Here is a 72,089-nt window from a genome sequence, read left to right as displayed (position 1 = left end):
CCCCTTTATGTGTTTTTCTCTGCCATGAACTACACTAGAATTTTAATACATATATTGCAATCTAGTAGATGGCATAGTGTGCTATAACATCGGAAAAGAAACAATACCGCTCTCCCTAAAAAATCTGTTAGTATCTGGCTCTTGAGATGCATTTCCATCATCTCAGAGAATTTTTATAACTCTATAGTGACTTCCTCTGGGATGATAATTAAAAATCCTGCATGAAGAGGTAGCATTTAAAGTAGAGCTATATCCTCAGCTGGTGCAAATGGCAGAAGTGAAACTGCAGCAGTTCATTCTAGCTGAGGATCTGATCTGATTAGTATGCAATTTGCCAAAAACCCATGGTCAGAGATGAGCGCAAGGAATGCAGATCACAACATGGCATTTCGGAGCAGAGGGTCCCTCTGCGAGTATGCTGACTCTGACAGCTGAGATGGAGCTGGAAGAAATTTTCTTTCTGATCTTCTGGCCAAAGAACTGAAGAGGACAACCATGATGTGGCCACATCTCTGGCAGCTCAGGCCCTCACAAGTCCCAGTGCTGGCTCTGCAGCAACTAGTTTGTAACCCCTACATTGGTTAGAATAACAGAGCAGTTCTTCCTTTTCCATTCCTTCTTGTTTTCCCTAGACCCCGTCATTCCCACACTTATGTATTCTTAGGATACTCATGAAGGAATATACTGTTTTTTCTAATACTGTGTATATTTTTTTAGTTATTAAATAGGACTTCTCTGGTGAACTGTGGTTGAGGAGTTCTACTGAGTGGCAGGTTGAGATCCCACAGGGGTGTTTAAATTAGATGAAATTAGAAGATGATGGTAGGCAAAAAATTTTTCTTTTCTGTATGATTTCAGTTGGTCTCTACTAAAAGTGCATTCCAGTAAGTGCTCAGGTCCTCATCACAGCTCACATTCCTGGTGCTTGGGTCACTGACTCATGCTCGGGAGCTGAGTCAAGATGTAGGAATGGATAGTGAAGGCTGCCAATTAGAGTATTTGGAAGAACACTTGGGCTTGAGTTTTACAACAAATGGCAAAGGAATTGAGCTCAGTTTGCCAGTTTTATTTCTTGTCCTCAAATAAAACTTTTCATTGTAGTCTCAACTGTTGTACTTTCCTTTTGTATGCTTATGTGTCAAGACTTGAACCTTCGTTGTTCAGAAACAGAACTGACTTGAGCAAGCACATGGAAAATTTTGGGAAAAGTTTCCCTCTGCCAAAAATCAAATAAAAGCTTGGGGGTGAAGAGAAGGAAGAAAAATTATTATTGCGATTCTCACACCCCAGTATCCTTTCTTTGCAGAATATTTGCTTCAAATTTCTGTGTTGCTCCCTTTTGATCAACACCTCACTGCTGTTCTTCCTCAGGCAATATGCAAGCATGGGGATGGGGCTGTACGCCTCAGACAGCCTGGAGCATAGTTTTATTCCTGTTTAGGGGTTACTGAAATTAAAGCACATAAAGAACAAAGTTAAGCACTGACAGTGTCATTTTTCAGCTGGTGAAAATACTTGTGACAAGACTCATTTCTCAGAACACTCTTCAAAACAGGGTGAAGGCGCTTGCATTTCATATACAGTTCATCTACAGTGATTTGTCTTTCTCCATTGCAAAAAGAACACTTGCATTCACAGAGGCCCATATGAATCTTATCTTGGTTAGCATCAGCAAATAAAATCATGTCTTCTTGAGCTAAAACACAGAAGGCTTTATACCTTATGCTGAAAAACTAAACTGGTAAATTCATAATTTTTCCAGACTCATATCTTCTGTTATTTGGGAGCACTTAACGGTGACTTAACACAAATGAAACAGGCTTATTGAAACATGGTCCTGTTGATCAGGAATTCTAGATTATATCCCTATGGAACACGGTTTATAGTGGGCAGAGTTTCATAGCAGAATTTACAAACTGTACATAATCTTCCAGATTGTCATGATGCTGTCAAAACTGAACACATAATGCAGCCAAAAGATTTTGCTGCTTCTTCACCTCTCACAGCATAAATTCTGTGTAGATGATTGTCTTATGTGTTTATACAATGTTCTGCACATGCAGGATTTGGGCCTATTCAAATGCGCTTCCTGAGCTCGCACAAGTATTTGGAAATTTTGCTGGGTTTATTGCCTTTGGGAAGTCAGGTACTCTCCCGTGGCAATTTGGTTTTGTCACAAAGAATGCATACAAAGTCCTATTTTGCTGAAGTTGGGATGGAACAAGAGGGGCCAGTTTTCTCTCTTTCTAAGTCTAGCCAGTAGCTGGTCTAAAAGAAGCCTCTTCTGGCCTTTCATCCATTCCACAATCTCGTTGCTTGTCTGACTTTCTGATCTTGGCTAATTCTAACATACAGACACAGTTTTGAAATGCACACAGGTCCAGCAGTTGGGGACAGCACCTGCCCTGCATAAGCCTGTAACTTGCTTTTTTCCCCAGCCGTAGGTAGCACTCAGTCTCTCCAGGCAGGTGTAGTTTATTTCTTACAGATACTCCTCTGAATGAAAAGAAGAAATATTCTTCGGATTTGATGGATGTTTAAAAAGTGTTGTGGGATATGTAAAACAGCTCCCTTTCAATCAGTAGGCAGATACAGATGCTTGAAAATATTAGGGAACAAATCTGCAGCAAAACAAAATCAAGTAGAAAGGTCACTTAGCAGGCTTCAGCCCAGTAATAAATAGCAGTAACAACAACAATAATAAATAACTTTTTTTCCTATTCTGTTAGTAATTGATATTGTTATCATATTATTCAGAGTTGATTTTCATTAGCTGCCCTTTCTCTTCTGCTGCTGCATATTGCTCAAGGCATATTGGTGGTATGTTGTATTCACTATTGCTACTTCTTCTGTTTGCTTTATGGTTTCCTTTTTCTTTCTGTGCCACTGCCTTCTCCTTGTGCCCTAATCGAAGCTTTATTAATCATTCTTTTTTTCCCTATCATACATTACAACACTGGTGGGGTCGGAAATTTCAAAACATAAGCCTCTGCTTCTTTTTGCAGTATGGTCAATTTTCTGCTTTGCTTTTCCAGTCTTAGGTCTTCGGTACAGTCCTTGGAGATGATCCCAACATACGCTTCCTGTTTTCCAGTTTTCTCACATGGTACCACATCTCTATTCTTACCCCCAAAATACTGCAACCCCCATCCCACTACTGTTATGGCACAAAAAGATTTATTACATACAACAGTTGCATAAACCAGTTATTTGATGCAGTTTGGCATCGTGCCCATCTCTAGATTCTTCACTACGTTTGTTGAAAACCTGCGTTTCTGGTAAATCATTCTTCGTAGTTCAAAACATTTTTAAGAACACTTCAAGGATGCACAGGGCTTTTTCCCTGCTGTTGGAACCATGCTGTTAAAAGTCTGACAATTTTTATTTTGTATACCTTTTTTTTTTCAATTCGATTGCAATTTTACTATTTCATGACCGAGAGCATATCCAGTGAAAACGGGGTACTGTTTCCACTCCATTTGCTCAAGCCAGAAATCTGATATGCCACACTGTGTGTTTTTTCCCTTTCTGCCTTATTTTTAGTTGCCAAACATTCCAGAGGAACCAGCTTGTCTCTGACATCCTGCTCAAAAAAAAAAAAAAAAAAAAAAAAGTACAAGAGTAAGAAACCTCAAGGCTTTCTGTTGGCTTTATCTTTCTCCTAAGTGAGGCCAGATTGGGAGAGGTAGTAACTTGCTGGGAGATGATCGCAAAACACTAAAACAGTACTTTGCTCATAGCCTTAGGCTGTCACATGGACAATAACGGTACTGTTGCTGTCTCCATCTAATCAGCCCTTTCTCAAAAAGCACTTCTTGAAGGCAGTTCTCAAAGTCTCTACACCAGCCATGCAAAAAGCTTGAAGAGCATAAAAGCTTGTCACCTTCTCAATCTCTCTTGACTTGGAGAAAACCACGTGCCATCAAGAATTCATTTCCCTGCCGGGAGTAGATTTCATACCGTTACCCCTTCCATTGCGAGCATTACTGCAAAATCTTCTATCTAATCAATCAATCTTATTAAGGCTTCTGGGGCCTTGCTACATCTCATACACGCAGATGCAATTTACACTTCTGAAAAGAGAGGAGCTCATGGAGTGTATTCCAACTAAATGTTGACAGAATTACAGCTAAATTTAGCTTTTATGTCTATTACAGTTCTATTCTAAAGCTTGTTGGAAAGAAACCATCAGGCTGCTTCTATCTGGGTCTCATAAACTGAACTCACTTTTAAACATGCCTTAAGCTACAGCACTCTCTCGCTTCTTTTCATTTTGTCACTGTATGCATCCCTCCCTGTCTGCTACTTTTTGATGAAAACTGGGAGCCTCTCAGTTGCAGAAACCTGTAGCAGTGCAGGTGCTGAATTCATACATGCCATTTGAAGACTTCCATCCTCGTGGGTTATCTGGGTTTACAGTGCACGTCTCTAGAGACTTATGTCAGCTGAAACAGATAGTATCCTGAAAATTTCTAAAGCCTCTACTTTAGTCCTCACTTTAGATGACGTAAAGATGTGTCTCCATCCACACAAAATCATAAAACTAGACACAGCCTTCTTTGTTTCTGGTATCTTGGATTCACTCTCTTCACTCTCCTGGGTGTTTTCTAAGTTCAAGTCAGATTCCTCTGCATGTCTATCCTCTTTCCTCTGCTTCTCTTCCAGACCCTGGGTCTCTCTATCTCTTCCAGAGCAGTTTCTGCTGACTGGGTTTATGGGACAGCCACACTCCTTCGAAGGCTTGCTGCTTCCTCATGCTCCAGCCAGCTGTGTCAACGAGCCCTCCTGAGTAGCCTGAGCCCAGAATTTTGTCCAGACATTTAGTTCTGGGCTAAAAAAATAGCTATGAAATGTCCAAAGAGACATGCAAAAATTGAGCCCAATATGTTAAAGTCTACAAGGACAGAAGAACATGATGGAAATCTAAAGAGAAAGATTTTAGATATTTCTCTTCGGGTCTTCTCCTCAGGAGTAAACCCATGTTTTATTTCTCATGCGATATTCTTACATACAGCCAGGAAGATGAAATTTGAAATGAATTAAACTAGCATGATTTTACTCCAGATGCTGAATCACTTTTATCTGCCTGCTGTTTTTATGGCCTCCTTTACCATTGTATATGTAAACCTCTCTCAAATATTTATGGGTTTGTCGTCACAACACTTCTTCAAGGTAGAGAATTATTATCAGCTCATTATAACTGGAGAATTGAGGTGCAGAAAAATTAGCTATTTGCTCAAGGTCAGGTAAGGAGTTTCAAACAGAAACTCAGTCCCAGTTCATTGACTTCCCTCTCCCATTCGAGGATGTTTTATAGTGTACAGCTTTATATATGCTTTTGTGCTTTTGAGAGTTTTATAGCTATTAAATGACTGATTAATGACTGACATTCATTTATTAAAAAAAATCTTAGAACAGTTAGTACTGCTGACAGATGTACTGAATTGAGATTCTTGGCATATGAGTCACAAATTACATGTATTATTCAGAGGTTTCATAGACAGTGACATGACTGCAGTTTATAACCCTGCTCCCCAAGGGACATATACTAATTTGTTCTGATAGAATCTCCAGAAAAAAGTGTCTAGGTATTTATATCCAAACTAAGACAGGTGGTTTAGGTATCTAAACCTCCTCTATCTTTTTGTGACAGTATAGGGTAAATATCTTACTGTGCTTCACTGCATATTACTTTATATTTCATTATGTATCCATTTGTTGTTCTTGTGCTAATACTTGTATGTGAAAAGTTGCAATTATAAAAAAAGTGGAATGACCTGCTTTCTAGCACAATTGTTCTCCATTCCGCTACAGACTGAAACATTAAAAACAGTTATTTTAAAAAGTAAAGTAGTTTTAATGAAGTCTCTGGGTTCTATAGAAAGGCAGCTCAATCCAAATCAGGCAAATACATGGAGCATTGAAATTGAATTTGAATTTGAATTGAAAAATGTAATGAAAAAAATGCTATCCTTAACAAATTCATTTTTAAATGCAAATAAAAATGAAATTAATTTAAAATATATGAACCTAATTAAACATTTTATTTGATCTGAAAAATTAATGATTTATAGCATTTTAAATTAAACCAGATACAATTTAGTAATAAATATGATACTGTTTTCCAAACTGAGGACTGCCAGCTTTATTCTCCAACATCTAGAGATTATAGCATTCAGTTACATCATGGTAGAGGTCATAGAAGTACCTTTCCTAACCAGTTTTAAAAAGCAATTGCAAGAGTTTCATTCTCTCTAGTTGAAGCTATTTTGCTTTTTAGTCCCATGTTTATTGCTGTGGACTGCAGATATAAGCTTCTTCTCACCATTCATGATTTAAGTGTTTGACTACAGTGTCTTTCCCTTGCTTGCTTTTTTTGATTGAGACATCCCCATCAAAATTTCCTATAACCATGTGACTAGAGAATTAACCTAATCTAGGATGACTTTTTATTTTTAAAAACAGAAAACCAAATTTCGGGGCCAGGCTCCATGATGGGTTTTGTTCCAGAGGATCCAAATACAGAGAGGTTCCTGTCAGGCTGACAACATAGACGCTTAGCTGTGGATTGACAGCTTCTTTGATTAAGCAACCATTATTTCTCCCTTGTTTCATTTTTTTGCTTAGTTCAGATGATTCTTCTTCCCTCTAATTTCTGAGTGTTATCTGGGGACCCTATACATCTTACAGGGGGTTAAGGATTCTGGCAGGTTAATTCTAGGAATTAAAGGTAGTATTGCTGAACTAAGAAATGACAAAGACTTGTCTTATTTCTCTAAAGGAATTTTTAATGGATTGTGATGTGTGTTGGAGGTATGAACGGTAGTTAAAACAAGTATCTTAGAGCATTAGATAATTTCAATGAGTTTTTAAAATACACAGTTAGGTAATGAGTAGATTTGATGAACTGGCTAGTTGCTGTCACAGGGAATTTTGTCAGTGACTTCAATGGACTAGCAAACTCACCCGCTTAAGGAAAGGAAATGATTGAACAATCCCATATTTTTTTTCTTTATTTTAACACATTTTTCTTACATAATTTTCAAAACACTAAGCAACCATTTCATTTCCTCCAGCTTTCATCAGCCTTTTGTAGTGTATGTTTAATAAGAAAATCCATTAATCTTTAACTCAACTCTCTTGGCTTTTTCTGAACCAGCCTCCTCATTTTTTATTTTTTTTTCTGATTAAAAGCCTATTATCATCTTCCAAGCACACTTCATTAGGGCTCTGGCAATAACTGCTGGTTACAGCCTGTTCTGAAGGCGGCTAATCGAGAGAGGGAGGGTGGAGAAGAGGGTGTTTATTTCCATAGTGGCTAATCTCCCAAATGAAGAGTCATTATTCAAAATTATTCAACACCCACACTGAATTTATGCCTGCGAATGCAATAAATGTATGCCAGTAGCTCACATGTAATCGAAATGGAAAGGGCCCTGGTTCTGGTTAGCAGCAGCTGGGGTGGTCTCGCTTCCCCCAGCAGCACCTGTTTGACAGGTCTGCTATTGAGTAACGATCATGCAGTACAAAGGGAGGTTATATTATTGGGTACATTTTAATTCTTGCTGGTATTAGTCATAGCTGCAGTGACTCATCAATCTGGCTCACAGAGTAAAAGCAGATTTACCCTTTATAGGGTTTGGCAGCTGGCAAGTGATTGTTTCACCGCTGTGAATCAGACTTCTATTTATTTAGTGTAATCAAGAAGGAACTGTCTGTTTTGTGACCTTCTAGGTTAGTGAAAGGGAACAAAAGATTTTTTTTAATTATTATTTTTTGTCATCATGCAGTCAGCAGAACAATGCAAAACTATGATAAATGAACACATTCTGGTTGGCTGGCTCCTTGGATTATAGCTGCATGTCACATTATTTCAGTTGGTCTGTAGAATTCTTTTCAATTAGCAGAAATAGCTATTTTAATGCAAATAAAGTAGATTTCATACTCTTTAGAATCAGTCAGGGAAAATAGTCCCTTCCAGCAGATACCTAGATAGCCTTTTAATGCAGAAGGCACTGAAAGTTCCTCAGATAATCCTGTTAAGCTCTTGATGGACAAAAAAAAAAAAAAAAAAAAAAAAGAGGAGTTTTGCAACATGCCTGGCTACAGGACAGAATTTATCCTGCCAGATTACAAACATGTCTCATGCAAATTATGAAAAAAAAAAAAATCAGATGACAGGCGGGGACTATGGTAAGCAGCTCAACAACAGCAATCTGAATTACAGACCTAAAATGCATGTAGTGATTGCTCAATGACAGCGGCACTGAAATAATTTATAAAAGCTAAGAATAACTATCCAGAAATAATTAACTGGTTAGTGCTTCTTATCCAGATATGAAGAAAACGACTTTTGGAAAGTTCATGAAGTTCCTAAACTCAGTATTTTGTTTGAAGAAAACGGCTTCACCAGCTTGAAGCACACTAATTCACTCCTTAGTCCTGGCACTGTGTAGGCATTTTGCTAAGACCCGTAAATGATCTGCAATATGTTCGGAGAATGCCAACAAACATTATTCTTTGCTACAGCTACATTTGTTGCATAGCTTTTGAAGCTGACTATTTCAAAATGTTTTTTCCTTTCCACTTTTAGCTAGAGAAAAGTTTCAAATGCATTAAAAAACATTGGTGCTCAGCAAATCTAAACTAAATTGAACTATATGGACTGAAATGTCACCAATAGTGTTGTCAAATGGAGGTTTTTTTCAACTTTATTTCAAGTAACTGTCACTAGTGTCCTCCCCTGGTAAGCTGTGGAGCAGGAAATGATGGCTGGCTGTGTACAGGGTCCCCTTGCAGCTAAGTATCTGCAGAATCAGCCCCTCTGGTAGCACCTGGTCTCTGAACATCGCATCGTGAGGGAACGGCTTCTTGGTCTAGTGACCACTTTTCTGTATGGCCACACTGTGGAGATCTTAACGTGTTGTTTTATTAAGATCCTCAGCTGAGAAAGAGCATATTTGGAAGGCAAATGAGAAAAACTGTAGTTCCTCAAGCTACATATTTGAAAAGGTATTTTGAAGAGGATTCCATGCTTCTTTTAAGCCAAACATTTCTAGCACAGAAAAAAGCTCTAACTTTGAGATAGGAACCAAATTTGTATTAGGTATAAATAAAGTACGACTGACTGATCAATTTAGCAGGGTTGGGGGCATCATGATGAAGGCTCCCATGAATAGTTTTTTCATTAAGCAAGTCTTACTAATAATAGATTACTAATTTTTGAATATTTGCCAGCAAAGAGTATGCTTTGCTTAGCAGTGTATGGTCAATGAATTTATTCAAATGATCTATGGATACTGCAGTTCCTTCTTCATTGGGATCTATAAGGAGAGGTTAAACAATCATCTGGGGGGGGGGATGGTTGATCAAGATGATGAGTTAGTGATCTGAGATCTTTTTCACCACTACATTTAATAAAGGAAAGATAAAACAATGGAAAACCACGGCTGTAGATCTGAGTTCAGAGATGTGTAATTTGACCTGAAAGAAGATCTATTCCTATGGAAGTCGATGGGAGATCTCTGGATAGATCACAATTCATGCTCAAAGCTACAGTGTTGTATAACTTAAACAAAGACTTAAAGAAGTGCTTATCTTGAAGAATATACTTAGAGCACATTCCCAAATTATGGTCTATGACAGTGGATATTGAGGTATTAGATTCCTTACCTCGATCCTGATAATAAAGATATGGACCCTTGTGATCTCAATTTTAGTATGCTTCACCTGAAACATTCCCAAAGCAAACGTTATTGAATCTCTTCCTGTAGGCAACAAGATGTAGTGTTGCGGGTAAAATGACCATGAATAGGCCCAGCAGAAAAATTACTTGTGAGACACACAATAGAGCTGTGATCTTCCACTTTCTATTCATCAGAAACACATTGCTCCTGTGACCAGCAAATGCTGATAGCATAAGAGTAAAAATAATACATAGTATTTGTTGTCGCTTGTACTAGGCACCGTACAAAGATATAGTAGCTGAAATTGCTAGTAGTCATGATTTTATTACGACTCTCAAGATTTCTAGTGCACTTCTTAAAGCCCTCTTTCCTGTTCTCTTGTGATATGCAAGAATCTAAACTATTGCTTAATAAAAAAGCTTTCTTATTCACATAACCATGCAGGAAAATCTTAAAATTCCAAAGCCAGACACAAAATAGAAAAAACACAGCCTTTTTTTCTTTATTTCTTAAGCCTCACAATTTTTAAAGTCAGGCTCAAGGTATTGCTTGCTCTTGGTTTGGAGGGCTCCCAATACTAAGAAAAAAACAGACCCTATCCCTGACAGACTGCTCTGTCTCCGTATTACAAAATAAACAAAGAGTAGGGAAAATTAAATTATTGTTACGATTGTGGAAATTAAGCATATGGAGATTAAACTGCCAGATCTTTCAACACAGCTGGTTATGTAGGTAAGGTCAGTGGCCAAGACAGCACAGAGGCAGTCTGTGGTAGAACTGACCCTTGCTGTTCCTCTTGAAGTGAGACAACTGCTGCAAAGTGTAAATGAAGGAGTTACTAAATCACTGACCAGCACAAAAATGTAATCAGCTGCAAAACCTGGCACTTATTTATTAAGAATCACTGAGAAGAATCTCAATGAGCTGCCTCATTTGCTATTATTTTTGTCTCTAGGTTAGTGGTTTTCAGTGCTTTTCATTTTCTACACTCCAAAAACGAAACAGAGCAATTGTCCAGATGTGTGGAATGCACAGAGCACAGAGTGAAAACCATTGCTTTGGCAAAATCTGAGGTCTTAGATTTAACCTATCAATCTGCATAGCATACAGGAACTACTTAGCAGGCAGTGACATCCTCCCTTACCATGTTTTCACAATTTATTGATGTCTCATGGTCAGCTGAGACATCCACACTGGACTTTTCTTGCTTTGTAATATAAAAACATTGATGCCAAACTATTCCTTAAGAGAGCACCTCCATTGCGGAATTGTCATCTCACACTAAGAACCTGAAAGGGGAACTCTCCTGATTTGCCGAACTAGCAAGGTCTACCAAAGTCTGCCTATTTGTTTTAATTTTACACAAATAGGAGAGGAGTATGATGTCACCGTGTGAAGTACTTTTGGTGGTCTAATGTTATTTATGGCACAGTGGTTGAACTGTATATGTTGACATTTTAAGTATGCTTGTAATCACAAAGAGTACCACAAGTCATGGATGAACGCTCTTGCTTTTTTATTCAGTTAGAATAAATTGATAGAAACCTATTTGATGAAGGTTGTATTGATTTTGATTTTATTTTTTTCAGGGGAATTCTATGCTCTTCCAGTGTGGAGCTTAGATAGCAGCCAGGTTCTTCATTAATCTGGCCTCCCTGGAGTCAATGGAGTGATGGCCAGGACCTCGGTGTCAGTATCCTTAGACAAGCTGTTAGTAGCGGGAAAATGACTGGAGGAGGCAAAGGCAGGTGTTGTCTGACTGACACAACAAGAAAGGAGCACAGATTCAGACTCATTCGGAGCTGAGGACACTTCTGAAATACAAGCAGCTTGTACAAGAAAACAGATTTTACCTGAACCATCATGGTACCTCCCTGCTGACAGTAAACTAACAAGTGAGTTAGCTTTTATACTGAAAAGGGATTGGCAGGCATGGGACACAGGCTGGGACAGCACCTCCCTAAATTATGGAAATTCTGTGTTCTGAGTGATGGACACATGCAGTGGTACATGTGCTTCTTCATAAATGCTAGAAGTCTGGGTATTAAGAGGGGGAACTGGGATGTCTAGCTATCCATGAAGACACCAGCATAACAGACACCTTGGAAAGTTAGTGGAAAAGAAGAAAGTCAGTTATAGGAATAAGAATCCAAAACAACAGCTTAATGCTGAATAGCAGTAAAAGAAAAGAAAAAAACCCCACCCTAGCTGTTAGGAATAGAGAGCAAAAAACCCAGGTAACATCATTACGCCACTGAGCAAATCTATGGTGAAGTTCAAAGAAGAACAACAAATACGGTCAAAAGCATCAAATGTATTCCATAGAAGGAATGATTAAGCTTAGAGTTATCTAGGAAAGAGATGCCTAAGGGTGGATAAGATAGTGGTCTATAAAAATCACATGTGGTGAGCAGTGGATTAATAGGTATCACCTGTCATTTCCAGTATGAAAACTAGGGGCATCAAATGAAACTAGTGGGAGGTAGGTGTAAAAGGAGAGCACAAATATTATTCTTCACAAAACAGTTGATCTTGGGAACTCTTTGCCATAGGATGCTGTGAATGCTAAAAGTTTACACAGCAGTAAGGGGGAACTGAACAAGTTCATGAGTGAAAAAACAGAGAACATCATTAAATGCAAGAAAATCTATATTTTTCTCAGGAAAAGGAGCTGAATTTTGGCTGACAATATTGCAAGGATGAGAATGTATTTTGGCAAGGTATCTTATGTTTTCCTTAGGCAATGACTGTTCCTTAGACATTGACTTTTGGCCATTGTTGGAGACAGGATACTGGACTAAATGTTTTTTTGATGTGACCTACTACTACTATTCCAAGCTTATATTGTTATGACTGCCACTTATTTACAGCAGCTAAAGATCCAACCCATCAGCTGTCGGAAGTTCACTTAGATGTTTTGCAGCTTTTGCAGCTACCAACAAGTTCCCAAAGAGTTTCCTTTCCCAGAATCTCTTGGACTTATAAGTAAAGCAATTCTGCATGTTTCTAGCCACATTAGACTATCAGTGAGTCACTTGTTAGGACTGCAGCTTATGAAAGCTGGTGGAGTGAGACATGGGGTCAAATGCTTCATTAGCAAGGGTAGGCTGCACCATGCTGGAAAATCTTTTTTCCTCAATAGACCCTTGATAGTTCTAAAATCTAAGAAATGGGTTTCTACAAATAAACAACATCTGTGTGTTATCAGTATTATCCATCTTCAGGATGGAACACTTTCAGCTGGGTAGAGTCTGAAAGCCCTCTCAGGAATATTTCAGATCCTTTTCCTAGGCAAAGCAAATGAATACTTTTGCCCCAGCCCTACATCCCACAGATTCCTGTGTTCACTAGGAACCCCAGTGACCTCTCTGAGTCCATACAGCTAGTCAAACTGCAGGACAATGCATTACCTTTGATAGCCAGGAGAGTATGTTTTTTTTGATGAGTATATTCCAATTTCAACACTTCTTCCTAATGAGAAAATTCAATTAAGATTGTCCTTCAGAAAATGAATTAAAATATACAAAGGGTGTTAAATGCAAAAGTGTTAAGCATCCATGTAAGCTCAAATCAGATATCTAAAAGATCGGATGAGAAAAGCAGCTCTTGAGAACAAAGACGCACCAGTAGATTTACCACAACCTAACACATTTCTGTATGATTTAAAGGAACATGCTGAGCTGATATGCATAGTTTGGAAACGAAATAAGACAAACTGCAATCATTTATTAAGAAGAGATATGTGTGAATCCCAGTGATTTGTGTAAAAAAATTCCGCATTATGAAAATAATCATCTCAGTTTTACCATAAACAAAAAGTTTAAGTATCTCCATGTTTAGAGTAAACACAAGAAAGGAAAGATAAATAACACTTTAATTCTCAGTCTTGATTCAGCAGAAGGAAGTCTATGATTTAAAAAATTGGAGAATGCAAATCAGTTGCTTTCTTCAAGCTTTTTTACTCACATAGGTAGGAGTTACTCATTCAAGTAACTAACCATGTGTTAATTATTTCTTCAGCAGATTGACTTGTGGATTCACACAGTTTAATCAAACTGTGGCTCAGACTCTAGTGTAGAGTTACACTGTAATATAATTGTTTGCTGACAAAAAAGGAAAGCTTAATAAATCAGAAAATCCTACCTTTCACCTTCTAAAATCCAGTTTATCGATGCAAGAGTCACTAGTTCATCTGGTTCCCAGTTCTATTTCTTTATGCCCTCTTGACTGCAAGATATTATTAGCTTTCAGTTAACTGATAGTAACTGCCCAATGTGCACTCCTAGCCTGTTGCAAATGCAGAGTAAAATGGGCTTATAAAACATCACCCATAGAGATGGGTTAAGTTGCCTGTTTTGCTTCACATTTGTAATGGGCTAGGACCATGCACACAACCAGTCACTGTGGTTCAACTGACAGGCAGTTAAGATGTACCAGCTTGTGCCTGTGGGAACATATCATTAAAGTGCTTTATCTAGTACTTCACTGTATTAAAAAAAGCTATTCTGTATGTCAAGATTGTGATAAAAGTTTTATTTTATTGATACTACAAGTAAATTAAATATGTAGTCATATACTGTATGAAATGAAACTTCACATTTTCTATCCAAGTTCTATTCAGCTGAGCTTCTTATGCTTAATCAGTGCACAGCTTTCTGTGTCTTGTTTCCAGTACCAAGTGTACTTCCAGGGAAAAGACATTAGATATTACCTTTTTTTTTTGATTTTATTAGTATTTAGAGGATCTCAGGACCACACAAGGAGCTCTTGGCAAATGCCAAATACAGAGTTTTCCACAATACTGGGTGGCTGCTTCTTTGAGACTCGTTAGCTTCAGTTATGACCAACTGTTGCAAAAACATGTTACTGTGCTCTAATGTCTCAACAGGTTATTAATTCATTTTTCCTTGAGACTCCGTGTGTAGATAAGACTCCACACCTAACATGCAACTACCTCTCCCTGTCTGAATTGTTTCCATGAGAGAACTATATACCTATTTGCCTTTTTTTTTTATTGCTATGAGTGGGATAGAAATCTGCAGATTCAGCAATAGATAAGAAGAAAAATTATTCTTCTCTGACAATCTGATAGCCAAGTAACTTTACTCCTTGTATTTCTGCATTCTGTTTGTGTAAAATTAAAAATGAAATAGTTTAGGAAACTGATTATATTTATTTACTCTTTTCATGTGCATGTGATAATGGAGAGATGCAGGTTTTAACTTTGTATTTAAAGTATATCTACATTTTGAGCTGATAAGATTTAATATTTTAAATGTAATTTGTAAAAGATGCATATTAAATGTGAAATCAGTAAAAATTCTGCAGAAATGAACAGAGCATTAATCTGAATTACTTGACTGTCTCAAAGTCAGGTGTTTAGTCTAAGCTAAAGATACATCATCAAGAGAGAGTAAGAGAGAGAGAAATGTGCAGAGTATCATTAAGTCCATTCTGAAAAAAGTGTCTCAAATAGATGGTGCAAAATCAGCCTCTGGAGATGCTTACCTCCTCTCATTAACAACAAGCTGAGCTTTGACGATAAGCTTCATTTTAACATCTTACTTTTTAATGGCTAAAATTAGGTGACATGAACCTTATCCTGAAAGTATTTACTCTCATCCAATACAGCAAAGCATTTAATAGCATGCTTATATTTAAACGTAAGAAAAGTGCCATCAATCTTTCTAAGTGTTTTGCTGGAGCAGGGCCAGAGCGCTCATCACTTTGCAGGATCAAGCACTAAATTTTTAATGGTGTGTAGCACTTGAAATCCCTATTGATATCATTGCTCTAATGTGCAGTTACAGCTTTGAAATGTGAAGGCCAAACTTGAATGGATTTGTTTGTCACTCATCCTTGATACTGTCTGCATCAGAGGAAACTGAAGGTGTAAAAAAGGAGCACATCTCACATTTGGCTCAATACTGAGCATCCGAAGGTTATTTTCATTGGGGATCTTCTTGCAGTTTACAAAGACAAGAATGTTCAGAGCTCAGATACTGAACTGGGAATTGGTTTCACATGCAGTCATTAAATTTACTTCATAGTTTACTAAGGCCACTTTAGGCACCTACCTTAAGTGCAGTTCAGGACATATAAGTCTAGGAATCCAAATTCCTTTACTGTCCATGGGAAAAGGCACTCAGAGGACCAGTCAGAACATCAGTGTTAGCTGCCCATAATCTCCAGTGTTGCCCACTTTGCTATTTAATTGCAGAATTAATGCCTGGTTGTTTCCTGGCAAGATATAAAGTACACATGGAAAATTAAGATACTGGAAGAACACAGAGCACCTTTTTGAGCTCATTTAACTCCTCTGTAAACTGGCAGAAGTAAACTCTGCTTCCACTGAAGTCTTGTGTATAAGCAGCATAAAAGTGCTTTTCACGAGTATTTGCCATATTTTACAGTACTATTCCACAGCAATCTAGATAAGTGGCCTGCAAAAGCTATGTTGCCGTTTGAGTCTTAGAAGCTAAACTTGTTTGTATTTGTATACATATCACATGGATAAAATAGAAGAAACTTAATGGTGCTATGCCTTGGCTTTGAACGTGGTAAATATAGCACGTTATCATTCTGCCAAAGCAAACATACTGAATTAGTGACAAATGTCCAGAAAAATAGATTTTGACTCATTTACCACCCAGTTTAGTTTCCAGAATGGCCTGAAAGAGTAAAATACTTCTCTTGCCTACATTATTGTTGTTTTAGGCCAAGGAGAGGATTGGCTTAAACAGCTCTGCTCTGACTTTTATTATACTGTTTGACTTATTACAAATCTAGTCAAAACAAAGGAAAGAAAACATTTCAGATTTTGAGGACTGTTACATGCTGATTTATTTGAAACTTATATAAAACAGAACTTTGCATTTGCTTCACTGCCTCCAGCTGTTGCAATAGGTGTTTGGCAGTTTTGGTCACCCAAGCTGACTAACATTTCTTCTTGGTCTCCACTGCAAATAGCTTCATTCCCAGAACAGTCTGGTATAAGATGATGGCCTAAATCTTTGCTTTCCCACCCATGGTGGGAAGGAAAATATCTGCTTAAGTTAGCAAATATTGACTGTCCAGTACGCTGGGCAAGCGCACCAGCAAAAGCAGAATTTAGTGTGGGATGGACCTATTTATACAGTTCTATCACTTTCTTACATAAAGGAAAGAGGGAAATTACCACCAAGATCTATTTGTTGATGTGAAGCATTGTTTCTTAGTTTACAGGAGAAAAGACCTTATCCTAACATGTTTATTGATAGATGTCAATATCTCTACTAATAGCCTTCAGATGTGCTGCAGAGTCACCAGTTTTAGACTGCTCCAATATACTGAAAACTCAGCTCAGAGGTCAAACAAATGCCTAGCAGTGATCTCTACGGTTCTGAAAGAAAGAGTGAATCAAAGGAGACTGGCCGCAGTTTATCAGCAAGACCCTTCCACTGTCTCAGGCACGGTACTATTAGCAAACATACTAAGGAAACTGCCCAAATACCTGTTTCTGGTATGCTGTTCTTAATGAGCCTTGCATACACCTCTGGCCTTGCAGAGGTGCACAAGACCATGTAGCCTAGCAGAGTAAAAGATGTTCTTCCTGTATTAGTAGGGTTAGACTCCAGTCTCAAAACTGGAATTCAGTGATTTGAGTTTTCATACCTATTCTGATGCAAATAGGACAGAGCCATCACAGAGTCCAGGGTCAATTCAATAAATTTGAATCTTCAAATAAAAATGAAACAATTCTTTAGATGCTTACTTCCATGCCTGCATATCAGAACAGATGAAATAATGCATGACCTCGAAAACTTGCAGAAAAATTCAGAGATTTCCTCTTCATTAGCCAGTCATTGGCATGTGAGTATGCTAACCTTGCAGAGGGGCTACACAAGTCAATCTCTTCCCTTTCTGTTCCGTATTAAGAAGTAACTGCCATAGCAACTTGCTTTTTGAGCTTCTTCTTTTACTTTTACAACAAGCAATGCAAACATTTCTTGTAGTTTGACTGTTTTGTCAGGTCCATGAAGAAAGATGGAGAGGATGAGTAAAGATACTGAATGCGCTGACTACAATAGCAGGTGTTGTAAGTGTACCTGATAGTGTCAGGGCATGTCTAGGCTGCTAAACAAACAAGACCAGAGACAGAAGTAAAGCCCTTGTCTTCTCAACTTACACACTACTCAACAGTTTTTTCCTTGCTCTGTTTTGGACATCTCCAACTAGCTCTTTCAGAGATGATACTTACCATGGTCTGATGAACAGTTCATTTCCAAATGAACACAAAGACATTATGAAACCAGTTTTAGCTCCTTCCCAACATAGTCTTCCACTATTATTCAGCAGGCTTACCACTGTCACTTATCTCCACGTGGCCTCATGCCACTTTTAGAGCCTCAATTTCATGCTATAAGTAAGCTGCTGAAGCGTTCTGATATTATTTCAGATGCTTTGAACTGAACCTGCCCCATTATTACTCCCCACCCTAATAACAGCCAGGGTTTGGTTCCACAAGGACACTACCAAAGACATGTTAAGGACGGATAAATGGGATAGTGAGATAAATAGTTCTCAAATAAAAGGCACGTAACTTTTGGATTGTGCAGACTGATTTAACTTTTTTCTGAATCTGAAGACTGTGCCCTGATATGGGCTGCTATGAATGGACTGTCAAACTCGATTGTCTTCTCTATTGAAAGTATTATCTGTTCTTTAGTATCGCTGAAGACTCATAAAGGGTGGAAAAGGGAAAAAGATTGTCCCCAAAATGTTTTCCTATATGCTTTTTCCCCACCCACCCCAGGGTCAAGTGTATAAATAAAGGCAACAGAGGGTGAAGGATAACACGCATCATGATGCTAGATAAATCTGTGTCCCTACATAGTTTTCAGCATAGGTTTGCATTCCCTAGCAAGCTTCATTTTAACATATGAGAAACTGTCAGCTGAATGTAGGCCTTCTAGAAAACGGGCTCTTTGGCCTTTTGTCCTTAGTGAAACAAATTCTTCCCTCATGACATTTACTGATTTAAGCCCAAAAGAAACAAGTTCCTCCTAAACCTGAGAATTATCAGGAAGTTAAACTGGCTGCAGGCTTGTACAGCAGTATGTGTCTGCAGCCAGCCAAGTCTAATCTCTGTGTCTCCTTAGGTCTTCTGATAGTTGTTTTTACAGGGGTCAGTATCAACAATACCAGAGATGATGGCACTGGTTTGGTATAAAAGAACTATGCTTACACAAAAGTTATACATTCATATTTCTTGTCCCCTTCCTATGAAGTGGAGATTCCTGTGACCACAATTTGCTAGATTAAACTACTCAACTCTGCTGTTGCTTCGTTTATGGAAGACAACTCAATCCCTACAAATGTAAAGTGAAGGATATCCAGCCAGTAGCTTTGACCTTCCTCAAAGGCTTCTAATTCCTGTCCTCATATAGGACTCTCTAGGGGACCTTCTCTCAGAACTTCCTCTTGGTGTTACCTCAAATTATGGGACTGAGACCCGTGTTCTTCCATGCATTAGGAATGCTGTTAGACTCCTTTAAGATGGGGGTCTTAAATTCCACATCCTATTCTGGACCCACAGGCATATGTCATGGCCTAGTCTACCTACTTTTATGGATTTGGAAGATGAAGAACTTGTAGATGCAACATTTTCTTGGACTTAGGGGGTCTCCTATGGTAAAGGTTCTCTGAATAATTAGCTGTGATAGTGCTGCCATAGCAAACAATATGTACAACCAAACAATCTTAAGGAGACCATTTTGGGTTAAAAGGTGGTTTGGTTTGATTTTTTGATTTAAAAAGTTGACTCATGGTAAGGAAATGAATAGCTGGAGTTCACCTGGTGTAGAAATTCACCTGACTTAATAAGAGAAAGTTACCTGCAATGATAGAAGTAGGGTATTTCTGTAGCCTGACCCCACAAGAAAACCTCCTTGAGCCAAGATTTAGACAGGAGAGTCATCCAGATAAGAGCCTCAAGCCTCATCAGGTAATGCTGGCCAAGAAAATCTCCACACTTAGTCACGTGACATTGTAGAATGTAGACAATCACCTGGAGTAGAATATTTTTTACCATTCACCTTCAAATTATTTTAAAGTTATTAATTAAATCCAGAAGGTTCTGAAAACATTAGTGTTGCCATCCTCGTTAAAAAAAATGGAGCTGCAGCAGTAGAAAAGGTAAAGGCTTTCTATCAGAGAAGGGAAGAAATGCCAGCACCAAAATTAGAACTCAGGAGTTCTGGTCCTGCATGAATACCATTAATTTCCCAACTATCAGTGAAAGTAAGTGTGATATTATTCTCTTTCCCCAACAGATCATTACTATAATTCTAATGAAACTACTTAATTAATTAACTGATTACCTAATGTAACTATGCCTGAAGTTCAAAATTTCCCAACCTCTATGGACTTCACACATTACACTACAAAACTGCTTTTCTAACATAATCAAAGCTGGCAAAAATGCGACTGAATTTGATTGCATGCTTTTGGTTTTTTTCCCCTCCACCTCTTCCACCATAAGCAGACTTCAGTAAAAAATAGTAATCCTCCAAAGCACTCATGATACAGCCAATATGGAGACTTTTTTTGCTAAGTGGAAATAAATCAGTATTTTAGGGTATCAGGTTTGGGGCAGGTCTGGACGTGGCACAGTCCCGTCCCTCTCTAGAATAGTATGCTCATTGCAAGTCTGTTAAAATGCACATTGTATAATTGCACCTGAAGGCAAGGTACGATGGTTTACATTAAGAACAGAACTGGATTTGGGACAGCGAGTTTAACAAGTGTTAGGATAACGCTTCTTTCTTTAGCATTCTCTAGGCTCCACCCCATTTCTCAAAATTGCTGAACTATTTACAAATGTTTAAGAGAACCTCTGTGTTATTAGAAGAATGTTTACACTGCCATGCATTTCAAATACAGTGAGAGCTAGACAATCAGGGCCCACCCCACAGACAAGAGCTGCAGTGTATTATTAAAATATGTACTGGTTCGACTCTCCACTACCATACAAGGCAGCTCTGCATTCCTGCTGGTAACCTTTTATTACCTCCTAAGTTTTCCAGATCACTGCCAGATTTCTTGAACTTCATGGAATGATTACAGGCTTTATAAATATAAACCTCAGATTCTGTTTGGCAGCTTCATATGAGAATGCCAAAATGAAGAAAGTAAAAAATATTTCAGAAAAGGCTAAGACCTTTTTGATGGTAACAGCTGCAGTTATACAATTTACAGTTTCAATAAACTTCACCGATTAGAGTGAACCAAGTCTCAAAATATCACTGTGATGTTGTTATTACACCCATTTTACATAGGATGTTAGCTGGAGAACAGAATGCTCTAGGAATTTAGACAATGTCACACTGCATTCAACAGAGGACTGGAATTAGATGTCAGACATTTCTGCTTTCCAGTCATATTCTGCAGTCTACTAAACTGTGCTGACTCCTTATGCCTTTAGACAGCAAGAAAGTATTACATAAAAAGGATTCCAAACAGCTTATATTAGTACCATCATAGTATTATGACTGAATTTGAAGCGGCCACGTTTCCGTTCGTTAGTTGTAAATAAGAAATTTTAAATGAATTTTCAAGTTTGGAGAGTATTCCCTCAACCTATTAGAAAAAATGAAGTAATGGAATAGATGCAAGCCCACAAAAGCAGTCTGAAAAGCTTCTAGATACATACCATACAGAGAATTTTCTAAACAAAAAATGTTTGAATTCCTGGAATGCAGAGAGATGCTGTTTGTATGCTGCCCACAGTGTTCTGGCTTCCTATTCTGAAAGGTCATTAAAATGTTTTCTAAGAACTGATGAACTGTTTACTGATTTATTCTTACTGATTATTCCTGATTTCTGTTTTATAATCCTATATACACTGTCAAAATTATTTCTTAAAAAATGCCTCCCAGCTTGTTTCAGTTGGAACTTTAAAGCTGCATTATTTCTTCTCTTGATGAAAATATGTATCCAACAGAGACAACAGTTCAGTCCCAATAGCTTCCACTGAGTCAAATTCCTATAAAATATAACTTGTTTGTTTGTACCTGGAAATCCCATAAAGCTGTAGGTACCTAAAACTTAGTCATCAGAACGTGTGCTTTTTAGGTGCAGGATCTGAACTGTGGGAAGGGTTAGTGCTTTAGAACAGGACCCCAGATTACCAGCACAGGAGCAGGGAGTTGGTCCACTGAAACACACCAACAGGAAATGCTGAAAACGCCGAACACTCAAATTTTTCTGCCTCTTCGAAGCTTACTTGTATCAGAGAGAAATGGCTGCAAACCCCAAGTGAAGGCATTTTTAGAAAGACTCTTCCAACTGAGTTGTTTGTGGATGCGTTCTCCATGTGGGAATGTGTGGTGTGTGTGTGTGTGTGAGAGAGAGAGAGAGGGGGAGAGATGGGGAGAGAGAGGGAGAGAAAGAGGGAAGGGGGGGAAAGAGAGGGGGAGAGAGAGGGAGTCTCTTCCTCCTGTAACCTCAGCCAAACTTGGCAGAAGGATAGGGGCCTAACACATAATGAAGTTCCTACAAGTTCTGTGAAACAAGTTTCATCTGTTAGTGCTTCTGCTGAGGCTCAGCCTCTAGAAGACAACAGAAAATTCTCATGGGCAAATAAGATATAACGAATTCCCTAACCATGGGAAATGCTTTAGTCAGAGTTTATGTCTTATTAAACAGCAGAAAAACCTCAGACTAGAGTTCTCTTCTGTATGAATTCTCTGCTGTCTAATAAAATGCAGACATAGATAAACATTGTAAATAAACTTATAAGCATGTTTTCCCATATAGATTCTCTGAAGCCTAGTAAGGGATAAACTCCTGCTGCAGCATAATAATATTTAGAAAGTCAATTAATCACAAAAGTGCTGTAAGCTAAACTTCACTGGTTCAAGTACTTGGGGAACTGTTTGTTCTGAGTTCCAGGATCCAGCTGGGTCTCTTTACTGGGGGCTTTGGGTTAATTAGGGAAGACTCAAAGGAGCAATGCATCTCAGCTAGAGGGAGAAATAGCACCTGGTGGGTACCTTATAGTGCTATGTGAAAGTGGAAACCAGAGAAGGCCATGAGATGTAATGAATTAAATTGACCCCATTTTTGGAATAGGCAGGTCTGTGACTAAAACTTGGCTGGACAAGGCCCTGAGAAACTTGATCTAGCTTTGAAGTTTGCCCTACTTTGAGCAGGGGACTGGACATAGATGGCCTCCAGAGGTCCCTTGAACTTAAATCTTTCTATGATTTTATGAGCCCTCATTCCCTGAATTCACAGTTAAAAGGAATGTGATTGTTTTGCTATTACTGTAATATAATAAATTATCACCAGTGCATGCACATTTGGTACAAGACTGGGATGCCTTTAGTTTTGGGGAAATTTAACGTTCTGCTTACTTGTGAATACAGGAATATACTCAGACTTTTTCAGGTGCCTTCTATCACCATAGCTATGTTTTACTGGTGATTTGATTCCTCCTGATAGTTGGAAGTGTCATAAAATTAACCTCAGACAGCAGATTTCAGTATAGAACATTATCACACAACAACTGTTCTATTTTTTTTTTAATTTCAGATCATGCTGTTTTTCACCCCCACACAGTCTCCTGGTCTTACAGACCCCTCCTCAGCTTATTTCCTCATTAAAATCTTCAGAAAATCTCTTCTCTCTTCCAGTTCAAACCTTCTTCTTTCGTCTCTGTCTAGTATTTTCCCGGGTTTTGCCTTGTCCATTCAGCGTGTGTGCTCTGCGTAACACAGACGGCATCTGCTGGATGACTGAAGAACTTCATGGCTTTTTGTGGCTGCTGTGATTATTATTTTATTTACTAGAAAAATAAAAATCAAGACTTGTTACATGTAAACAACTTATCTAGTGCAACTAATAAATAGTATTTTACTATGATGCAACATTTTTTAACGAATTAAAGTTAATAAATATATGAAGTTTGACTAGTTGCTCATAAAATGACTGCAAAATTTTCTACAACAATGCTAGGCTTGAAGCCAAATCTGAACAATGCTTGGCTTAGTCTGTAGCAGATACATCCTCTTATTTGGGTCATTTTTCACTCGTTGTGGGGGAGGAGACGGGGAAACTCTGATCTGTTACATTTTTTTGTGATTGCTCATAGAACTCAGCATTGCTGCTGTGGTGGTGGTATGCTGAAGCAGGTACTGCCTAGGTTCTCTGCAGAGTGTAAAGTAAAAAATATCTGGCTCTTTTTTTTATGATTTAAACAGTGAACATAGGGTGGCAATCTACAATCTGAACCTAGTCCTGGCTCAGAGAGTTTTGGACTTCTAGTCCCTAAAAGCTGATTTATCTGTCTTTTGTTAATAGAAAAAAAGACATTGAAAAAATGAACATGTTATTTTCCATACGTTGACTAATGCCTCCCACCCCCTTCTCCTGGATTGCTGATGATCTTTAGATGATATGTTTTTTGTCTACTATATACTTGTGGGACCTCTTTGGTAGTATACTTAATTTTATTCAGTGTCTTTACTAAGACTTATACTTAACTGATAAACTTAATGTACTTATTTACTGATGGAGTGAGTAAAGACAGAATCTGAAGACCCAGTGCTACAGGCCTTTTAGGCCTTTGCATTTTGAAGTGTTAAGGTAATGGATACAATATATAAAAGTGGTTGATCGGTTGTAGTCTTTGTATGTGCAGAGAATCCTCAGCTTTCATACTGTTAGTAAGCAACTATTCATAATATGGCTCAAAATTATATCACTGAACCTAGCTTTGTGTGTTCCTACTCTCTACTAAGACTGATAATGACAGAGTGATATGACTTTAAGAGCATAAGAGAATGTAAGCTAACATTCAAACACATACATAGTAGGGCCCACCTGCAGCAGCAGGTGTGGAGAGTGCCTGCACTAGGGTGACTCCACAGCTTGATGGTTGGGATGCTCTCCCAAAGCATGTGAAACACTGTTACTGAAAAAGTTGAGAGGCTAGCATTCAGCTGGAAGCAAACGCTTCACTCATCCAGCAAAACTATAAAGGGTGAACACCCTTTCCTGTGTTTTACGGAGAAAACTGTAATGGAAATAATGCTCGTGCTCAACTGAGTATTGCGGGTATGCAGGAGGCAGGCTTACACTGTCAGCTGGGCTGGGTGCCTGTCAGTACTAGGATAAAAGAGCGCACCTCTGTAGTCCTGAAGTGTGAAATGGTGTGCAGGTCTAGCAGAAGATTGTGTGTTGGCCTGTTGCATCCTTTTCCACGTACAAGAGCATTCATATACATTGATATAAGTCAGACTGGAATCTTTTCTGATACTGCTTTGCTTGACCATGGAAAGGAGAAGACCACACTGGCCACAGTTACCCTGCAGACAGCTCTTGTGTAGGTGATTTTTATGATGGCTTTCCACTGCGAGGCCACAAGGTATGGGGCTCTGCTGTGGTGGAAGAGCAGGCCCAGGACATGAAAATTCTTGTACAGACAATGACCTCAAATTGTTGGAGCGAGTCTCTGCCCTTGAGCTGCTGCAGCCTCATCCTGGCTCCGTCCATCCCAGTCTTACAGGACTGCCCTTGCGCCCTCGGAGAGCCTGCTGTTGGCTGCCTTACTGGGCTGCCATGAGCAGAGTTTGCTAACCCAAGCTTTATCGCCCTCCTACCTCCGCCTCACCCATTCTTCTGGGAACGGATAGTGTAGAGCTTCTAAGCACCTCAAGTCAGTCCTGACTGCAAACAATTTTGTGATGAGGGTCGTTACTCCAACAAAGCCGACAATTTTGCTTCACACCAACAGCTGTGCTCCGTAACACTCCATATCTAGGATTCAGTAGGAAAAAGGGGTATCTGCTGTATTAGCTTTGCTCATTGGCACATATTTTAACAGACACAGACATTAGATTCCAGGGGCTATAGTTATATATCTTTTATACTTATCTTCTACATATATCTTATATATATAACACATATATGTGTGTGTGTGTATATACTATATATATTTAAAGCTACTTAAAGTGTGTTTTTCTTTTCTTTCTAGCATAAAAATAGCTATAATAGGCTTGAGATGTAACCCTAATCTCAGTAAAAGTTACAGGTTATTCCTACCATCTCCATCTACAAACATTCATAACTCAACGATGAATTTCTTTAGTTTCATTCTTTTACAGATGCCATGGTTTTGGCAAAGCCTTTGCCAGCCTGGACTTTACAGACCCTCAGGATAACCTTTCCTTAAGTATAATGCATAGGAAAATTTCTTAGTAACAGCTGCATAAAATCCAAAGCTAACTGTATCTGCATGCGAAGGTGCATTCCAAAATACCATCCTGTATAGAACTCATGCAGCACTGATTTTACCTCAATCTCCAGAGGGAAAATGGTTTGCCTGGACTTTATATAAAACACATTACTGTAGCAGTGAGCCTCAAAGGATAAGGAAAACCTTATTCTTTGTACCGTAATAGCTACAATGGCATTACCACCTTTTCTTCCTCTAGACTGTAATGACTCCAATTAATACACTAGCAGTTTGGAATGAAATGAAATACAGAAGTAAATTTTGCTATATAAAGTGATTAAAGAAAAGGTTAAAATGTAAGTGTGCTAAAAGCTCTTCACATACATATGGATAGATATCTCATGAAGAGCAGCGGGAGGTAGGCAAGCTCAGGGTACCATAGTGCTCCTTTGTTCTCAGAAGGGACCTGAAGGGGTTGCATTGCAACACTTGTACAACAGGCCTCATGTCACTGGTTAAGGTTCCTGGTCTCTGCACTATCCAGAAGCTCCAGCCAAGATCACTAACAGGTTAAGTGAAGCAAAACTTAACATTCATCTCAATGGCATTTCAACTTGTCTATAATTTTTGGACACTTGACAAATTCCAAAATTTTAGGAAGTGTTAGAAGCATAAAAATCCTAGTGATTTTAGGGGAAGTTTGAAAAGGTTGATTGCTACTGCCATATGGAACAGAAAAGTCAAGTTCCCAGATGTCCCAGTTAGGTCAGTGACAGAATGCCCTCTTTGGTGCCATCTGCTGCAATAGCTTAAGCTAGACAAAAATTGCAAGTAGGTATTATTCCAGTAAGAGACAAAGAGGAAAGCTTACCCCCCAAAAAAGAAAAAAAGGGTAAAGAACAAGCATACTGTCCCAAGTCACTCAGCCAATTGAATAGGACACCTTGTCCATAGTCTTCCCTAACATTTCTATAGTAGCATATCTATCTGCTGTAACAAAGTCTTGACTGCAATTAAATTGATGTCCACAGATCGGCCTGTACATCAAGAAGAACAAGTTCTATTTGTTTTTGAAATCCTTTATTAACCCTTAAAAATGATATAAAGAGCTATGATAACCACAGTAGTGATAACCCCACATTAAGTACTTCAGGACAAAGGCTGCCTTTGTAGATGGGTGTACGCTGCTCCACCACAAAACAGGTTCAGCTCTTGTCATCTTCTCATTGGAAAAATATATACAACATGTCATACATGAATCCTCAAAACTATTTACCTGTGCTAGAATACACAAGTACACATGAGGATTTATGGATCAGGTACATCTATTTGGTCTAATCCACAGAAAGAACTTAACTGTGTATCTATAGATACATAAAACCATATTAATTTTATATGCATATACATACACACACACCTATTGGAAGATACAGAATGTGTTTTCTCTAAAAAGTTAAATCTCCCATCTAATGTAGAACTTAGAATTCATTCTACAGTAATGCTGCAACTCTTCTTTTAGCACTTCCAGTACAACAAAACATCTGCGCATTGTAACTTTCAATTTCTTCTAAAGCTTGTTTTGCATTCTTGTTCATTGCAGCTTCAAAAAGTACAAATGACCATGTTCTTCCTAAACCTCAATAGCACTAGTTAAATTCTGCTCAACTCGCTCAATATTTCTGCCTTCCCACTTATGCTTTTTTAAGTATACTGGCCACCCCAAAAAATGTATTAGTAATTTGAGGACTTTTCATCTGGTGGCTCATAATGGTTTTGAGGAATTTCAAGTTGCTGTCCAGAGTTGATGGTGACATAGCATACATGGTATAATAAAATCTTCAGAGAATTGCACATAAATGCTGTAAGATTGTCAAATATATGGAAAAATAGTGAAAGGAAAGAAAGGGTAAGCAAGCATGTTTGAATCTGTGAGGAAGACAGCTCACTGAATAATTTCTCTATTGCTAATTCAGTGATGGCTCATGCATGCTTATCTCCCACCCCACTTCTGTGTAATTCCTAGTGTTAACTTGTTGTACCATACAATCCTACTTGTTCTTCACAGATAATTGTCAGAAGCACACTTCTACTCTAAAAGTTGAGACTTAGAGTCTTAGCAACATACACTGTCTCAGTACTCACATAAAATAACAGAATAAAACAAGCAAAAAGTCACATTCTGAATGTTAAGTTTGGGCCTTTCCTTCTCATGCGTATTGATTACAAGGCTCTACAGCCAAACCCATCTTCTGTTGAGAATCGCTTTGTCTTTATTTAGTACTTTACAGTATAACCACTTAAAACCAAATAAGATAGCTGGTGCTGGCATGATAAACAGAGCTGGTTTAGTACCTCTTCAGGTTGGCTCTTCCAGTCAATTAACTTTCTAAAAAGGGATAAGAGCAGTTATGATGACCAAGTCCTTATAAGGTTTTCTTATCAAAGAATAGACTCTCAAGAGTAGAATTTTACTTCCATATTTGAGGTTCAGAATTTCATCTGCAGAGTAGGAACTTGTATTACTGAAGTATGCAAAAACATCCACTTTCTAGTCTTAGGTTGCTAAGATAAATATATGCATGAGGTTCTCCATGATTTAAAAAGCGTTATGACATTGTTTTTATTATGGTAGTGACAGAATGAAAACCTCCTCAGTGCTTGTTTTGAAGCTCCAAGATGCTGACATTTTCTTTCAGCTAACATTGTAAGCATTACCTTGACAGGACCATAAGTAGTTCTCCTAATGAGTATAGGAAGGAATTTAGCGCTCCTAATTATTCCCTAATTTATTGTGTAGTCACACAGCATTACCTTTGTCTTCCCTCTGTATCCTCTGCACCTTAAACTTGACTTTATGACATGGCCCTTGTTGTGATATAGATTAAACTTTGTCTATCCATAATAGAGGCAGCTAAGACACCAGGTTCTAGAGAAAACAGCTGGAAAAGTGCATGCAAAAAGAGATTAGACTTCTTAGGAATAGAACTAGCTAAAGACAGCAAGGTTGCATGCTTCAAGAGGAGGCATGGAAAGAAGCCAGTCCCAGAAGATGGACTATAACATAGCATTAAGCACTGAGGTAATGCCTGCTCATTCTCTTAAGTGAAGGTTACACAGAAGTAACTTTTAATAAACAGAACTGCACTGAACAAGCTTCAGAATTAGAAGCAGATATAGGGCTACCAAGAGTGCAAGCAATCACATCTAAGCGGTGGTGCTTGTTACATGGGGAGGATGGCAGGGAAGAGGAGATTGAGCAACAGCTTTCCACAGAAAGTTACAAAACAGATGTTGGCAAGTGGGTGAGGACAGATCCACTCAAGACAAGTAAAATCCAAACACTATAAAGCCATCTCTGTAGATGATCATTTGGGAGGCCTTGCTCCCTTCCCCCCAGAGGATGGCAATCTCACAGCATGTCCAGGTATGGATTAAGGAACACTGGGAAAATGGAAACACCTTCACTCAACAAGGCAAGGATCCAGCCCCATTGGTATGAGCTGAAAAACATGCTTTTTGAGACACCCTAAGGAGCACGGAGAAAGGCTGTACAGGCTTCCAGAATATGGACCTGAAGTTTAGATCTCCATTTAGACAACATACACTGGTATGAGGCACATGCTCTGTTATTGTGTTATTTTTGCAGTACTCAAAGGATCACAAAGCACTTAAATGTTTTCTCAGCCCATTACCTCACCCATGTAAATTCAAAACTTTCAAGATTCTATTTTATGACATAAGATTATGTGAACAAAGAGTAAATTCACACTAAGTTTAAGTTGTATATTTTGTTTGAATAAGACCCATTGTTTTACACCCATAAGCACAAAGATAACATGACACAATATTGCAAGCGCTAAGATGTGTGAGAGATAGTAGAGAGAACCTCAAGGACAAATAGAAGTTTGGGAACACTTTGTGCTTCTCAGCCAATAAAGAGACTTCAACATGAACAGAATCAGCAGACATCAAGTGAGCAACACTAATTTTTATTTTCAAGTGTTACAATACAGGCATCATAAAGATTAAAAAGAGAGCTGAACATAAAACTTGCATAGTCTTTTTTTTTTTCTTCCCTCCCCTCTAAGGTCAAAGACTCTCCATTTATTGTTTAGCACAGAGATATTTACAAAGTTTCACTGTAGAACTGTAATCCTTAAGAAAGGGAACCACAAGAAACAATTCATTTGGTTTCTCTAGTAAGCTAGAAAGCTAGTATACAGCCATCACTCTCTTTTATTCAAATACTGGAAGTCTTATGGGAAAGACTTTTCTGCTTTGGTTACCTTTTGCAGAATGACATTCTCAGAAATACACATGCTATTCTGTGCCACACCCCTCTGATAAAAGGCACAATGAAAAGAACATTCATAAAAACAGAAATCAGTTCTGAAAGAATAAAAATGAAACCCACCAAGGAAAGTAAAAAAATTTTTTCTTAATTTGGGCAAGACTTCCTCTTATAGTCCCCCCCCCCCCAAAAAAAAAGTAACTTTAATCTTTATAAAATGAAAACATCTCTAGGCAAGAAAAGTTGCAAGAAAAAAAAAGTAATGAGCTAAGATTGTTTTTCTTGGTACTCCATAAACTAGATGTTAGAGTACTCACTATCCTTCAACAGCCTGTGTGTCAACAATGACCAAATAAGAGCAAGCAATTACAGGCAATTTAAAATAAACAAATAAAACAAAAAAGAACACCACAACTTTGTTCTCCCTGCCTGCTTGAAGTCTACTGAACAAAAATGCACGTGGCAGTAAAATTGATCATTTTGTTTAAAGTGCTTGATGAAAGCAGGGAGATTATTAAAAGTGATAAATTAATTTGTCAAGGTGTAAGAGCTACATTTATCATTTAACACAGGGGAAAAAAAAAGGAGCATAAATCACATTTTCTTCTTCCATTAAACAAGACAGAGCAAAAAGATCCTTCATGGTGGAGAGCTCCCTTAAGTTGTATATAGTTCATAACACATTTCTCCTACATTTCTGTGGTAGGAAAACATTTTACATAAAGACCCAGGAACAAAATCTCAAAGAAGAAAGTATTATTATAGCTAAGGACTGAAGATTATAGAGCATGTTTCCTACTCATTACCCCCCCCCCCAAAAAAAAAAGGATCTTTGGGAAAATGCTGTTTAATACTTTCAATATCTTTAAATGCCCCAGTACTATGTACTTTACAGTAGAAATGCAAGAGACTTTGGAACACAGCAATGCTTAGTTTTGTGTATGTCTTCTTTAAGACATCATCTTTTTCTTACATTCCACTGAGCAAAAGACCATTCCTTCTACTGGCATAAACTTCTGGCCAATTAGACACTTGCTGCAACAGGAACACAAGAAGCACTCCTGAGTAGCATGCCAGTTAAAGCTGTTGTATGTCACACGTTGAACTTCCGGATCTATAGCATTATGACAGCCTTGGCAGATCTGATAAGTTAAAAGAATGAAAACTTAAATAAAGCATAGACATCTTCTCCACAGTTCCAGGAAAAGCTGAAATTCTTGGATTTTTTTGGAAATTAACAGGACAAGAGACAGGTGTTAGAAGAAATCTTTTAACTAAAACTCTGACTTTTGATTTTTTTCCTTTTCTAACACAAATTTTAAGCAAAATGAAGGCTAGGAGGCAAAATAACAAAACGCACAGAAGTTAGTTGTTGCTGGAACTAAATTTAAGACCACTATGGTGGTGATGACCTTCCAATGCCCAAAACGGTACTAAGAGCTTGTCATGCCAAACACAAGCATGGATTTTTATATATTAAAAGATACCTTTGGAAAGACAAGTTAAAAAATATCTTTTGGTGCATTGGCAGGTGTCAAGCCATGCCACAGAATTAAAGGTTCTAGAAAGTTTTAGGTGCAATTCATCTTACCCAGCTTTGGCTGTCAAAAATCATCATTTAGATCTCAAGACAGTTAATGAAGAGAAAAAAGCCTCTCCAAGAGATAACTCCTCTCACCTACCCAAGAATAGCATTAACTGTCTCTAGCTGGCTAGAGATAACAGTTTCTCTCCATTAACTGTATAAGTAGTCTAGATGCAGATGAGACTGAACTTGCAATAAATAGCTGCTTAATTGGTAGAGACGAATAGACTAATCACCTCCTGGATTATAGAGTTCCTAGCATAAGCAGAAATTAAGAACTACCATGCTTTCTCAAAACTCCAGCTTTATCATCAGTCTGCTTTATTACAACTTATGGTTAGAAATACACATAAAATAATGAAGTGCCTAGATTGCAGCTGCCACTGCTGGCTTTTAACAGACCAAATAATCATGAATTGAATCCCACTGGTCACAGTTAGCTATAATTGACAAAAATGAGACATTTAGCTGCACTACTCATCATTATACATCTCACTCATCCTGTTAGACAATCTTGCCTCAACACTAGAAAAATTAGATCTATTTTCAGACACCCCCTCCAACCCCCACACTCCTAAGTAGTTTTAGATCAAGTTTATGAACTAACAAAATACCTGGCTGCTTATAAGTTTCTTTTAAGGGGAGGAAGGCGGGGGGCGGGGGGGAGAATGACTGACTTGGACCCAAATTTGCATTCAATGTACATTTTTCAGATACTCTCACACTGGGGAAGAGAAGTTATGTTCCACAGGTACACTCATTTCTTTCATAGCACCAATATGCCTGCAAGGATCTTACCGCAGCATGGTTCTTCACGTAGCATGGTTTACAGACAGGCTTGTCATTCACCATTACATAGATTTCCCCAGCCAAAACACAATCACAATCAAAACAGCAAAAGTGCTTCAGATGCCAGTTTTGACCTTCCGCTTGGGTATATTCATTGCTGAATATCAGCTAAGAGGAAAATACAACAAACATTAATTCATGCATTTGAATAGTATTTCCTTCAATAAAGATAGCCTCAGGATGTTTTGTAACTTCCCAGGAACTACTGGAGATCCCACTGTTTCAAGTTATTTCAACACCACAAATGAATGTGTTAGTTTGACTTTGTTTCCAAAACCTTCCAATTTGTTTATTATAAACAGTAAATGCTAAAGACATCAGGCAGTCTGTTTTCCGTATTCTGCATAAGGTGTAATGTAGTAAGGCACTCCACCTAGTGTCCCTTCACAAGGGAACAGTTTGTGTATTATATATACATCCTTGCAGACTGCACAAAAAGGCCCCCAAATCCAAAACAAAACTGTGGATTTTCCTGAATGCAGTGTGTCCATTACATATCAATTCTAGTTCCTTGCAACTGCAAACAGCCAAGACTGGTGCAGGGACATCATCCCCTGTACTGAAATACTTTACTTGAAATCACATTCAGTTTTCAGAATGGCAAACCTGTGTTCTAAAACAAAGGACTGGAATCTTTCCTACCTCATCACATCCAGCACAGCGAGGTTTTTCACTATCACAATAATGTCTTCCACAGTACAGGTTACCATTCTTCCAGAAATAGATCATGTCTACTAGAAGTTCACTGCAAGTGCAGCAGACAAAACAAGCTGGGTGCCACAATTTGTCATACCCAGCACGCTCTGCATAGACAGCTGGGTCACCTTCCTTCATGTTCAGTTTGCAGCAATAGCAGAACTGGAAAGAATTTATTACAAAATTAAGTAATTCTATGAAGAGGTATGTTTACAGCAATTATGTTACCTACATGTTTTAAAAATTCCATTTTCCTAGACTGAAATTGAAGCATTACTTTACTTTCATGATCAGATAATAACATGACGTGATGCCACAGTACTGGCTTAATTAGGCAATTCAAGATGATGCACATACTGACACAGCACTAGTTAAATGGATTATTGCATTTTGCCATATTTGTATTCTTGGAATTATAGTCCAGTTCCTATAAAAGATTCCAAGAGATAATTAAAATTCATGTTATGTTCTACAAGTCTTACATGCTTAAGAACAAGGAATCTCCAAAGCTAACTGACTAGACCAAGACTGGAATACATGACAAGAAAACAGCTGTGTACTTATAGGTCGTGAGAAGATCAAGCCTTATCGCCATCACCAGTGTGGAAAAATTTATTACTGTTAATAATTCAAACTCGTTCTGTTTAAAGCTGCATTCTAGGGTTGCTCAGTCACTTATGGCTATTGTCCAATATACTGTGATTAACCATCTTGGGATGGGGAGAGCAATTACGGAAAAATGACTAAAAATTTTATGAACATACTACACTACAAATAGCACCCCAAAGTTCATAGATGATCTTCTGCTCTATACCTTCTTACAGAGAGGATTTTGTCATCAAGTCAAAGACCACAGGTGGCTTATGTAACTGAAGTATAATCTAATCTATGGTTTAATCATCCATTTTGCATTTCCTGCAGTCCAGTCAGTCTGTGGACTGGGCTGAGCATTCTGGGATGGTTTTCTCCACAATCCACACTACTACAAATCCAAACCTAATTGGGCTTTTTTTTAAATATGAATATGAGTGAGAATATGAAATGAATTTTTTAAATATGAGCTATAAAGCTCATTGATCAGATTCTCACACTTGCTTCAAATGAGCAATTCCAAAATACACAGAGAAATACATCAAAAGGGTAGAGAGAACAGTCTATGAAACAAATAAAAGGGGAAGCATAAAAACATTTTTTTAAAAGCTTTTTGACTTCTTTCTACTCCAAAACTCATACTCCCACAGAAGTCATTTGGAAAGTTTAGCAGTGGTATGACCCAGAGCAGCACAAGATGATACATTTACCTATCACTCATAGCATCCTCAGCCTTAGAAGACTAAAAGGGACAAAGAAAATAATTACTTCTTTAAAAAAAGGTAAAGATTATTCAGTAGAGTATCCATTTGTGTTATTCAGCTTTTAATCATGGTGAAACAATGACATTTTTACAAAGCCAAATATTATAGATAGATTTACATCACTAGAAGAGACGTGATTATAAGAGAACTGCAGTCTATTCCTATAAATTCACTTTTAAAAAAAATGGTCTACTTTAAAGCACTGAACTTGCAAGAGATGTCAAAGAACACATGCTTTCAGACTCAGTCAGGAAGATGACTGATGACAAATAATTTGGAAAACAAAGATGCAGAATTAAAGGATAGAAAAAAAGTGTAAACAAGGAAAATTACTCTCCTGCCAGGTGTTTGACAGCTCTTCTGTGTGTCTTTGGTTCTGAACTGCTTAAAAGAAAAAAGTGGAGATATTTTCAGCTATATCCAGTTATCCAGTAGCATCTTCAGTCCCATGGCAGAAATCATGGAAAATCCTTAAAAATAATATGCCTAAGTTCTGATTATTTAGGTAATAGGGGTACATTTAGCATCTAAAAACATAAGCAACTCAAAAGCTCACATTGTTTTGCTTTTAAACTTCTTCCAAGATCACGATGAAAAATGATAAGGAGCATCTGGCCTAAACTACAGCAGCCACGCTCAGTCAGGTACTTGAGTTAACCCTCTCCTCCCTGCAAACTTCTTAGAAAGTAAATAAAAAAGTGTAATGTAAAACCAAAGCACCTTTTGATACAAGTACTCAACAAGAAGGACGTGAACTCCCTTGACTTAAGATAGTCCAAATCAGCTGGCCAGTAGGGTACAATCCAAGGTGCATATTTCTGTAGGTTTTTCCTCAAGGAGGTAGTGAAGAATTGCTGTGATGAAAGGTAACTCAGCAGGAAAGACTGGGTTACACTAAGTGACAGTGACCTATCAGGTCATTATGAAACAACTCTAAATACTACATAATGTCAGAATCTCCAAGAAAAGAAAGTGGTGAAAACAGAATAACTCAATTCTGAAAGTAGCCACAGATAACCAGTTCTGCATAGAATACGACTGATTATGGCAAGTGGAGATGGTCAAAGCTAAATTTTAAGTGTTCACTTCATATTCCATCCAAAGTATGTCAGAAGTAATGTAGTAGGTTGGTTTAAAAACAAACAAAAAAAACAAAACAAACCCACCCACACACTGAAAGACATATGCTACAATTCTGTTAACAGACATACTTTTATCTTTACCTAGAACTTGAATATTATTTTTTCCCCATAAGTAAATCTAGAGACAAATCATTTTTTATTCTGGAATTCAAAGAGCACAAAACAGTAACATTTCTGGAAATCAAGCTACAGGAGCTTTTGCCACACTGAAGTGAAGATCTACCAGAAAGCAATGGAAGAGTGAAGGATGGCTTAAGGAACTGTTGGTAAGAAGCTACTTAAATTTGGTAGTTCACTTATTGTACCCCTATTTAGGATTCATAACAGGTAGCTGAGATGCACAGCAAAAGTTTGCAGGATATGGCCTTAATAAAGCAGTTCTGACATAAGTAGTTTTAGCAGTATCAGTGAAAACAGGGTAATTTTCCATTACTCATTTTTGTTGAGCTATTTCAAGACAGAAATCACATGCCAAAGAAAGAAAACTGATGTGAACAGCTGGCTAGTCAATAGAGCAGTTGTGCAATTATACAGCCTGGCTTGCTGCAGGTGGGAGGGAGAGGTGTTACTTTACTACTTCTTAATTTCATTTTAAAGAGAATCCATCAGTTGTGTAATCTCAGTGCTTTTCCAAGAAGGAGGAATAAAACACAGGCTACCAAAATTAAACTCTTCAAGAAGAGAGTGTTGCAGTTAGTCCTTAAGACTATAGAAGTTTCTTCATTATTCTGCAAAAGCCATCCTGCTATACCATATCTCCTAGCTAACATTTTGTGCAACAGGCATGGAAGGATGATCTAGGAAGTCGTTTATTTGTTGCAATTTACTAAATACTGTTAGCAGTCAAGGGTTCTGAGCAGACACTAACATACATTTCCAGTTCCCCCTTCCTTCTTTCTCTCCCCATATTCTCAGCATTCCAAGTTAACAAACAATGTTAATTGGATTAAAATGACCAAAGAGAACACTCAAATGGTAATCTACCTTTCATTTCTTATACTTACATACTGAGATGCCTTCAGATCTGCTGACTTGCCCTCCATTGCTCCTACAGCAGCTGAGGTGCCTCTGTCACCATTATTCACGTTGTTCTTGTCAGTAGCTTTAGTTTCCACCTCACCAGGAAGCTTGACATCTCCTACGCCGAGTGCCTCGTTCTTATACTTCTTCACAAATTGTTCCATCTGCTTCACTTCACTGGGAGATAGCTCGTGGCATTTTGAAGGATCCTGATCATGAGCGGGCAGCTGCTTTGCCAACTGTTTCTTCCTGTACTGTGCGCCTTCTGAGCCAGCAACAGGCTGTTTCTCCTTTGGAAGCATCTGCATATACTGTCTAGCCTAAACCAAGAGGAATTAGACATCAGATGCCACTTCAGCTATAGACCCATCCTTTTAAAACAAACAAATGACTAAGATCAGCTCTACTGTTGTTAGCGACAGTCAAATTTGTCAAAAACAAGGTTGTTTCCATAAACACTAAGCTCCCAAAACATAGTAGATAGAGATGAAAATACAGCAGATGCATTAATTGGCTTCTTCCCAGCATAAGGGACAGGCTTCTTTTAAGCCTTTACAACATGTAGAATACTTATTTACTCCGAAAAGTAATAACTCTGAACAATAATTAACATTTACATAGCACCTGGTCTCTTTAAAACTGTCTTAACCCCCCCCCCCCACACACACACACACTGATCATCAGGATAGCATTAAGTAGAAGCTGAAATATCTTGCGTGAGGCATACAGCCCATTGCAGAAATAATTCTAGCCAAATAAAGAAGAAAGCTTTGTTTTAATAAAGCAAGGACAAGCCTAGGAACTGAAAACTAACTGAATGTTAAGCAACAGTGAATTTAGATATGGAATGTTTAATTCATTCACTGAAAAATGGTATTTTAGAGAGGCAGGTCAGAGCTAATAAGATTCCAACATGGATCACAAAACCCAGCAGTACAGTAAGTTAACAATTAAAGCTTGAAAAGTGAAGCAAAATCCCCAGAAGGCTGTCTCATCTATTTGAGCTGAGAAACATACTGGAAGAGAGTTTTTCTTTGGGATGTCAACACTGAACTTGTTCTTACCATATACAGTAAAAGCTATACGCAAGACAGTGTTCCCCTTAACTTTAAGCGATGACAATTTTTTTCTTTTAAATCCACAGTCCATCCAATTTTTTCAAGATTACTAAAAAAGGCAGGTTAGAGAAACTGCACTCCAGAGAACTTACAAACAACGTTTCTTATTTTCTTCCTAATCAAAAATAAATAAATAAATTAAAAAAAAAAAACAAAGTCGTCCATACAGAGGAACTACAAGAAGCAAATTTATCCTTTTGATAAACTCTACTTCTCCATCTCCCATCAACTCCTGCCTTAAACAAAGAAAAAGCAGCTTTGACTTACAAGTATCTGATTCTGAACAGGAGGAGCCCACTCATAAGTGACAGTGTTGATGGATATATTCTTCTTGGCTGGCACTGGATTAGTCAGTATCATTACATTACGTTTATACATGGGAATGCCATCATTTTTCAGCTTTGCAATAAGGGTTGTGTATTTTGTATCTTCAAAGAGTTTCCCCACTTTCCGATCTTCCTCATTGCTTGTGAGGACATCATGCTCTTCCTGGCCACACTTGCAGTTGCGGCATATTTTTCTGAAATTTTGAGAAACGGCAGCAAAGTTATAATCACAGCTGCAAACTACATCTTACACTAGCTGCATGCATAGTAACGATGTCACTGGGAATCCCAAACCTTGTTTTCAGGGTTTTGGTTAGGGCATATGAGTTGTTCTTCAATTTTTCAAAGACCTTTTGAGGATATTCTTGATTTCTTCTGTTAAATTCTATGATGACCATTTCAGTGAACAAAGATGTTTACCACTTACATTAGCACTTTTTAATAAAACATCATTCTTTCAGTGAAGACAGGGCACAGACCTTGCACATACATGTCTTATCACCCACCTATCAGATTTATTTCAGGTAGTCATCTATCAGTTATGACCTTAATGCACCCACATGATAGCCAGTGATCATTTATTTAGGCTTTTAGTTTGTAAGGTTCTCTTTATACACTCAAAATTTCACATTCTTTACCGTTTTCTCCATATGCATTTCACTATGCATGATATTTGCTTATTACAGGGCTGCGAGCAAGTGTTTTGAGTAATGTTTTCAGTTTTCCTAGAAAGGAAGAAAAATGTGTATGGCCATATGTAAAGTGTAACTGCACCAAGATCTGTCCTGAAGTTCGGCATTTAAGAGAAGATTAAAGAAGAGTAATTAGTTTATACAGACAAAGCCTTTCAAACAGCTCTGAACCAAGTCAGAGGTACTCTGGTACATGCTGTACAGGGAATTTCCACAGATAACAGCCTTAAAAGGTAGAAGGCTCTACATATTCAGATATAAATGGAATTATTCTTTAGCATACAACATGTACCACATTTGAACTCCTTTGATTAAAGGGTTTTAGATCATAATGTACTAGTTTAAGCATAATTAAACAATTCACATATAATAAGCAGAACCTTTAATTAGACAAGCTAATTTACTATTTATTAACGGATTTCTACAGCTTCCACTCAAGCCATAGTATATGGCATCAGTGACGTTAGAAGTGAACTCTTTTTTCCCCCCCCCCTTTAAACATCCTAAGAAAACTGATCCAACTTCTGAATCTCTGTTGAACTTGAACGAGCAATATTTTACCTCAATATCTATTCTTTATATAGTGAATAGCATAAAATGGGCATCTATAAAATGCTTTTCAACCCTACCCACCAGAATCCATCTAACTCTCAGATTATCTACACCTTGCTTTCCAAAATCTTGAAGGCAAGATGCATACCTTATCTTAAGGGTTGTAACAAGTACATGTCCTTCCACAGTGCTGAAACATGCCATGACTGCCACAGGCCCATTAGATGGCAGAGAAGGGAGGAGGAAAGAGGACCTACATATAGTTGATCACACAATAGACATAAGAATATGTGACCAGCCCCAAAGATACACACATAACCAGAGGTACCCTGGTTTACAATGTTTACTAACATTTTAGTGTGACACATGCAGCCCTGGACATGTGATTATCCAGCAACCATAATTTCCTAAGTTATGAGGCTCATCCCTAAGTTATGAGGCTCATCCCAATCAAAAATAGCTAACAGCTATTAGAAGTGAGTCACTCTAGAAACAGCCAGCAGAACAATATCAAGAAGGACAGATTCCCCTGTGCAACAAAAAAAGCTCTACAAAAGGTCAATAATCAGAGTTAAATTTTTTTTATATATATAATAGCCTATATATTATATAAATTTTATGTATATTTGATGGTTTGTACAATTTTCAACTCATTCCCACAACAGGAAAACAAGAGACAAATCTCAGAATTAATACTTATCTGTGAATCTGTGACTGAGTAAACACTAAGCACTTTGAACGTTTTATTAAGCTGGGAGATTGCAAACATGGACAAGCATAGCCCATTAAGCCTAAATACGTTAGGCATAGATACATAGTATCTCTACATATTAGAGATACTATACATCTCTCAAGCACTTGCAATATAAAATTCTTTATGATAGTCAGCACCACTCTACACATAAGTCCCTGAGATAATACTTAAGCTATTTAAAAGAATAGGAAAGCAATTTATGTTCAGTTTGCTGATCTTTTAAGGTATAATTATATGCACCCTTTATTACCAGCTTTTAATTATGTCTTCACAACTGAAAGCTAGTTGGCAGTATCAGACCTTCCTTTTTGTGGGTTTAGTTCATTAATACATCAATGACTAACATGCAGTTATATGCCCCACAGTGTGCCTGAAACTTGACTTCAAGCAGTTATTTCATTCAAGCAACTTTTTACCAGATATTTTCTCCATTTTAATTTAGCAATAATAAGTCCCAGTTTTAGCCTTGCCTCTTGACAGGACGTGCTCTAATATAACAGGTGACTGAACAGAGGTTCTCAGGCGAACTTCAGATTGATGCAAGTAAAGTGTAGTTCTCCAGTCCTGCTGTTCAGAACTACTATGCTTGCGAACAAATCTGAACGAAAATACTTCATTGTATTGCCTACGTGGTCACAACAGTGGTGTAACAGTTTGTCTAGCTCTTATCAGTCTATATAGCATTCAACTGCAGTGAAGTAGCGCTCAGTCTGGAGACTTAAGAGCCATCCCCAGCAAGTGGTGGAGGAATTGCTACCCTTCTGTTCAAGTTTCTACACATGCTGAAAGAGCTGCAAGGGCATCTTACTCTTGCTCGTGTTAGGTCATGAAATGGCACATCTATTTTCCAGTACAGACCTTCCTCTCAGAAGGCAGAACATAATTTTGAGAACCAGTTTCCATTTCCAAATAGGAAAGTACCCTGACTCAACTGCTTTTATCCTTAATGTTACTTTGAAGGCTTAACATGTTTTGCTATTTTCAGTATTTCTGAAAGTTTCTTCTTTGTTGTCCTGATAAATTGATGAAGAAATACTTGCAAAAAAATGAAAGCATACAGCTCTTCCTCAGATCCTTCCTGGGTCCTACTGTGAAACTGTCATAAAACTTCTGTGGTTTATATTTTAATTGAAAAGAATGAGATCATCATCCTGATTCTCGCCTGATGCCCCCCCTCCACCCACCCATCCCAACCTTGCTTAAGTTAAGAAACTGACTGTGCACATTTCAGTCTAATGTTTTCTCCTTGCTCTTTGAATAGCAAGGCCTGAATTAAAGGCCAGGCACTGCCTTTTCTTTAAGGCTACTCTAATGATTTATAGAACAGATGGCTGATGCAGGACTCTGCCTACATGCAGTTTGCAAGATGCTGTTACAGGGGCTACATTACAAAGCTACAAGTGGGGTGGTCCTGTCATGAGGGCTTCTTGATAGACCAAACCTGCGAATGCAGGAGAAAACAATCCAGAAAGAATTTGGAGGATGCCAAGTCACAGCTGATGTCAGCATATTTTGGTAAATTCACAGGGAAATCCCTAAGGCTGCTGCTCTTTTTCCCCGCTCCCCAAATCTCCACTAGATCTCAGCTGCGTGAACATTTTGGTATGCTGCTAAGAGCATTCTGTCCTGATTTATAATCCTTTTTCTTGAATAATTCCCAGTTCTAAAAGATATCCAGTTGACATTTACACACACTGCTTGTAATACAGAGTATTGTTCTCAATTTATACATGCCTTCTTCCACTAAGCTGCCACATCAGTCCTGTTCATTAGGAACTGTCCCTTCTGCAGGAAGGATATGCCAATTGCCTCTACTTAGGCTAGATTAGCTGGTCATTACTTTGCTATGATACAGCCATCTTCCTTAAGATAACCCACCCCATTATCTCAAACTTCTACTTTACAAGTTCAAGAACTGAAACTTACTTTTTACTTTCAGTTTTAAAGCAAACACCTCACATGCCCCAGAACAACCAGTTGCTATTATATACACACATATACATACAAAGACAGAGATTCACCTCCCTTGGCTCTACCTAGAAGACAGCCAGCAAGACTTTTTTGTTCTCTCCCTCTACTTTGTCACTGAGGGGTGATAATGGGGAAGGCTGCCCCTCTCCCCCAGATTTCTTTCACTAGAGTATGTTCACCAAAACCACTACTGAAGGAGTAGAGACTGCTGTTCATGTGTTTGCAGCTCTTAGGACTTGAGCGAAGGAGATAAATATTCCTCCAGTCAAATCTTAGCAGGTTGGAAAGCTTTTCCTGTTCAAAACAGGACAGATGGGGAGGAAGCTTCAACATTTGTGGAATTAAAAGTTGTATATTACTGTTAAAAACAGACTTAGTGGATTGTGTCTTGTTTTCAGGTCTTGGGCAGGCAGAAAAGGGAAGAAGGAAGGTATGTAGATCCTGTCTTCTCAGGCTGTAAATTCCCATGTCATGGCTTTCATGGCACCTGCCTGACAGCCTTGGTTTCAAAGGATATTAAAGCCAACTTTAATATTAGAGCCATCTTTGCCTTCCAGGGATTATATCTGCACAGAAGAGTCAGATGCTGACAGCAGTCATTCCCAAGCTCAAGACTCCTGTATCCAGAAGCTTTTTAAGATCTTGGCAAGTCACACAGGAGACAGTTATCACTTTCCGGTGTATACGACTAAGATAAATCAGAATGTTCCTGCTTGCAGGAGCTTGTCTCCAGTCCCATACCACCCTCTAGTGGCAAACATGCTCCCAAAGAACAAGAAAATTATAGCAAGTATAGTCTGTTGCAGTCAGCTTTCCCTGCTAATTTTGCAGAGGCAGTTTTGCAAGCTGAAGGAATTTTAATATCTGAACTAAGACCCTGCCTACTATTTCAGCTAAACTTATAAGGAAGCTTGATTCCAAGGACAATTTTAAAAACAAAACAGTTATTTATCTCAGAGTATTAAACAGGTAATTCTTCACTATTTGGTTATTACTGTGGCACTCAGTGTAGCAATTTGCATTTAACTTACACCAGGAGGCTTTCAGAACTTCAGAACTAAGGAACAAGTTTTAATACGGGCTTTGTTCATCACTATTTCTGTACTAGCCAATTTTAACAGTTCTGCATCTATATAATTATCCCACACATAGGGCCAAGAGCTATAGCACCTTCAAAGCCTTCAAACTTCAAGCTCTCCTGTGTCCTGCACCTCAGAAGACTATTGTATTTTCTGAACACTACAGCTAGAGAGAAGAATATGATATAGTCACACTGTAAAACCCTGCTATCACATGGATAGACTTGCATTCTTTCCTGCACTTTCCAATATGACTACCCAAAGGTAGAATTTAGGTTCTTTTGTGTAGAAATACAAAGAGAAATTACACCACTGCACTCTGATGCATGCTGGAGTTTTCAGGTGTTCCTGGAGAGAATGAGAATTATGTCATGTTCTTCAGTTCATCCAGGAGAGGACAGTGTCACCCTGAACAGGCCACAGCTACGAGTAAAGCCTACTGATAAAGTAATATGAAGGCAAACAATTGCTACCCCAGCTAGACTTCACAACTTTAACAGCTTCTCTAGCCACAATCCCGAGTTCAACACCTGTCTCTTACAGAGGAGACAAAGTGTAGCATGAACTATCAAAAGCAGTTCAAGTTTAATTACCAGCTTCAAAGGTAATATTCTTGTCTACTTCTGCTAGTTTGACTTCCACTTAAAATAGAGTTTGAGCTTTTTAGGCTAAGTGAACAGATATTCTGATGGTTAAATACACAGATATTCTGAATCCATACCCTTCTGTCCTAATGATGACTCCTGAAATCTGTCATGCAAAGCATATATTAATATTTTTCCTTTGCAAAAACTGTTTATGCAGAGCTGATTTAATTGATTTAGGATTTGCATGCTGCTTGCCCCCAATAGCAGCTCTGGCACAGAACAGCAATTTTCCAACCCACCACAGAACAGAAGCCTAGACTGCTATTTTTTCAGAGGCAGATTTCACACTGATCTGTTACCAGGAAGAAGCATTTCAGGCATATTACAGCCTCCCTATTGCATGGATTATCCTATATCATTCCAGTTTCCAGATTAAAACTTCAGTCTCAGCTAAACAGCTGGTATGATAGGACCACTGTTTTCTTTTTTTTTTTTTTCCTTACTTGCTCTTTAAATCCTCTGCTGTCCACAGACTCTCACTCGCTTTGTAAGAAAACAAGCGCTCTGAAGAGCTACATAATCAGGATCTACCACAACGGATCCTAATCACAGGAGCCTAGTGAAACAATAAAAAACAAAAAACCCAACCCCCTCCCCCCCCAAGAAGCAGACACTGAACGAGATTCAACTTTCTAACTTGGCAAACATAACAGTATGTGATTGTATTGCTTTAAGCATTTTATTCCTTTTTATTCCAACTTCTTTCCTGCTGAAGAATAAGCTAGGAATTACAAGGTTCCTTGATAATGGGAACTAAGAATAAGAGAAAACAAGAAGAGTTAAGAAAACGTTAATGGCCTAATCTTTCTTTCAGTTGGTATTTCCCCATCTCTCAAGCAGAAACTGACACGACTTCTCATCTAACTATAGATAAACAATACTATTTATTCCCACATTTTTTATATTCTGTTTTATCAAAGTACTTATATGCACACAAGTTAAACTTTGTCCTGTTATATTTTTCTTGTACTACATGCATAAATCCCCTCAGTGACTGTTTTCTTAAAAAGCCTTTCTAAACTACTCCTGTCTTATACACCAATAAATAGTTGTGATCACCAAGATATTACCGCTACTGGAACTATCTGGTCCATTATTTATATTTTGTTTCTGTAGTTACATATTACAGATACTTAACTGAGAAGCTATAACTTCACCAGCTTACATAAACGAGTCTTTGCAGTCTGTTTTGACAGGTTATTTTCTAAACTCATTCTCACTTGCAGCCAAATACTAGGGTACAGATTTAATATCTCCTAGGCCTTATCTGCATTTGATGCCACTCTGGCCATGTTGGAAAGACTACAGTAAAACACCTACAAAAGAAAAGCCTACTGTGGATACAGTTATAAGTGTAGCCATGTAGCATTGCAGAAACTTAATTACTTTCATCAGCTAGCACATGCTAACACTAATGTCGTTTATTTGTATGTCCTTTGTAGACTATTCACTTTGAAATTGGTGCTGACTTCCCCCCCCCACTTCAAAAACTAGAATCACTAGACTATATTTCAAAGCACACCCAGAATAATTAGTGAACTGAGCTAGCCAGAGCTGTGTGTTAAGGTTTCAGTAAAACAAGAAGCCTTACTGGCATACAAAGTTCTTGCAGAAGTAATGGCATAGACCACAGGGTAATCTATTTACTGCAAAGATCATCAGCTCTTATTGGTTTAAGAACAGTGCATCATCCAAGGTCAAATAGTATTTGATAAACTTCCTTAAAATATGACACTTCCCCCACCCTCACCCCCCAAATCATTTGCAGATGTATACAAAGTTTCCACTTCTGAATGCAGATAAGGTAATTTTAACTAAAATCCCAGATCAAAGGTTATGCATTTGGCCAGAAGCTGGGAAAGCATTTTGTTACTGAGATAAAGCACATTCTTCCTTGTCATCTCTCTCACTGAGGAACAGAGATGCTTTTACAATCATACCTCAACTGTTTATTAAACTGATGTAAATGCTTCAATAGACATACTACTATTGACTTCAATGCAGATGAAGTATATATTCTTAAGTGGTTACCCACTTAAATACTCTGTTGCAATGCTGTGAAGAAGCCCTGGCCCTGAATCTGAGCACACCTTTTTAAAAAGAGTATGAACAGTACAATAAAAAAATAAAAATAAAAGAAGTTAAACATTTGCATACATGTGACATGACCTGCAATATTGAGTCAGTTTGAGACATCCACTTACCTCCAGAAATGAAGCTCAAATCCTTCACACTTATCCTTGCATTTTAAGCAGGGAGCACCAAATCCTTGCTCATGACCCAATCCCATCTGTTTTAAGAGCAAGAAAAAAGCTACTGTAAATTTCAAGAAATAAGCTACATGAATGATCTTACTGCTTCCCTTTACAATAGACAACTCACTACTCAAAGGTTAACAGTTTGACTGAGCTGACATCAGGACAGTACTTTAGGGTTTATCTAGCCTTCTGTTGTAACTATGTGAGCATGTTCACACAAGCCTGTTTTGACAGGGTTGAGATAGCAGAAAACTAGCCTTAGCCAAAACCAAACATTTTTTGGTCACTTGTCTCCCCAAACTCTACAAGCTTCACATGAGAGGAAGCAGATTCTTCACAACCCTTAACTGAGGTCTGTGCCTGTGAAACCACAGTGAGTGAGGCCACAAGATCAAGTCAAAGGACATTTAAGCCAGTTGTCAAGACAAAGCAATCTGCAATATATGACATGGTAAAATACAAGAGATCAAGAAGGAAACAGATTCCATATTTACATGCACTAATTTGAATATCTGACAGTCAGGAATAAAGAACAGATCTAAATGATAAGTCTGATATTCCTGAGTATATCTAAAACTACTCTGACAGTGACCGAGAACAGAACATGCCTTTCAAAATTGTTTCAGCTGGACAAATACCCACTTACTTTCCAAGGAGAGAGAGAGAGAGAGCGCGAGCGAGCGAGCACAGTTAGTGAAAGCAATGAGTACAACATGCAATGAGCTTCACTGTGGAGAGATTAAAAGGGCACATGACCAATCCATAATGCAGAGGAAATAGGAGAATATAAAAAAATGGTGCAGAGTAAAGGCTGAATATTCACACAATATATCAACACATCAGCAGGTTTAAAGGGATAACAGCCACTGAAAGTTAGAGGTGAAAATAGACAACAACCACCATAACTTATGCATCTGTATAACATAATAAATGTAAAATGCCTTGCTCCAGTTCTCTAAATCTTTGGGGAAACCTCAGTCTCAAAACAGATTAAGAACTATGGGACTGTGGTCACTGCTGGGTGCACAGGCTCACACCCACCAGGCGCAGGACAGCCCACCCTCACTGTCCCAGCCACCACTCCAGCAGCATGAAGAACACCCCCAGTTAGCTGCAGGGGTATTCAGCAGGACGGAGAGCGATCATGACAGAGATGGCTCACCTTTCATTTGGCATTTTCCATTCATGGTAAATGCGCTAAATGCTGACAAGTTCTAGTTCTAATCTAATTTTGTATTAGAGTTACCAGAACTAAGTTATATGTGATAATATTATAAAAAACCTTCAGGTTAGAATTGCCTCTGAAAAGTCATGTTGCTCTTGTTGTATGTACGAGGATACAAACAGTTCATCTTTCATCTCACCTCTGTCCAAAATGAAGCAGAAGATTATTCACAAACCACTTGTTCAGGACAGACAGCACACAGTACAATGCAGGGAAGACCATGCTTACAGTTACTTTATTATTCAAAGAATAACTGCCTCCACAGTCATTAGACATCCCCGAGGAATCACAAAACTTTCCTGCAGACAATAGGCTATTTAGGGAGAAGAGATCCTTTGCAAACTACATAGCTATGGCTTACAACTCCAGGGCAGAGACATTAAATTATTTCTTCTTCCCTTCTTATTTGAAATAGTAAATACATTCCTGCTCTGATCATAGCGACACTTTTATTAGCCGAAAGAGTCCAAATATTTGCATGCTAGAGGGGCTAACCTGAAGCCAAAGCAGTAGACACATAAAAGATGAAAGCAAAGAACTTTATCTTCAAAATTCATCAACTATGTTTTTGTATACGTAAAGCTAACAATAGTTTGTCTCCACTGAAGGTGGGTGTCTACAGGGGTCCTCTCATCCAGAGACCTATCACATGTGCACTGTACATCAGGAAACAAGTAAGGACTCCTGTCAAGTCACACACAAACAGAACAAAGTGTTGCCCAGGATGTTCTCTGAAGAAAAAGAGGAAGCTAAAGCCACACAAAACAAAATTGCTTGGTTTTTCATGACAGGTTGTTTTAAGTCTTCCTCCCTAAAAGCTGTTGAACTTGATGTGCTTGCATTGCCTGCACAAAAATGCAGAAACATTGACCCAGATAGTTTTCTCTAGCTGCTACTCCAGCTACAAACTGCTTCCTTCTGTTTGAGTTCCCCCCTTAAAAGAAAAAAAAAAAAAAGGGGGGGTGAAGAAGAAGAGGAATGACAATTGTATTGATCATTAAAAATTATTTAAATTAAAATAATTAAACAATAGTTTTATTACATTATTATTATTATAAGACTTGGAAACCTCTGATCACTTATGTATGGAGAACTACATGCACAGTACACAGAAATAAGACAGAAATAACCTTAACATTTCAGGAATTTCCAAAGAACCACCCAAAACGCAAATAAAAATCATTTTCACAGTATTTTTTTTTTTCCCCAGACTCCTAACATTTAAAGGATTTTTTAGGCTAAAAGTATTTCTCCAAAGTAAGTTAAGACACCAAAACTTGCACACAGCTATCCAAACCTCCATCCAAACATACAACAAACCAACCTACTCCCATCTTCACAGCCATCACTCCCAAAGCTGATTTCTTCAGTAACATCAGATTTCACATTCCCTCCCTGGTAATAAAGAGCACATTATTAGTAAATGCTTGTGCAACTGCATGAGGCAAATGAACTGAAAGAGCAAACAAGATAATGACACTTATTCTGAAATGAATTTTTCTGTTTGCTGTGAAAGAGAGAAAAGGGAATGATCTCCCTCCATATGAGAGGTCTGGTCACCTTATGGAAGACGTTTAGCCTGAAACTAACAGGCACATTCAGAACTGAGTTAGACCCCATGCCACATGTTCACAGCCTCTGCCTTTGTTCTGACAGAGAAACTATTTGGCCACTTTCCAAAAATATTAAAGATATTAAAAAACAATAGTATACTTTGTTTTTTAGGTTGACTCTATATATAAACAGTCAGCATATGTCAAATTCTTGCATAGTGCTATAGCAGGTCTTGTTTCAGCAGTAAGAGAACATCAGCCTCAGAACTGACTCTTCTCCCATTGCATGCTCAAGAAATTCAGAGCACAAAGCTACAATGCATTTCATCACTGCTGTTGCCTATGTTTATTCCCCATGCGTCCCAAATGACACATAACTGGCTCTGAGTTGGAGCACCCAGAAACAGAGTGGGCTGAGCATACCCTAGAAGGGGAATGCATGTCTGAAAACAGGATGGAATCAATTTTCCCCATAAATGGAATTATGGGAGAAGTGGCATCAATAGGTCAACTGAAAGGCTGCCAGAGGAAGGTTCCTGCATGTCAATTGTCATTATTTTTTATTTTATAAGAGCAGCTATCCAAAACCATCTGGTATTATTAACATACCCAATACAGATTTAAATAGTCTGAGTATGGAAGACGATATAAATATTGAGATCATCTGTGCATGCTGCTTTCAAGATTAAATAGTCCTCAAGGACAAAGAATTTTAAACGGTTACAGCTAAGTGAACATTACTAAAACTGCTCTATTTTAACTTGGACTGGAATCTGGAGTCAAAAGTTGACTATCTTTACATTGAAGAGCTATGTAGCTCACTGTTATCTTAAAAACCCAAATGAACAAATTCAAGTGTTTAGTTTGTTCAGATGGCAGCTGCTATGATATTGTTTAAGCCCAGATTACCAGAAACATTTATTGTTAAATTTATTGTACATGACTGACAAAGAACATCCAACAAATCTGTTTTCTACTCCTTTTAATGTAAATCCTCTGGCAATTGTTGAAGTCTTGCTTCCTTAGAATGCTAATTTTGGAATTTATATCCCTGTAAATGTAGTAGACTTAGAGCATCAGACAAAACTTCTCCCTACATAGGAAGCTCAAAAAAAATAACATGGACACAAATAGATTATGCCTGTAGAGGTAGACGGCTAGTTTAGTTTGTAGGCCAATACAAATGAAGTTATATTTTGCCAGCAATGGTTTCTCCTATGCTGAGAGATGAATGAACTGTGCCACAGCTAACAGTGCTAGTAAAAAACTGTAATGAAAGAAGGATTAGTTTTTTAATAGTTAAAAAAGTAATTTTGCAAAGCTAAAGATTATTATTCATACTTACAAAAAAAAGCAAAGAAAGCAAGGAAGATAAACCATAATAAGTCTTAAATGCATTAAAACATAAGTCACTGAAGTAGTTTTTAAAACCTTGCCTACACTTCTTTTCAATGATCACAGAATAATTTAGGCAGAAAGGGCTCTCTGAAGGTCATCCAACCCAGCTGCTCACTCTGAACAGGTCTAACTAAATCAGATTTACCTAGGGCCTTGTCCATTTGTGTTCTGAATACCTCCAAGGATGCAGATTCAAACTATTACAAAGTTGGTCCACAAAGTGGGGGGGGGGGGGGAGAAAGAGTTCTGCATGTTTAATCAGAATTTCCTATGTTGCAACTTGTGTCAATTGTTTCTCATATTATCACCATACACCAACTAAAGAGTATTTCCTATTCCCTCCCACTAAGTAGCTGGGGACAAATGATACCAAGAATATTCTAGGGGAACTCCACTGGAAATCTTGAATTAATTGCTAAATAGTTATCATCAGTCCTCCTCCCCACCAGAAATACAGTCCTCAAAATAAAGCTAGCAACTCAGAGCTTCCTTCCCCTTTAAAAAAGAACCTTTGAGGAACAGAGGTAAGGAGAAGGTGGATGAGGAAGCAGTAAGAAACAGAGAAGCTTAGCTTGGCATTTCTAGGCCTCTGTCCTACAATATTTCTTTTGCCTCCTTGGCGCCTCATCAAGAGATTAGAGCTAATTAGGGTCCTGGTTCCTTTTTCCTCCCTCTCCCCCCCATGAGGAGACTCCTGTATTATCTGTCAGATGATTTGTATTAATCTTACATCAGGTCACAGACAGTAAAATGCAATACCAGTACTTAGCCTCTGCAGAAACAGAAGTACCAAAGCACTTCCACCGTTTGAGACTGCTCCAGAATTTGAGAAGTTGTATTCTGTAAAAGCATTCTTTCAAGTACAATACTCAGAAAACAGTTTTTCATTTGTACAGACACTGTATAAGGAGAAAGTGATCATTAGTGTGCTACAATAATTAGCAGTGAACCCTAGAACAGACTCAAATAATCTTTACTTTTTTTTTTTTTTGAAGTTCTTTCTCCTTTGCCCTTGAGTGTTCAAAGAACAGAAGTGAAGAGATTCTTGATAAAACTATTCTTGGATTTACTACAGAACCCCAGGGCTCTTCCAGTTTGATGGTTACCTAACTATTAATCCATTTAGATGTTAGTGGGTGCACATACAATTGTGATTTTTCCATTCCAATGCTGACTTAATGGGGAAAAATCGCCACTCCAACTAAAAGCAACTCCCCTAGAACTGTACAATACAACAAAATAGATTGTTAGTAGATCCTAATTTAATTTAGTTTAGGAAGTTTCAAAGAAATCAAGTCAAGAATGTCAAAGCCAAATAAGAGAAAAAATAAAATAAAAGAGCAAAACCCATTGAAAGATTCATGTGTTATGCATGCTTTATTGCTGAGACAATCTTGTATCACTATATTCTCTTCCAGTAGATTACATCATTAGTAGGAAAGCACAACAAACAAATTTGCTTAGGTTACAGGATTTAACATAGCTCTTCTGCTTTTAAAAAAATCTATTTCTTATGATGCTGGACTAAAAAAACCCAAAACCATAAAAAGTGATCACATCTGGACAACACTCTCTCTCATAAGACTTCCACAGACTCCACATGAGAAAGAGCAATAACTTCTTCTGTAGTGAAGATCAGGATCCCACGGACCATTCTATATTTGTTGTTATTTAACATCTGTCTATTAAAACAGATGGCAAGTCTGTTCTAGCTTTTTTTAAACATGCATTTGGATCTAGGGGAAATTTTGACTGGGATTAAGATGCAGAAGCTCTTTTAAGGAACTCCATTTGCACATAAACAAGGATGCCAAAAAGCACTTGCATCCAAGAAAAATATTTGAAAGATGTTCTGAACAGGACAGGCATAAGTATAAATTAGGGAGCTGCAGACTACCATAGTACACATGTGCTAAGAATTTATTTTATTACGATGTCTTTAGCTAAATATCAAACAGCTCAGAATATAAATATTTAAGACACTGCTGCACAGTCTACTGTCAAGAGACTAACAGCTACTAAAGATTTCCAAACTAGTTAGAAAACAAAAGTGGTGTTTATTCAGAAAACCTACTATTATGCTAAGCTTGAATGTAGTTTATAACACTGTCTAAACCGCCAATACAGAACCATACATCAGCCAATGCTGCAGAGGCAAATTGAGGTTTACTGTCTTCATTGCTCAGCCCTCCAATCCTTCCAAGATGTTTATTTTGAGAATATAAATTTCTAGGAAAACTGATCCGCTACAAGGATGCAAGTCACCATTGACCATTACATCCAGCCCTACCTATTTTAATGGCTTAAGATAACCTATAGCACAAGGAAGAATCAGTCATTCAGAAGCTTAAGGCCGCCTTGCAAGACCTTCACATGGTGGAGTTTTGTAAGCATCACGTACACTGAAGAGTTGAAAGGAGACAGACTGTCAGGACTACTTCACAGATGACAGATAACCACAACTTACAGTGAGGCTGCACGAAGCGTACTAAAATGCCAAAGCAACCTGGAGATGTCACCTTCCTTCCAGACTAGCCCATACTACCAGGCAATGGCTTGCTGTTTGATAACCCACACAAATGACTCCATAGGCCAGCCACCTCTCCTGCAAAACAGCCATTAAGCCATTTGAAGTCTGACAAACTAAGTAGCTTCCCTCAACAACCCATTTTAAAAATGCTTTCTTGAGATGCATCTGTCAGTTTGCTTAGAAGAGGCGGCAATAATTTCATTGTCAGAATATGCATATACTTTGTTTTGAAATCGGTGCTCTTGCCCAGCACTAGGTTTTCAGAAGCAGGCTTGAAAAAATCTAATCACTCATTAGGACAGGAAAAAAAAAAAAGGACATACAAACATAAAGAAAAACATATACCTTTTTTCAGCCAGTGCTTCTAAAAGAAGCCACAGTTAGACAAACTTGGACTGAAAATGAGGCACAGTGGGAAAGTTAGGCAGACTTAAAAGATGACCAGAAACTCACACACAGCAGTACCCAAAGTACAGTTATCTGTAATGTTATGTGAAATTGCCATGACAGAAGCCTCCTTACTCCCTTGACACTGGACCACGTCCCAGACCTAGGTAACAGGCATGACAAGCCTCCCTCATCACAGTCTTACTCTTCCTACAGGTCTCCAGGACCTACAAGCACCTCAGTTTGCAAGTCTTTATATTACAGCAAAACATACAAAATGCATATAAGATATGTATAAAGTTTGTGTGTATATATATACACACACACAAAATACATATCTTTTAAAATAAACTGTGCTATACGTTTGACAATAACATTTAAACCCCAACACTCTCCCAGCTCCCGGTGTGGCTTGTAAGGTTTGTACTTACTGAGAAACAACCATTAATTAGAAAAACATGTTCAATACCTTTGAGGTGAAAGAAAAGCGTTTTTAGCTACTTTAACCCATAAAGCTTTGTTTGCAATTTTGCTACTCACCTTTTTTTGTTGTTATTTTACCTAGCAGTAAAGAAAGATAATTTCTTTCTCTAGGAATGCTTGCACAAACAGAGCTTTGTGCCTTTAATGACAGAATATTGTGGCTTAAAGTAAGATTTCCAACTCACCAGGAAATACTTGGCTTGTAATTATGCCATATCAATATTTCACCTGATCTTAGAAGTCACACAGTCCTGTATCCAACTAGTTTCTTGGCTTGCTATCCAGCTATTTCACAGTATTTTATGGTCAGCCACCTGGGGAATACTTTCACCACAGAACCAAGTGAAAAAATTTAATTTAGCCTTGCTGCCTATACCAAGCTGATATTCAGCTATGTACACCCTAGTTACTTTTTGTCTGTCATTCAGACAGGTGTTCCAGACAACAACTCATGTCAGCACTACATTCTCATTCCTTTTTTAGTTTGAGAAGAAGGTGGGGTGGGGGGAAAACTTGCTCTGTTTCCATGTAAAATCAACTCAAGAAGTTCCCCCCACACCTCCACACTTTCTTGTTCCCCCCACACCCTTCCTTTGCAGGCCAAACTTGCACATGAATATCTCTTTGCGTTTGCTTAATCTTATTACACATAAGGAACAGTGAAAAAGCTAAGCTTTCTCCTATCATAGGTTTCCATAGCAGTAACACCAAAGCAAACAGTGACGTCAACAGGAAACATAGCCCAACATATATTACGAGGTCACGCTTTGCAAAACAGATATAATTGACTTTGCTCCTACACATTCTTTACTCAACATTCTTTTATCACTAAAGAGCCTTACAGCTGTCCAAGTTAATGACGTCTAAAGTATTCTCTGTATTTGGTTTTCCACCATAAAGAAACAAACTCTATACACAACTCACATAAAAAATTGCACAGACATTACTCATTTGAGAACAGAACTTCACCTTCTCTTCCCCCAAACTCTTTCCCCCATTTTCTACCACAACCACAATGCTGCTTTTATAAAGCAAGTGCTATCCCATGAAAGCTTTTAGAGAACAACCGTATTCATTGTCAGATTCTTATTTTCCCTAATAAAGCATGAGACCATGCTGCAAGCAGGGTTATAAAGCATGACCATGACCTAGTGATTCATGTTATAAAGTTCACTGAGGTGACAGACAGAGCACAAACACAGATTAGCAGAGCTTTTTTCTTACAGGGTATTTAATGAAGCATTAAATCCTCAGTTTTCCTACACCCGCAAAGCAAAGTTCAAGAACATTGTGTATATTGTATTTGGGAGAAATAGAGGCCTGTTTGTTGAACAAGTGCTGTTCAAGTTAGAACTGTTTTCAGGCTTCAGCTCAGTTGTGCAATCGCTTTGTGTATACAAAGCCATCTTCATGATCCTTCCATGCAACAGCAAAAGCCAATTCCTTTTTTAAAAAAAGGAGAAAAGTCCCCTTTAAAGAGGTAGTATAATAGCTAGACATTAGTGAATTAGACTTGATGCTGATATAGTAACTGAGTGCCTTGCAACTATATTTTTGCATTTACCACCCGAGTTACTTTGCATCTCTAAAGAGCACAGTGACCTTAACCGCTTACAAAAAGATACACATGCATATGACTCTGGAAGAACATGCTCTGCAGGTATTCTCAGTGTTCAAAATTCAACTTGAAATTTGTGTTTCTTGAAGACTGCAGTTGTCCAGGACCCAGGATACAGACAAAAGACAAATCTGGCTATAAGGCAGATTTGCTAAGTCAGGCTACTTGCAGAGATAGCAAGATGAGTTTTACAGTGCAAAGAAATGAAACAAAAGGCAGTTAAATGAAAAGTCTGAGCTGAAGTAAGTGTTCCTCACAGCCAGGCTCTTAAGAAAGCTATGCTATACAGAACTGCTGTGTTTCCCTCACAAGACAGCAATAACATCAGCTATTTATTGCTTAGAAAGAAGGGTCTGAAATCTCAGTGGGTGGGGCAGCTGTTCTTCCTGCTAAAGGACAGAAAGGTTGCTTCAGCCCTAGTGTGCTTGCACTGGAGGGGAAGCAATTAGTGTTAGCCGGACAGTGCCAAAGCTGTTAAAGCATGCTAGAAAATAACAGCTTTGGAGAGGGAAGAGGAAAAAAAAAAAAAAAAACACTGATGTGAACACTGAATACAGACTTTCCTGAGCCAGTTCCGAGTTGCATTTTCTCCTATTCTTAGGGGTACATAGATATAAACACATTATTTACATTAATATGAATGTTTTTCTCTAGTATGATAATAACCCCTTGAAAGCCAACAGCAGCTCTCCAAAGAGACAATGTATAAGCACATAGCTTAAGAACAGCAGACTTGAGGACTACCGATATTTGGAAAAGAATCTTAGAAATGTCACCTTGGAAACTTCATCTCTCGAGTTTTCCAGAAGCAGGGAACAACAGCCTCATTATGCTACTCTAAGCAGTTATACATTAGCAACTGCAGGTGGGGGAAGAAGCTGTTCTTTGCAAATATCAGCGGGGTGTTTGAGTCTCCGAACCACACCCTGCTCCCAGGGCACCCATTTCCCTGGGGCCTGCCAAATGTGAGGGCTGAAGAGCAGCTAGCCACACCTGTAGGTTCAGAGCCTTATGTACTATTCCGAGTTTCCAAGAATAAGGGAGTCGTGACTTATTTGGGGACAATGTGGTAGTTCCTGCTCTGTTCTTCACAAGCTTCTTGGAAATTGCTAACCAATAGGGCAGCTCAGCTGCTCACTAGCTTTTACCTTTATCTGCCACACTGTAAATAGATACCAGTCATAATATTAATATTCTTTTTATTATTAATAATAAAAAGGTCAGCCTAAGGTGGTAAGCAGCTTCTGTGCAAGAAGAATAACTCAAGTTTATTTCTGCCCCAGGCGCAGGACAGGCAGCTGAGAATCTCTACATGTGGTTAAGTAACCCACTACCGCTGGTGGACTTGCAATAAAAAACAAGGAATACCCACACCCTATATGACAGGGCCAGCACCATCTTAAGACAAGTTTCCCCTCAAAGACTGAGTAGTTTACTGGCTTTGATAAACACTTATAAATCTAAAATATAACAAGTACTAGTCAAGTTTATGCATAGAGTGCACATGCTCACCTTAGTAAGAGTAGCTGAACCATGCCAGATCACTATCCTCTTTCTGACAGTGGCCAAGAACAGATGTCAAAAATTAAAAAATTGAAAAAATAATACAGCCAAACAACCAAAAAGACCCAGAAGAACAGAGCAGGTATACAAGAATACTTCCCAGAATAACTTCTCACCTTTCAAGAAAGGAGGAAGTTGGCCAAAACAAGACAGAATTATGAGAGATGTGGAAAGAAACAGGTTGAGAGAATGGGAGTTAAAGAATGGTGAGAATCATTATTCACTGAAACATAAAAAGTTTGAAGGAGTTTTGATTAAATATCAACAGTCAGAAAAATGAAAAAAAGGATTTAGTATAGAATATATGGTTACATAGAAAGGTTTTCCAGTTTCCCTTTCACTGACTTGTCAGAGGTCAATGTCTATTCTCTTGAGAAATGAGCCTTACCTAAGTTACAAAGAGAAAGAAGGTGGCAAGAGATGTGTACAAGGGGGCATTCTGATTATCTGTTATTTAGGTTGTGCACACATCTACATGCACAGACCGTATACCTGAACGGAACCTATCAGAGCTCATTTTCTGAGAGTATAGATGGTTCCACTAGAAAGATGGTAATGCTTGCATGATGGGACAGCGGATCCACTTGGGGATCGAACTACCGCGCCTGAATGAGCGTAAAGAGCAAAAATAAACTTTTGTGTCGCCTGAGGGCGAGGCAAGATGCAGAGAGGTAGTTTTGCAAGCGGCTGCCGCCGCCTCCCACCGCGGCTCCTTGCCGGCGCGAAGGCGCCCCTTCGGAAGGAGAAGGGCGCCCACCCGCGCCAGCCACCCGCGCCTCTCCCGCTCGCTCTCTAAGGGGGGCGGCGGAGCCCGGGCTGCACCGCAGGGCGCCCGGGAAGGCAGGGAGAGCCCCGCTCCGCCGCGCTGGCCCCGGGAAGCGCCCCCGGTCGCCCCCACGCGCAGCTGCGGCGAGGCGCCCCGCGCCCTCCCCTCCCCTCCCCTCCGCGGCGGCGGCGCCGCACCGCGGGGCCGGTCACTCCGCCGGCAGCTCCCGACCTTACCTTCTTCACTTTACTCTCCAGGTCCATGCTGCCTCCTGGCCGGGAGCCGAGGCAGCCCCGCGCCCGGCGGCACTCGGCTGCGCTGCGGTGCCCTGGGCGAGGCAGCGCCCGCCGCCCCTCGCACGCCGCCGCACTCAAACTTCCGCTGCCCTGCAGCAGTGGCTGCAGCCGAACAAAGGCAGCTCGGCAGCCAATCCCCGCCCGGCCGCCCGCAGGCTGCCAGCCAATCACGCGCCGCGCCGCCGCCGCCGCCGCCGCCGCCGCCGCCGCCGCCGCCGCCGCCGCCGCCGCCGCCCTGCACTGCCCGCTGCCCGCCGCCCGCCGCCCGCCGCCCCAGCGCCCCGGCCCGCGCGCGGAGCCGGCACCCGCGCCGGGGGCGCGGCGCGGAGCGGAGTGTGGCAGGGGGCCCGCCTGCAGGCAGGGCTTTTGAGTCATCCCTTGCAGGGTGATCAGGTCGTGGAGAAGGCATTTGCTGGCACAGCAGTTTATCTTCGAGTATAGGCGTTGGGAAACGTGGTACCTCCCAACACAGGGGAAAAGAGGTATCTGGGGCTCTGCTGATTTATTGACAGGGGTAGGCAAGAGTGGGGTAGTCATTGCCTAGCCGAAACTTTGTTCCCACATCCTCAGTGACTTCCCAGCGACAGCACGGTGCGTCAGGAGGGCTGGTGCCTGGCCTCCGCCTTCCCGCACTGCTGCTGGCAGCTGAGAAGGCCGCCTTGTGCTTGCGTTGCGCTGGGGTTTGGCTGGAGAAAGGCTGGGCACACGTGTTTTTAACAAACTTTTAAAATTTCTGCATGCTGGGGCTGAGCTCTTGAGTTGTGTCAAGAGGGCATGAGGTGACACAGGAGTGTCAGTTGTGCCCATTTGCCAAGGGGGCAGTGGAGAGCAGGGCTGCCCTGTGGGCAGTGGCAGGCCATGTGGTGACTCAGGTGGCTGTTTGGTGACTCGGGTGGGCAGTGCAGTGGTTGGGACAGGTAGTGTGGTGGTTGGGCTAGGTGGTATGGCAGCTTAGGAGACTGTGGTGTTTGGGGGACTGTGTGACACTCAGGTAAGGCGGTGTGGTGGACTGGTTGGGTCATGTGGTGGTTGGGGCAGGCAGTATGGCAGTATCTTCAAAAAGGGCAAGAAGCAGGACCCAGGGAACTACAGGCCAGTCAACCTCACATTGACCCCTGGAAAGATGATGGAGTGGCTAATCTTGGATACCATTTCCAAGCACATGAAGGACAAGAAGGTGGTCGGGAGTAGTCAGCTCCTTGGATTCACCAAGGGGAAATCATGCTTAACCAACCTGATAGCCTTCTGTGGTGGAATGACTGGCTGGGTAGGTGAGGGGAGAGCAGTGGATGTTGCCTACCTTGACTTCAGTAAGGCTTTTGACGCTGTCTCCCATAACATCCTCATAGGCAAGATGATGAAGTATGGGATAAATATTGTGAAAGAATTTAGACTTTGATCCCAATCTTCAAATTTTTGTGTCTGCAATCAATATTGGGATATGGCTGGTAATATAAAATGTCACAAAAAGTAAGTATTTGCAAGATGTAGGCCTAATATTTTCTTTTAATACATTTGATTGAATACTTTCATATATATTTTCTTATCTCTTATTTCTTTTGATCTTTGGAAGGCACATCCATCCAGACCTTATAGGTACCCTAGTCAGTGTTCATGAATAATTTGATAGGTTATCCTGTCACTCATCTGAAATAGTTAATATTCCTTCTCCACACATACCAGCCTTAAGTTATTTTGTTTCTTCCCCAGAGGCCAAATCTGTCTTTATTTCAGTGTTTATTTGTTGTTGTTGTTGTTGTTGTTGTTGTTGTCATTACTTGTCCATAGATAATTGCAGCAACAAGAGAATGACACTCGATCTGTTTGTTCTCTCTTATCTGCCATCATAGTAGCTTTTGGAGGCTCAGCCTTTTGAAGTAAAAGCAAACTTCTGATTGACCTTTCTCCTGAATTTTAGTAACAGCATCATGGTGGATGCCATGGGCCAGCTGCTCCTACCAATGAATCTGTACAACAGTCCTCAGTGAAGAAATTCAACAAAAAAAACAAGAGAGGATGGTCTCAAGTCATAACATTAGAAGAAATGAGAGAACACAGACCATCAGGTGCCACTGATGTGCTCATTGTGTTTCTGTTCAAAGAGAGGTGCATAAGGACTGTTCGTTGTGGGGTTTTTTTTGAGATTTTGTTTTTCATTTTTTTGTTTACATTCTCTTTTGTTTGGTTAAGTTGTTCCTTTGTGCTGGTTTTGGGTGTTAAAGGCAAGGAGATGTTTCAGAGTGCTTGAAATGCCGGTATACCTGGGACCAATAGCCTGAATACCATTTACATGCACAACTTCCTCTCAGACTAAGATCAAAGGAGATCTGTGAGGATATTATGCCTGTTCAGTGAATGAACTGTGAAATGGATATGAGTATTTTATGTAATAGTGAAAAATACCAGTAGACTTTGCCATTACAAAGACTTGCTAGATACCTTTGACTATGCTAAGCAGAGAAAGTATTGTAGTCCTTGTCATGTGGCTTTCATATGGGAATGGACATATGAAAATGTTTTCATTTTAGGAAGCTGAAACAAAGTAAAATAAAATCATGTACGGTTTAATCATATTTTGCTTATTCCTATTTACCTGACAATGATAGCACTGTATTCTTTTAATGAAGACATTTTTTTCCTATTAAGTTGTGACACTACTGTCTTAATAATTTCATTCATTTGTAATTTTCTTGAAACTCCTGAGTTGGAGATACTCTGCTTGTGATTTGTACATCTTTCAAGTTTGTATAAAGGTGCCACACTAAAGAGACAAAACATAGTAAACTTTTAATAGCCTTTCTATCTATGAACTATGAAGCCTACAAATTAATATATGTAATCTAAAATGCAGAGACTATTATAAGACTTTGGTTTTGCAAACCAGCAGTTAGTTGCTGGAATATACTTCCTCTGAGACCTGGATCAGTAAAGAATCCATTTTCAGATTCTAATTCTTTTCATTGCTTTCTATAACTTTGATTAGTCTGGACTTGGTGACTGACAGAAATAATTTTGTATTCTGTAAATGTGATCTTGTATAGCTCTTCCCTTTAAGGATTCTGAAGTTCTGAAGTTGCCAGACACTCAGCACTGACATGTGCCAGGACACAGAACTGGTTTTTCTCATAACTGACTTGGAAATGCCGAATACCTTTTTTTAAATCTCACTATTTTTTGAAAAAAACAGCAAGACACATCCCAGCATTAGCTTTCCCACAATAACATCCTTGGAGCCAACAGACAGAAGATGGGAAAAAGCTAATAATTCTACCATACACATTTCTGGGAACATAGACTATGGGGAGTGCAAAATCTATCAGATTGTCTTGCTGGTTTTACGATTTTGGTTGCACTCAGATACCATAACGATGAATGCGTTTGGAGTAACTATTTATCTCCAAACATTAGATATGTAGATAACATAGATAATTTGTAATTCCATCCTTGAATGAGAGAAAGGATGATATCATAATGACTTAGCAATGGTTAAAATTTGGTTCTGGGAAAGCAGTTATTTAATAAACAGTTCCTTTGTTTAAAATTTAAAGAAAATATATCAGACTAGCTTCCAGCTACGTTCCTCTAGTTGCTTTGTTTGCTCAGTGCTTCATACATTGTAAGTAATGTTATACTGTGGGCTTTTAAGATTTTTCTGTAAGTATAATCTTAAGTGTAATATAAATATAAGAGTCTGTCTTGCATCAAAGTGCCTTAATACACTAATTTAGTTTTCAAAAAAAATTTCAGATTGAGAAAGGGATAACATTTGCCTTTTTTGTATTCATTTGAGTAAAACAAGGGAACATAATGTGGAATGTCTTGGGATAGGTCAAAAAAACCCAACCCACCTAGAATAGAACTTGAGTACCTAACTCAAAAGTTGCAAATCTTACTGTCCCCTTCTTATGTGCTTCCCAGCCAAGCACATATGTAGTTCTTCACTGTGCTTTGTTTTAAAACACTTTTTACTTACTTAGATTTGGGCTTCTCTGAAAGCTCAAAGCTAGTATTGGTAGACTAATTTGATACCTCTCTCATGCTTGGTCCATTCAAGATCTTGAGACTAGCCCTTGATGCATTTAGGCCTTCAGAGAGGCTTAATCCGTTAGAAAGTTCCGAAACTTTCATGCATGAAATAGCGACAGATTTAGGATGCTTACAAAAAGCAGTGGCAACTCTTGCTTTTTTAAAAGACAGTAGTGAGAAGACGCTCTGCCCGCTTTTTCTGTAATGCTCTAGTAGATACTGAACGTGCCCCCGAATTGGAAAACGAAGTTGTTTGCTTTCCTTAGTTTGGTGGGGATCCATCCAGCTTCCAGCTGTTACATCTGTGGTCTAGCTACCGGACTTTGGCTACATAGTTACATGAGGTGTTCTAACTACAGCTTTTGAAGCTGTGACGCTGTACAGAAGAGAGAAAGAGGTCCACTGAATTAGTGAAAGATTAGTATGTCTCTCTAAGTTAGTGGATATAGAGTCCCAAGACTTTCATTAACCAGCTGTTGGGTAAACCTACATAGCTAGGCCTAGGAGTGAGGACTTGTTACTCAAAGAAACCTTAACAAAGGCTACTGTCCTGCTCTCTCTTGTTCTCCCTGTCTGCTCCAGAGAGTCTTCAGTTCTTTTTGAAGAAGCAGCAAAGCAGAATGGTGGAAAATATGCTGTAGCTTCATGATGATGGCACTTGCCTAGGAAAGCCAAAGCTTTGGTCAGTCAGGGGAGGAACTTGAACCTGAATCTTCCACTTCCTGGGGAAGTGCTAGAGGCAGAAAGAGAAGGAAAAGGGAGGGGAGGAGAGGGCAGAAAAGAAAAGCCTCCTCTAACAGGAAGAAATGAGCTGTACTTTGTTCTTTGAAAGAATTAGGATAGGAGGAGGAGGTTACAGGCTCTGTTTCCCAATAGACAGAGATGTTTTCTAGCAAGTACGGGTGATTCATGTAAGTCACTGAGAAATGGTTCAGTATTTCCAGTGAAATAGATGGAGGCAGCTGCCTGCTGACTGTGATTCCTTTCTTCCTCAGTGTGCTTCAGAGTTTGGCATCTGTTCTGGATTACTGAACTCTATGTGCTTCAGGTGCTCTAGCATAGAATTCAGGCATTATAGTGCATAACTTTTAGGCCTTCAAATACTTTACTGGATATAATTCAGAAATTATGTAGTGGATAATGGAGCTAATTCTTTAATCCATTCTGCTGTTTAATCTCAGCCAAGAAATCAGTAGTTACAAACATGTCAACCTGAAGAAGACTCCTGCGTTATTAAATCTCTAATCAAAATAAATATACTTAGACCTGTACTAAAAATGTATTATAAATTATACTATAAATAACTTATATTATAAATATGTTATTAGAAAAATACCAAGTAAGGCCAGAGATGCACTTGTTGCTCTTTAAAAAGCTTATTGTACCATAAGATGCCATAAATATTTAATTTGATTTTTGACAGGGCTGAGAAGTGTTGTCTGTCTCATTTAAGGATGTGAACGTATCACAAAAGGCAAATAGGATCATTTTTCTGTTGTGGTAGTTGCTTCTATTTTTTCCTTATTATATTTATTACTTTCTAATACTTTATTTTGATTTGGACCAACAATCTAGACTTTTCTATTTTCCATCTAAACAGAGATCCAAAATGTTAGCTGTTTATCTATTAGTTGCATTGACTCTGATTAGGTAGAATAACTTTCACCTTGTTTTTATTGTTGTAAAAATCAAATCAAAGATTCTTAATGTCCAGTAGCAAACACTATCTTTTGCCAAAACTTTTTCCTTTTTTTTCATGAGAACAGGCCAGTTCATTGAAATCAAACCTTTTTGCAGGAGTACAAATACTAGGAATGGAGTTTCTGATCTCAGTAAAAGAACATGGGAAAGAAAAATCTTTATCTTGCCTGAGATTAAGGCATTTGCATGAGTTGTAGAAGACTAAATCTTCTGTTCAAGATCCTGCTCTGCCTGGCTCAGATGGAAGGCTTTAACCACAGCAAATGTTTTGACTATGGGGTCGTTAGCCAGTTCAGTAAAGGACAAAGGGTGTTTCTCTCAGGTTTCTCACTTTGAGTGTTCTTGGTTTCATTCCAGCACAGAAAAAGACAGTTTTTGATCTCTCAAAAAACTATAGGATGGGAAGTAATTTCCTGCCCAGCTCTGCTAACAATATAATATTATGAGCACTTACTTGGCTTCTTTCCCAAGCCAGAGAACTCCAGTAAATGTTCTATGGTTCTCAGATTTTCCATTAGTAACAATTTACATATAGATTGTATATAATATCTAGAAATGGATAATATAACTACCAGCTGGATAGTTAGTGCCTCTTTGGCTGTAATGTATATTTAATAACTTCAGCCTAGACTTACAGAGATGATCTCTAACAGTATTGAAAGAAAGTAGTAACAATGTATGAGATCATCCATTTATGGCTACAAATGCCAAGGAACATTAATAGGTAATTGAATTCTTTATGTGTCCATTCATAATTACAGACTCTAAGAATACTTGCCACCCGCATCCCAGAAAAGCGAGCCAGTTAAGTCTTAGAAAACAGGCACTGTGCATCAACCCTCCCACATACCAGTCTCCTTTTATAGCCATAGAAAATTCTCCAGGCTTGGCTGTGCAAGCAGAAATTTTTCTCTCAAGTGTATTGAGGTTGCCATTAGGGTCATGCATCTCCAAGCTGCCTCTTCAATAGATCAGACTCTGTCTCACTGATCAAAACCACTCCTAGACTAACCCATTTGAGATTTTACCCAGTAACTTATAGCTTGTCGAAGAACAAGTCTCAAGAGAAATGATTTATAGTTTCTGATAATGTATATGGTATACAGTAATAAAAACTAAGATTAGGACAAATATCTAAGGTAAATGCTACAGTAAGTAAACTCCCTCCTTTGGCTTGCTGCTTCTTTTTACTCCAGTCCGGTAAGATTTTCTGCTGCACTCCAATCCTTCCTCAGACTTAAATGGTGTCATATAATATGATTTTGCTACTAGTGTAGCAGTTACTACCTCTATTTAAATAGAAGTTTAGGCCCTAATTCAGCAGATATCTGTAATGGGCTTGGTGGGAATGCCAGTTAAGATTCATGAGCCATCCATGGAGAGCATTTCCTTGCCCTTGTGCCTTCATTTAAATTGAAAAGGTGTCATTTATATCTTTAGCAGCTGTGGAGTTTGTTTGTTGCATGTAATTCGCTGTGGCTATTGTATTCTGATGTCTGGTTTAAAAGCCTTTGGTGCAGAGGTTAAGCAAGAGGACTAATTTTCAGAAGTGGTATTTTCTACCAAAAAGGTGGCATTGTCTCAAGAACAGATCAGGAATCAGAGCAAACTGCATTTTCAGTGAATGAAAAAGAATTTTCAAAAGCTCTCAGGAGACTTGACTTGTTTTTCTGTGGCAAAGAGACTACAAAGGCATGACTTGAGCCAGAAGTTGATGTTTAAATACACTTGCTGGGTTTGGTCTTTGTTAAGCCTTGTTCTAGAAGTTTTGCCTATGTGCTTAGCTTTAAACAGTCACATAGTCCCAGCGACTTCAAGTGGTGTATGGGTTTGTATACAATTAACCATAGTGTGTTTTGGTGAGAAATTGAAAGATTTTCATGTGCTTAAATAGACACTTCAGTAAAGGTAACCATATATGTAGCTGAGGAGCACTTTGAGAAGACAACTGATCATATCTAACAACAATTTCTGCCTAAAGTAGCAGCTCTATTTCTTCCTCCTTCCTTCCCTGCTGCCCTTTACGCATTCCCATGACCTTTGTTTTGCCACCTATGGTCCTTCTCTGATTCTTTGGGTAGCCAGTTCAACTCAGTAAGCTGGAAGAAATCTATTGATTTCTTCTTTTCTATATGATAAATTAGTTTTCCATCAGTTTAGCGAGCTGAATTGGTCATGGAGGAATCAAACACCAGAGATGACACAAGGGGAGGGGCAGGGTGGCATAGCTGGGAGCAGATAAGGGGGAGCAGGATTTGGACCACCTCTCTAGGCAATAGTAAATTGTTGGGATACTTCTGCACTTTCATGGAAATGTGTAACGAAGCGGGCAGAGAAAGAGATAAGTCACTACAGAAGGAGAAGTGGTAGGACTATTAAATAAACTGGTGAGACAGCTTTACTACAAAACGTGGTCTGGAGGAGTTTAGGGATTGGGTGTTGAAGATGGGAAAGGCAGAGACAAGCATGGATGGTTAGTTGTTCAGGAGGCACTACAGAATTCATGCCATCCATACTGTATCACTGAGAAACTGGCTGTTATACATACTGCAGAAGAAGCACCAAGTCTGTGAATCCCAAAGGTCATCAATGTGTTTGCACACCTTTAAGTGCAATACTGTCCAGATTCTGACTAGTTCAATGTACAGTAGCAACATAATTACAGTATATAATTAAAGAACTGGAAAACAAATCATTCTCTGATCAAGCATCACATTATAATGGACAATGGGGTATTGCTGTCTCAGAACTCTTGGAAGAAATATGATGCATGAATGCAGAAGAAAACAGAAGCTTTTGAAATTATATCTGATTTTGTGGTTTCACTTCTTCATTGCCCATATGGTTCATTTCTTCTTTTCTGCATGTACTTATTAGGCGCGAAACATTGCAGCAGGTTTTCTGGCAAATATTTTATACATGCACTGGCTCTACTCCTTTACTGGTAAAGACTGTAAAGGATTCAGAAGACATTAGTAAAAAGAAACAGTATGAATAATATGATATATCAGGTTAGATCTTTCCATATATTTTCTTAGTTTTTGTGTATGTGTTCTCTTACCCTTTGCTGTTATTTCAGTTAAATCTTCCTCCCTTAAATCTTCCTTATATGGCATGACTGAAGTTTTAGTTTACCTTTCTCATCCATGTTTTGCCTTCCTTTCTCAAAAAAGTATTTTAATGTAGCTTGATAGCATCTTATATATTATCTGTTACTAAGGGAATATATACAGAAAGGAACACAGGAAAAAAAAAGTCAGCAGAGTCTGTGTGCCCCTGTCCATGTCTACCTCTCAATGTTTTTTTCTTTCCTTTCTTTCTTTGCTTGTTTTTCCATGAATGACAAAATATGGTACCAACAGCCAAGGCTATCCAATGCTTTCAGTATAAGGTCTATTTTCAGGTTCTTCTAACTTTGTCAAATATTAACCATTCGATCTGAAAGCTTTCCTGTCTCACAGCCTACCAGGCTATGCCTTTTTTGTGTTTTGCTCTTCCTTTTTTGTTTAATTTACTTGTGGAGGGGGAGATGATAGAGGTGAGAAAAAAAATTGATTTATTGTTAATGCCGGCAAAGACAATTAAGGTGATTTCTAGAACATGAATTGTGGAGAATATTTTGCTTTAATTGGTCCAAGTTAAAAATTCTTGCCCCTGTTTCACTGGAAATTTTACTGACGGTTAAAGGCTCATTCTGGAGGCATTTTCATTAGAAGTTAATGGCTATATCCAGCAAACCAGTGAAGTGGCTGTGCTGCTCTCCTCTTGAGTACTCATGTAGTTAGGGCATTCAGTTGTGGAAGTGTGGGAGATCCTTGTCTAATCCTTTCTAATTTCATACTGAATCTCCCACACACATCCTATAACCTATGAGCTAAGGAATCATTCTGTCTCCTTATGTACTTAAAATATTTTGTACTGAGCAGAACAGGTTTCACAAGAAACATTCTTCCTCTCTTATATACCTTTTTGTGCAAAATCCCTGTAAAATCCTTTGAGCAATTGCTGCTTCTGGACAATTATCCATTCCATTTAATATTGAATAATTGCTTGTGTAGCCACACTTAAAATATTTGAATTTGACGATTTCTATAATCCCAAGCAACTGTACTAAGCACTAACTGATAAGCTTAGGGAGGTAAGTATCCTCTTTGCTGGTTTTGTAAATGGCTTCGAAATCACCTTGTGAATATAGCCCTCATTTTTGAATTTTTTTTTTTAACGTAACAGCTTTATTTGTCAAGTTCAGCCCAGCATCACAAATACATTTGTATGAAGTAAAACTGTATTTCTGTTGAGTAAATTATTAACAAAAAATGGTTTATACAGCTTTAAGTCTAATGTTTCTTATCTTTGCAGTAAGCACTTGAATTTTGGCAGAAAGTAGTTTGGGATATCTCTTTTGATGTTTTGTAAAGAATAGGTGAATTTGATTCTAACTTTGCCATATTATAATCTTCTGAAAAACTGCAGTTCACAAAAATGTGTCACAATTTGGGAACTAAGTTTGAAACTTATCAATGCTATGTAGGTCCAGTGATCAGACAGTCAGCTTAGGCTCGATAAGCTGATTAAGTTCTTTGGGATATTATTCCTATATGACTCTGAGCAATGTAGTGAAGATAATTTTTTCAAAAGAAAAAAGCTAATATTCTTAGGAATTTAAATCCTACTGTTTTTCCCTTTTAAACAATGTCATTTCTGTACCTCAGTATTCAGGTACAAAATGAGAATAATAACTCTTCCTTCAACCCTGGAAAACAAAAAGTCATTCAAGAATGCAAGAATCCAAGAGCTTCATATTCTGTAAGGGGATTACTTCATAAGTGCTTAAAATAGATACATTACTCTGGAGCAATCAAAGAGTGATCCAGTTCCAACATTTTATAATTTCATGATGTTAGAAAAGTCAAATAGCATGTATCTATTTATTTCTTCTGGACTAGTTTATCTTTTCTGTTAAGAGGATGCCTTGTTTAAACTAGAGGATTCACTTGAGGTTTTGATCCACTCTGATTATTAAAAGATATTTTACTATTGTCACTGTGCTTTAATTCAGAACCCCTGCTACATCAAATAACTACAACAGAATTGATTTATCTGCTGCTGCAGATAATTATAAAGGTCTGCTCATTACTAAAAATACTCTACTGCTTCTGGCAGAAGAATGCTGCATTTTCCTTTGAATTCAATTTGCAGTTCAAACCTTGTCTTCAAAACAGGATTATCAAACTTTGAATATATGCAGGATTCCTGAAACATCTTAATGCAAGTTGGCAGTCACTTATCACACATTATTAAATAGTTTTCAAAAATCACAATGTTGTCACTGTAATTAGAAGCCTCTTTATATTGTACTACATAAGTGGCTTGTTAATCTGAAATGAAAGTTATTAATATCAGGGTCTTAATTACTATAATTACATTAAACGTAGTCTTGTTGTGAAGGATGAGAATGCTGTTGTTGCCCTACAGACTTTCACATCTTTGGATGATTGTTATACAATGCCAGTGATTTTGCACTAGCCTTCAGATATAATTATAATTTAAATTTTGAAGCCAGTTGTAGTATAGTAGAGCATGAGTATACTTTCTACTTTCAAGTTCTAATATAACTAAGGATGAAAGTCTACTGTGGTAACCTGTATAACCTTACCACCATCTGTGGTAAGAAGTTGTCCCTGTCATTCTCCAGACACCTCCTAGATGGCTTGCTTCCTGCTGTGTTACCCCTTTAGCTATTGTTAGGGATGATAAAGTTCCCCGTAAGAGTCAAGGTCTGTGATCCAGAGACTTCCTCAAGTTGCTTAAGGAAAACTTTGTCCATTGCTGCCCCCTGATTTGGTGGTCTGTAAAAAACTCCCACCATGGTGTCACCTTCAGTGGGCTTTCATCTGACCCTGACCTACAAGCCCTCACCCAGCCTGTCTCCAATTCCATGGAAGAGCTCTACACATTCAAAGCCCTCCTTCATGTAAAGTGCAACCCCTTTCCTCTTCTTTGCCTGTCTTTTCTGAAGAGTTTGTATCCATCCATGGATCACAAAGCTCCCATCATTTGAGTTTTCCCATCACTTAGTAGTAGTTCCAATGATGCCATAGCTCTGTCTCCACATGAGGAACTCTAGTGCCTCACAAGCTGTGTGCAGCTGTGTGCAGGTGGGAACTCTTTTGACCTGTTTTATCCTTTCTGATGGCTCTTTTGCTCTCATCACCCTGTCCCATGTACTAAAGACTGCTGACCTCTGTTCCCTCACTTAATGGCAAGCTGTTATCATTAACTTATTGAGGTGCATCACCAGGTTGCCATCCTCACTTTTACTCCAGTTTTTTGAAATGAATCCCATCTCTTGCTAGCAGTCTACATTCCTGAGAGAGGGACCAAGACTTATCATAAAAGCCCCTTCTGGGTGAGTTTGTGTGGATGGGCTCTATAGATACCTGTGGGTGTGGATGGAGAAATAGTTACCAGAAAACAGCAGGCTGAAGAGAGGAAAAGTGCATGCTGAGAAGTTGTGTGCGAGTCTCCAAATAGCTGACAAGCTCCACAGACTTTTGGTCCTTCTGAATTCACAGGAACTGATCAACTAAGGACTTGAAGAGTTTGCTGAATCTTTATGTGGCCACCACCACATATTAGCATTAACAATGGGTTGTGTAACTAAGACCACATCCAAAAAGCAGTGGTGGTTTTTGTATGCAGACAAAGACTACAGGATTTCGTATACAGCAGATGGACCAAAGGACCTTTGGAGGGACTTTCTCACCAACTACCTGCAAACCACTGGTGCATCAATATGACCGTCTGCTTCTGAGTAACGGCTGGGGTTGGCCTCTCAACTGTTGCTCCAGCTGGATAACTGTGTATGTACATGTGTATGAACTGTTTGAAGGAAATGTACTGTGTGAAAAGTTATCTTCTTTTAATAGTAACAGCTTTATCAATAAAAGGTGCTGTAGTAAATACTGACTGTAACCTGTGTCTCCCTCTGACTTGATCTCCTATCAGGGAAAGGGGAATTTGCAACATGGTCATAAAAGCCAAAGTGCTGCTTGTGACACCAGCCATGAACCAGCTGTTAGGTCACAGGATGTGTTCAGTCCTACCTGGCTTTTCCCATTCACCTGTAGGACTGAGTGAAATTCCACCTGGATTCCCATGTCCTTCACCTCCCATGTCCTTCACCTCTCCTCTAGACCTCTGTAATTCCTCATGATATGCTCCAGGTCTCCCTTGGCAGTGTCATTAGTGTCTATGTGAATGAATAATGAGAAGTAATAGTCTGAAGGCAGCATAATCCCCAGAAGCCTCTCCACAGTGTCCTGGATACAGGTCCTTGGCAAGCAATGCACCTGTCATGAGAGCAACTCCATCTCCTGCATAAGGAAATCTCCAGCCATTATCACCCACCACTTCCTCTTGGTACTAATGCACTGTTGTGCATCAGGCATTGTAGCGATTCTGTGAACTCAGATCTGAAGGTGGAGAAGGGCCCTTTTTGTTGGTGTCAGAAGTCACAAGCTTCCAGTCTCCCCCATGTGGGAGTCTCCATCTACCATGGTTTGAGCCTAGCCTCACGACAAGCTTCTTCCATTCTTCAGTGGCTCAGGCTTTTGCCTCTGCAAGGTGCCTTGGAAGACCCTGCCAGCCTCCCGTTCCCCCTCCATGATGGTGTAGTCACCTCACCCTAAAACTCCTTTTACTGGCTGCTCAGTGCCTAAACAGAACACACCACCCACAGGTGAGACCACCATCAGCCCCAGCGCAGAGACTCCCTGCAGCCTATCACCTGGCCACAATACACCCCTTCCAGACCACCATCGGGACTGAGGCCTCTTATGTGCCATTCTCCAGCTGTTACTGGTGACTGAGCCCCATGGCACATCGCCACTGTTGCTGCATACTCCCACACTGCCTGGAGCAGGTTTTCTAGGCCCTCTCCTAGGCAGCTAATGACTGAAGAGGCAGAAGATTTTTAATCAAGAACCAGCCTGAAAAAGCCTGAATCATCCAGAAGCTGTTATGCATAAGCCCCTAGAAGCTACTAGAAGGAGCAATCTGAATCTAAGAAAAACAAAACCCAGAAAAAACAGAACAAATCTAAATGAATAAATAAATGAACAATCCTCAGCTCATGACGGGGGTGTGGAGGGAAAAGCTACCAATGGATGGTCTGTGGTGCAATAGTGGTGCTACTGCTGCCTGTACCTACTGCTGTCAGAGCCCCTTGCTCAGTAGAGTTCTGTCTAGTCATCATTTTCGCTCAGGGAGAAAGCAGATCATAGGATAGCCTATAATTTCTT

General features: G+C 38.9%; 1 protein-coding gene and 1 long non-coding RNA gene across 8 annotated transcripts; one reads left to right on the top strand and one right to left on the bottom strand.

The window, feature by feature from the left end:
* Positions 1-29,878: 29,878 nt before the first annotated feature.
* On the bottom strand, positions 29,879-58,161 carry TES (testin LIM domain protein). 6 transcript variants are annotated; one of them, XM_067314998.1, is made up of 9 exons: positions 58,000-58,161; positions 48,790-48,860; positions 47,540-47,606; positions 46,187-46,272; positions 38,229-38,481; positions 36,828-37,163; positions 33,273-33,488; positions 32,580-32,738; positions 29,879-31,338 (listed from the first exon to the last, which is right to left on the bottom strand). In XM_067314998.1, the coding sequence occupies exons 1-9, from the start codon at positions 58,024-58,026 to the stop codon at positions 31,147-31,149; spliced, it is 1,407 nt and encodes a 468-aa protein (XP_067171099.1). In that variant the 5' UTR covers positions 58,027-58,161; the 3' UTR covers positions 29,879-31,146. The 6 variants fall into 6 exon arrangements, with proteins under 6 accessions (XP_067171099.1, XP_013803377.1, XP_067171120.1 ...); XM_013947923.2 differs by lacking the exon at positions 58,000-58,161 and having other exon boundaries at positions 48,794-48,823; XM_067315019.1 differs by lacking the exons at positions 47,540-47,606; positions 48,790-48,860 and having other exon boundaries at positions 58,000-58,158.
* A 178-nt stretch (positions 58,162-58,339) lies between these two features.
* On the top strand, positions 58,340-60,632 carry LOC106488463 (uncharacterized). Of its 2 annotated transcripts, XR_001293179.2 has the most exons (3): positions 58,340-58,541; positions 59,409-59,529; positions 59,978-60,632. It is a non-coding gene; the product is annotated as an uncharacterized lncRNA (long non-coding RNA). The 2 variants fall into 2 exon arrangements; XR_001293178.2 differs by lacking the exon at positions 59,409-59,529.
* The last annotated feature ends 11,457 nt before the right edge of the window (positions 60,633-72,089 follow it).

Source organism: Apteryx mantelli, chromosome 1 (assembly GCF_036417845.1).
Source record: "Apteryx mantelli isolate bAptMan1 chromosome 1, bAptMan1.hap1, whole genome shotgun sequence".
Classification (NCBI taxonomy): Eukaryota; Metazoa; Chordata; class Aves; order Apterygiformes; family Apterygidae; genus Apteryx; species Apteryx mantelli.
The sequence above is the reverse complement of the archived record's forward strand: the minus strand, read 5'-3'. Positions and strand labels throughout refer to the sequence as shown.

What these genes read in the sequence shown, in the direction of transcription:
- TES (XM_067314998.1), bottom strand. Translation starts at nt 58,026, where the DNA reads ATGGACCTGGAGAGTAAAGTGAAGAAG. An exon ending in CTGTTCAGAATCAGATACTT is followed by an intron (nt 37,164 to 38,228) that starts GTAAGTCAAAGC and finishes CTCTTGGTTTAG; the next exon opens with GCTAGACAGTATATGCAGAT. An exon ending in GCTGTGCTGGATGTGATGAG is followed by an intron (nt 32,739 to 33,272) that starts GTAGGAAAGATT and finishes TTTTCCTCTTAG; the next exon opens with CTGATATTCAGCAATGAATA.